The 56,029-nt window shown below is 42.6% G+C and overlaps 3 protein-coding genes across 4 annotated transcripts in view; 1 reads left to right on the top strand and 2 right to left on the bottom strand.

Annotated features, from left to right (window-relative positions):
- Positions 1-3,238, bottom strand: part of LOC118771763 (fish-egg lectin-like) — a 3,469-nt gene extending 231 nt beyond the window's left edge. Inside the window, exons 1-5 of the mRNA XM_036519784.1 lie at positions 3,167-3,238; positions 1,427-1,654; positions 983-1,200; positions 591-718; positions 1-169 (exon numbers count right to left, since the gene is read on the bottom strand). The exon at positions 1-169 is cut by the window's left edge and continues 231 nt beyond it. Coding sequence (XP_036375677.1) covers positions 31-169; positions 591-718; positions 983-1,200; positions 1,427-1,654; positions 3,167-3,221 — 768 coding nt within the window. The 5' untranslated portion in view covers positions 3,222-3,238 and the 3' untranslated portion in view covers positions 1-30. The remainder of the gene's footprint in view (positions 170-590; positions 719-982; positions 1,201-1,426; positions 1,655-3,166) is intronic.
- A 2,447-nt stretch (positions 3,239-5,685) lies between these two features.
- Positions 5,686-12,751, bottom strand: LOC118771766 (myotrophin-like). The gene is made up of 4 exons (XM_036519790.1): positions 12,358-12,751; positions 11,484-11,597; positions 10,397-10,480; positions 5,686-7,726 (listed from the first exon to the last, which is right to left on the bottom strand). Exons 1-4 carry the CDS (start codon positions 12,427-12,429, stop codon positions 7,640-7,642), a joined length of 357 nt encoding a protein of 118 aa, XP_036375683.1. The 5' UTR covers positions 12,430-12,751; the 3' UTR covers positions 5,686-7,639.
- Positions 12,752-36,931: 24,180 nt separating this feature from the next.
- Positions 36,932-53,819, top strand: LOC118771761 (muscarinic acetylcholine receptor M2-like). Of its 2 annotated transcripts, none has more exons than XM_036519780.1 (2): positions 36,932-37,073; positions 51,820-53,819. In XM_036519780.1, exon 2 carries the CDS (start codon positions 51,859-51,861, stop codon positions 53,329-53,331), a length of 1,473 nt encoding a protein of 490 aa, XP_036375673.1. In that variant the 5' UTR covers positions 36,932-37,073; positions 51,820-51,858; the 3' UTR covers positions 53,332-53,819. The 2 variants fall into 2 exon arrangements, with proteins under 2 accessions (XP_036375673.1, XP_036375674.1); XM_036519781.1 differs by lacking the exon at positions 36,932-37,073 and adding an exon at positions 50,296-50,584.
- The last annotated feature ends 2,210 nt before the right edge of the window (positions 53,820-56,029 follow it).

Below are 56,029 nucleotides of genomic sequence, written 5' to 3'. Positions count from 1 at the left end.
GTGCAGTGTGTCTGTTTAGACAGGAGGAGTTTAAACACAGTCCAGGATGCTGCCGTCCTGGGTGATGACCCACAGGTGACCCAGGTCAAAGCTCACATGCTTGCTCTTCATGCAGACGCTCACGGCGGTCCAGGCTGTGCCAGCTGGGGCGCTGTCAGTAATGCCATCTCTGCGTGGGAGAGGACCACTCATTTCCACAGAACTAACAACATACCCCATTACATTACATTGCATTATTGGCATTTAGCAGACTCTTATCCAGAGTGACTTACATTGGTTACATGTTTCTACAATGTTATCCATTTTTACGGCCGGATATTTACTGAGGAAATTGTGGGTTAACTACCTTGCCCAAGGGTACAGCAGCAGTTCCCCAGCTGAGGATTGAACCAGCAACCATTTCGGTTACAGGTCCTATTCCTTAACCACTATGCTATACTGCCACCGAGCTGTCATCGTATAGACATACATAGCAGTATACATACCAGATGATCTCTCACATGAAGAGAAAGATGAAAACATGCCCTCTGTCTCAAAGCACTTCTGACTCAGTTCACCTGGTGGTTACAACAGTTGACTAGGTGACTTACCTGCGGTAGATGTCTCCGTCTTTGTTGACCCCATACACACTGCCATCAGTTGCCACCTCGATCATGGACAGCTTCCCAGGAATGTTTTGCCATGATTTATTGCCCATACAGTTTGTATCGGTCACATCCTAGAAACACAGACATGGAAACTGAAGGTAGCAGGGCACAACCTTTAGCCAAACTAATCTCAGCTGAAGACAATGTAACATTGTGACTGCATTGGATTTCCGCCCCCTATTAATGAGAACTACTTGTGTTGCCCAGCACTGACATGTGAGGCAAGTCTGCTCCAGGGCCTATACACAGTACACACACACCAATCTTTCTTTCCCTTCCTGTCTTCAACCATGACGCCTTAAACCTCAACACCCTTCAATAACCCCCCTTCTTACTTTCATTATATAGATGTCATCATTACTGTTGACGCCCCAGCAGCTTTTGGGGCCGCAGGTGTAGTATTTGAGTCCCCCTGGAATCCCTTGCCAAGGGGTAGGTGAGCTAGGCCCCTTGAACTGCACTGCACCTTGCCGCCCCATGCAGAAGATAGCATCATCCATGTTGACGCCCGATATAATCTGATCTCCCCCAGCATCCACTTGCTTTAAGAGACCTGAGAGTGAGACGAAGGTAGAGGGAAGGTGAAGGACATTTTATTATGAAAGATTATGGCTGCATTCACGATACATTCAGTCTACAGTCACATAGTCTGCCTTGTGGCGCTTTAAAATCGCCCTCTGCACTAAGGTGTACTGCAGTGTAGGACACAGCTGGTTAAATGTAGTATGGTCACTGTGTTGTCAGCTCTAAACTGAGCCCTTATGGTCATCCCTGCTCACCTGGAACCTGCACCCAATCTCCCCCCACCATTTTGTAGATGTTGTTGCCGTTGTTGGTGCCCCAGATTCCCGCGGGCCCCACGCTGACGTGCTTGAGTAACCCAGGAAGTTGGACCCAGCTGCGCCCGTACAAAGTGTATATGTTGCCGCCGTCATTCACCCCGAACACCTGGCCCACTCCTGCATCGATCTGCTTGAGTTTTCCTGGCACTTGTGTGCACTGGAGTGCTGTGGAGGCAGAAAGACAGGATCGCAGTCAGACGAAGACAGCTATGGGCCTGATAGCTATAGAATAAAGAGATCCTAAGGGCAGGATTCTTTCCAGTAATTTCACTGTCAGGCTGGGATCAGTATCAGAATCTTTGTGCAGCATCTGTATTGCATAGACTTCATTCCGGCATAAAAAAAATCCACTGACTACACCACTTATTATCAATATGCTACTTATGGTATATGTTCATTACTACATTCATCTTCTTGTCTAGATTAACGGTGAGGATGTATTGGTTCAACTGGCATTTGTTTGATAAGTGTATGTACAGCAGTGATTTGATCATCGCTCCATCACCATATGTATTTCCTTTTGGTCAAATAATGATAATACTGTAGTTCCTTATGTAAATTCCAGAAAAACTCAAATAAAGAGGTCCTGTGAAAAATAGCTTTACCATATCCACCCTCTTGCATTCTATCACGGACCACATTTACATGTAAGCTCATATTCCAGTTCCACTATTAGCATGAGAACTGAAGTAGTCAGCATGAAACTAACACTTACCAACATCTCCTCTGCAATGCAATATTTGGACTATGGTGGCATTCCAAATAAGATCTCCAAATAAGATATATGGAGTTATGCTTATTGACTTACCTAATGAAATATTAGGGCATACACATACCTTATTCCTAATGTTTCTTTTATTCCGAATGTTCGAAGGCAAAGATATTTACTCTTTAGACAGAATAACCAACTTCGGACAGAGAGTGACACTATTCTGACATACAGTGTATTACTGTATCAAACTAATGTGTACTACTGTACTGTAGTACTAAGTAGTACTGTATCTTTTATGCATGTGTATTTGCATGTAGTTATATTTTGTCGTACATGGAAAAAGCATATTCAGAATATCAATTGGAATAATAACTGTAATTGGAACATTATGTGTGTGTAAACTTGCTTTTGAGTGATTCTGATTGAGAATTAATTAAGCGCTGACCATCTCTACAGTTTATCAGTTATATACTCTTTGTCAAAGAAATATATTGTTTAAGTGCAACATATTTTGGTAAATATCTGTCCCTGAAACAATTTTCAGGTAGATGTCTCAATTAAACTGAACAAGTGGTTCAATTAATCACTTACAGCAACGATGAATACTGATCTGGGTTATCAGTTCATGCAAGTGACTCAAATGAATGTAAATAACCAACAAAAGCACCTTCACTTGTATCCTTCTGTTACAGCACAACATACATATATGCTACCACATATGCATAACAATGTACCTAGCAACATACATGTCAAATGCGGCACAGTATATTGCCCAGCTCAGTCAATCCAAATTAACAAACAGCACAGCTGGAACGAACACAATGTTCCCCCAGGACCAGAGCTGGAGAAACACTGGCTTGGAAAACCTGAGGCAGTCTAGAAAAGGGAGTGCCATCCCCTGGCTGGCTGGCATGCAGAGGCTCAGAGGTACTCTATTGGCATTGGCTGGACAATCAGTTGCTTACCCAGAGTTTGCGTCAGTGAGTACTGGAGCAGCAGGAATATCAGTGGCATCCTCATGGTGGCTGTATGCTGGGAGTGCAGTTTGAATGATTGCTATCAGCAGCACAGGTGAGCTTAAATACAGTTTGTCCTTGCATATTTTACCCATCATCTCTTGCAGTATAGGGGCTGGGACAATGTGGGCGACACCCACCCTCATCACGTCATTCAGATCAAATCATTATTTCAGTAGAAACACACCATATGCTGGCACCTATAGTAAAGCCTCCTAGATATTTATTTTTATGAGGACTTAGAAAAGTGGTGTGTTTGCTGTCATCTATCCAGTTCAGTGCTGAGAGGCCAGTACACTAAACATCAAAGGAATGCCTCACTCTGCAAGCAGTATTTTGCAATTTGTATTTTTTTAAGTATGTCATTTGCTAAGACATATAACTTGCAATTACATTTAATCGGTTTGTTTTGAAATTTCAGGCTGAGCAGCTGTTGTGAAATCAATTCTTTATTACCTGATGCACAAGTGAAAAGTGACATACGAGCTTTTAGAAAAATACAAAATGATATCCAAAAGTACATGTTATTAGTTACATTAACAAAATAATTGTTTACAAGTGTGTGAGTAATTTTTAAAAAGTCATGCACATTAGCTAGCTAGCTAAGTCCATAGCATCTAATGACCCATAAAGTTGCTACACAATTTCATGCTATAAAACACAGCACACTGGTAGCCAGAAAATGAGCTGTGCAAATAAAGTACAAACTAGCCTTCACCGGTCATAAATTACTCCTTTGGATCTTTCAAGAAAAAAAGAAAAGATCCAAAGGAGTGGAGGATGTGTCCCTAAGTTCCCGATGACAGAAATTCACAGTGACATACAATAAGCTTTTCAGGAAGTAGGCTATGCAAAGTGAGTGAAGACCTGTTCTTTCTCTGTAATGTTATGTCACACTTAAAAATGTATGCTAACATTATTTTAATCCTTTTTAAGGCTTTCTGTCCTTTATACAACCCTTTGAATTTGCCAGTTGCATAAGCCTCCTCTTACCATGATATGCAAATGAAATCTTCCCATACACTAAAGAACATAGAATAATAACAAAGAAATCTTCCTACTGTTGCTGTTGAAAATGATGTTGCTCTTAGGACAGGGGCATTATGGGTAGCAAGGAGTGGGGGCATCAAATTCCACAATTCATTTCCCATTGGACCATTTTCACATGTAATACAAATTTATATTCAACCAAATATCACTGGTGTTGAAGTTATTTCAAAATGATTTACAAAATTACACTAAGCAATATAATCGTACACTGCCTCAACCTTACGAAGATTATTTACATGATCACACCATAATTTAATATACTTATTGCTACATTAACCAGATAAAATAAGGACATTTGCTGATAAATGCATGTGGTATCATTAGTATGTTGCTCGATTGTATGACAAGGGTTGCTTTATTTAATATGCTTAAGTGTTTTTATGCATTCTTTGGCCTTTTTGCTCTTTGTTGGACAACTTTCTCCTGTTTGTCAGAGGCCTCAGTAACACCAGGACTTTTCCAGAAGGAGAGAACATGCCCCCCTTTCAGCAAGGTTCGTCTTACCCTCACGTCACATGTGTGAGTACATTACTCCCTTATAGTGGGTTGAATGGCTTTAGACAGGACAGAACAAACATTTATACTCATAACAGCATGACAATTAGGCTGAATTATGCATAATTATATCTGTCATGTAAGAATCAGTGCTCAAACATCAGAATTACTAAAACACTTTGTAAACCATACAAAGAAGATAATATATTCATGTAGCTTGCAAACCAGCACCATGGCAGTAATAGTGAAATTTTTAAAATGCTCTTAAACTTTGCATAGAAATGGCCAGTTCTCATTTCAATAGTTTTAATTTGACAAGGTTGTGCTAGTGACTTCAGAGGTGGTCAGGCATATGTCTTTACCACAGCAAAAACATTAAAAGTGGAATGTCTGGGTCAGCGCAGGTCATGACTACTAGCAGCTAGTATGAATGCCGGAATATTTCCAGAATACTATACAAACATCCAAGCATGCAAGTGAAGAAACATTTACACAGTGCGTATAAGTTACATGACACACAATACATACAACACGCTTAAATTCACGCTAGCTCCTGAATGTATGAAAGAAACAAGGATGTCATCATATTGACTCTCTCGTCACATTAGCTTAACACAAATATTTGGTCATCAGTGAAAGGGGGATTTGCTGTTTATAGAGATAATGATACAGGGAAACAGGAGGGACACATTTGCATTTTTTAAAGATTCATTTCATGTTCACTGTTCCTGTTCTGACATTTGTGTTTGGTTTGAGCTAATGCCGTCTCTCTGATATCCATGAAAACTATGACCAACAATCCATCATTGCACAGAAAGTTTAAGGAAAAAGTCTTTCCATAGATTATCATGATAACAAGTCTGTTTAAAATGTTCCTCCTCTGAGTGTATTGCAACATCTCACGAAGGCCGCATGCTGGCCGGGGCACATATGGGGACAAACGCGAAACACTGACACAACGCATGCTAAAAACATGAGAAAGGGAAGGGTCCCCGTGTGTTGGTGTGTGTGCACGCGCAACAGAAACTCTCCCTTCTCAAAGATAGTGGCCACTACATCTGAAGGGGGTTCATTCATTTTTCTACACATGCTGAATGTTGTGCATGACTTCGGGGCAAGCTTGCTACAGTATTCTGGGAACCCAGTCAAGAGAGAATGGTGAGTCAGTGCCGGCCACCAGATTCTCTCCAGTTTTGCAGTAAAATAAGATATGGCTTTTGTGTAGACACTTGGGGAACATGGACTAGGTTCCTTTCTTCGCTGCATGTATTATGCTTTCAAAAATTCATGGATTTCTTCCCTGGAAGGTGGTTGATGTGTTTTTCTTCCTTTCAAGCAGTGTTTTCTTAGGTTGTCTGCTATATTGCTCATTTTTATGACCCGATTTTTTACAAGGGATTATATATGTAGAGTCTGCTCTACTTATCACAGTCACTTATGACTGTATGGTACATGCATGTTTGAGGACATTTTCTTCACGATACAAACTTTACCAGCCCACTTGTCTGTGCTGCCATTACCAGTAATAGTAAGGGTAATATGTTTGTTACGGTCATGTGCAGGTACTCATACTGGTGATGAGAACAGTAATATACTGGTAATGGTAATGGTGATGTTAATGTTAACCAAACCTGGCCCAAAGATAAGCCACCTGTGAAAGAAATGGGTGCCCCAGAATGTGCCAGACTTTTGATTACACGTGGAAACCCAAAAAGACAACAAAGAAACCATGACCAGATTCTCATTTTTATTAACCTTCCCTTCACAATAATGCCTGATGCTTTAGTGTCTGTTTTTTCAGAAACTTTTATTTTTTTAAAGTAACCAGGAGAGAAGAGTAGTGGTTTTAAAGAGTGTAAATGTTGTAGAACACCTAGCGTGCAGCAGGACTATCAGTGAAAGTGACATAATCTCAGAGTGAGAAAAACTATTCCGAGGCCAGAGTTCTGATTCCACTGACCAAGATCAGAGCAAAACACACACACAACCCCGAAGCCTCCTGCTACAGAATAACCCTTTAATTCTGCGATGCAAATCTTTGCAACATAACCAGAAGCTGATCCAGAGGTGTGTTCACCAAATACTGCATAATGTATGGCAGTGGAGCTATAGTCCAGATCTAGAAAAAACAGCTCCATTTCAGAGCTTTCATGGCCCATCAGTATCATGCTGCTAACGCAGCACAGCCATTTCACCAGTTCAGCTCTCCCCAGTTTTTACCATTTCCCAAAGCAGTGGGAAGAACCTTCTGACCAGACTGCGGTCTTAAGGTATTTGTGCATTCACGCTGCTATGGTCAGTGTAGCTGGTCTTTACAAATATTCCCCAGACCTGTCAACCTGTTTCTGCTTGGCCAGAGTGATGGAAAAGTCCACACACACACACACACACACACACACACACACACACACACACACCAGAAGCCTTTCACTTCTGTTGCAGTAAAAAAAAAAAAAAAAACACAAATCAAACGCTATTACCTCTTTTTTGCCTATCTACCCCTTTCTCATTATAGGATACTATCGGTCAAAGAGTCTGAAAGATATCAGACAGACAAGCAATTATTTTTCTTTCTTTTTTTTGCCTTCAGTCTTTATGAGAGTTTTTGTCGTTGTAGAAATCAGGATGGGGTAGATGTGGGTGGCTGTGCCATTCATGCTTGGTCCTTTGGAGAGATTTGATTTATCAACTCAGTGACCAATGAGACAAGAGGCAAAATATAGAAGAACCTTAAAAACTGTAAATACAAAAAAACAACAACAGTACAACAGTAACAAGAAATCAAAAAACACTAACAGGCAAAGCATGGAGCAGACAGAGGAGGAATAGGGGTCCGTCTGTCTGTCCAGCCACTGTCCGACTGGTTGTCCTTCCCTCTCACTTGAGAAGAGCCTTGATGGCATCGCTCTCCGCCGCCTCGAATGCGCTGAGTCCATCTGGGCCTTTCCGCTCTTTGTCAGCTCCCTGCAGAAATGGCACATGCTCCGATCAGCAGAAAGATAAAGACACGCTCCAAACAAAAGAGAAAGAAAGTGAAACATTTATACATACATTTATTCATTTGGCAGACGCTCTTCTCCAAAGTGACTTACAAGTGAGGTACAGTACAACACAACCAAAAACCATACGGAGTCAATAATATTAGAAGCACTGCATGAAACATGCTGTATTTAGCAAACATGAGAGGATATTATAAAACTAATGACATAACTGAATTGATATATGTGTAAAACAAGTGTGGAGTAAACCTCCTCAAAAAAGGACACAATTCTTCACACATGGATGAGGAGTGAGGCAGTGTTGCATTATTGCTCAACAAGTTCAGCACAATGTTCAACTTATCATAAATTTGCATTGTTACTAGAACAATATTCACCTTCTCTTTTCACTCTGAACACCACACAGTGTCAATTCCTGATCCGTGCAGATGACCCAATCATACTGTCACAAAGTGAACAGGAGTTGCAGCAGGAGCTGGGTCTGCTGGAGCAATACTAAAATAAAATTTGGAAGCTATACCTATTTTTGATTACTCAACTGTATGATTATTCATTGAGGGAAGTAAACAGAAACAGCTGAAACTAATGATGGGCTTAAAGGTAGGGCATGTGCCTCCTCTTTTTCCCCAAAGAAAAAGACCACAGAGCTTTCGGTGCAATCAACACAAGATTCTATAAAACAAATATGCCCAGAATGCCCATTTGAGAGGGGAATATGGGGTCCACTTGGTCAGCAAGAAACACACTACATATACGAAGAAATACTTCTCTTAGTACTTATTATTTTATTTTACTACTTATTATTATTTTATTACTTATAAAAATATAAATTATGAACACAGGGCTGACTTTCAGACAGGATTCTATACTGCAAGTACACAGAAATGTCCAAAATAATGCATGCAGTTGTTGAATTCAGCTAATACCCAGCTCTCATCCAAATCCAGGGGTACTGCATTTTATAAAACATCTAAAAGACAAAGACAAAAAGACTACATTACAAGGCTTTTGAACCAACAGACTAAGCCCACAAAACTGTCCACTGAGCTGGTCCTGAACCTCACAACACTAACTCATACTAGCTTCAGGTCAGTGCTCAACAGTTTTCAACGGCAAATTAGAGGTTTCTGAGTAATAAAATAAATGAAGGACAAACAAATCCAAAGTAAATTTACTTACCAGTTTACCGTTTTATGGTGTTCTTTACTTTCTCAATATTTACTTTTAATCAATCGGCAGACAGTTCCCGGAAAGAAATGTATACATTTACGGGCCACATGCCAAGCACACATACAAAGTCACACTGTATGTCACAATGTAAAACAGTGCTACTATAACCAATGGCACACTGCATTCAACAAGTCACAATGCGCAGTAATACCCTAAAGTAATACACAAAAAGATCAAGGTTTAAGTGACAAAACTACATATAGGAGCAAAGATGCAGTTTGAGGTGGTTTTTGCACTATGGGAAGCTCTTTCAGCAGCAATGAGAAGAAGAAAGAGAGAGAGAGAGAGGAAGAGGAAGAGGGAGATGGAGAGGGAGGGAGAGAGAGAGCGCGCAAAGGAAAGACACCTGCTCTCATCAGCAGAGAGACAGAGTGTACGAGACACCCCAGGACCCAGAGGTGGAACTCCCCACCACATCCCCGCTTCCCAGAGAATTTACATTACAGCTGTATAGCACGGGAATCTCACTTACACTATGTCCGTTTCTCCCAAAACAAATACACACACACACACACACACACACACACACACACACACACACAGAAAGGCTCAATCAAATTAAAACACCTCAGCAATGGGAGAAATCCCTTTGTATTGCTCCTCTGTCATTATGGCTCTGTCGGTCATCACATCACAGCACACTGCAGAGAACCCCTGCTAAAACCTGCATGCTGAAGACTTAAATCAGCCTGGCATCTTAAATCAGACTGGTTTTTCCATTTAAACACCCTAATATTTACAGAAATATTGCAGGTTTCTTTCTTTGCTTAAAAAAAAATACTGGGTTCTAGTCACTCTCCTCACCTAAACACAGTCAATGCTTTTGCAGAGCATTACATTGCATTATTGGCATTTAGAGATGCTCTTATCCAGAGCAACTTACATAGGTAACAATTTTTTTACATGTTACGAATTTACACAGCTGGAGACAATACTGGGTTAAGTATCTTGCCCAAGGGTACAACAGCAGTGCCCCAGCGGGGAATCAAACTGGCAACCCTTCGGTTACGAGTCCTGCTCCTTTCCACTATGCAACACTGCTGAGCAGACCAAACTCTCAGCACGACACGGGTGTTAAGCCCAGTTTAAAAGCTGCATTCCACCTGAGATGTGAAATTGCAGTCCTCTGGGTGAAAATAAAACAAAACCAACCAAAAAAAAAGAACAGGGATTCACTGATGCTGAAAAATTAGTCAAGGCACTGAGTTAAATGCACTGTTAAATGCAAAGTGCCACAGCCTAAAAGGGGAACACTGCAGAGAAACACGAAGTTAGCAGGACGAGGTGGGTGGTGTCTTTCGTAACTGGATGTGACGAATTATCCAATCAGCTGAACCTCAGACAGAACCCCACTCCTCCAAGGACAGAGGTCATGGTGTGGGTGTCCGGTAGCGTGTGACTGTACCTTCTCCAGCAGGATCCTGACGCAGCTGAGGTGACCCTCATAAGTGGCGGACAGCAGAGGTGTGATGCCGTGTTTGTCGGGGGCCTGGCAGACGGAGAGGGTCAGATGTATAAGTTATATTAAGAGCAGGTGTCTGAGACCAGGCTGTGTAAACCACTGAATCACACACATGCCACACCTCCACCTCCCACACATGAGTACAGTGCTATCCCCATCTTAGCAATGACTCAGAAAAGACTGCACCTCATTCCATCTCACCCATAACTGCTTCCAAAAGCAAACTCAACCTGACACCACATCTATTTTAAAGTCTATTGCTTTTACTCCATTTTAGAGAGGCTGGCGTTCATAGGCCTCTTCATGGGGAAAGTTCTACTTCCACTTTTGACAACAGTCTTTAACGTTGCTTCACTGCACTGTACTGAGGTCAGTTTTTTCAATCTGTTTCCAAGCCGTAGGTGAGCATGAAATTAAATGGTTTAGATTTTTAATTTATTTCACCTCAAACTAAAAATCCCATCAAATGCCTTCATGCAAACCCACAAATTATGTTATCCCTTCTACCTGTGAGATAGGCCTAACATCTTTAATGTGATCCTTAAATTCATGAAATGAATCTCTCCCCTTCTTCAGCGAAGTACAACAAAACCAATCAAGTACAGTACATTACACTAGTGTCATTTAACAGACGCACTTATCCAGGGTGATCTATATAGGATACTGATTGAGCTATTACTATGAGGACACAAGCACAGCAACAGAGCCACATACAGCACAGTACAAACTGTTCACTCCACACCTCCACACACTCTGTTTTTATCAGGCTTCACACAGTGTATGGGGAGCTGCAGGTTCGAAAGGGCTACTAGGGAAGGGTAGAAATTGAGGAACAGCCTGCCTGCCCTATCTTAATCATTTTTCCTCATTTCAGTAACTGTCACGCATGTAATGTCAAAACAGAACAAAACAGAAGTTGCTTATATTTGTTGCTTTGAGATAAAGACAGTTAGGCTGCACACAGGCCTGTTAAAGTGTGTTGAAATCAGAATGAAACACACACAGACAGAGCCCACATCCCCATTCTTACATTGACGTCCGCTCCCATGGAGAGGAGGAACTCCAGCATCTCAGCCTGGCCGCAGTCTGCAGCATAGTGCAATGGCTTCCTGCCACCCTCCAGAGTCCTGTTCACATCCTCAACCTGCACACACACACACACACACACACACACACACACACACAGTGGAGTGATGTGACTCATTTCAGCATCTTCAGGTAGTGTTCCACATTCCAAGCTATAAAATGTTCATTCCTTTAAATAAAGTGTAAGGAAACATAACTGACAACAGGTCAAACACATATGTACATATTAAATACTACTCGGTCAGAATGCTAATTAATTACGTGAATGAATATTACATTGCATGGTACTACAAAACATTATGTTTCCGTTCCCTTAATTTAAATGACGATGTCATCTGCCTTCTACAGTACCTGTCAGGGAACATGAGGGGTTAACCCTTATCATGCCACATCAATCAGTAAATGTGGGTATATATATATCTACATATATATATATATATATATATATGTATATATATATATATATATATATATATATATGTAGATGTGGGTAATTTAACACTGTCAACAATGAACACGTTGTAAGCGTCACTGTCTCTATGCAACACTCCCTTTTTCATCCATTGTGGTGTACAGTCGCTCAATTCATACAGGGCTCCGCCAATATGGGTGGTACTGTAAGTAGTCAGGCCTCATTTAACTTCGTGCAATACCAACTAGCACTCGGACAACAGGCGAGCTTCCAAACGATAGCAAGCTGGCTGTCTGGCTAGCACAGGTAACAAGATGGACATTAGTCTTACCCCAAAGGCTACCTAGATAGTTACAGCTCATTTTCACACCTTCCTGACGGTTTTCTTTTTGCTGGTGCGTCTTACCTTTACAAGTAATGCCTTCACTTCGTCCAGATCGCCGTTTTTCAGGGCCCACATAAGTTCCTTGTCTCCCATTTCCACTGGTTTTCTACGGCTGTCGATTCCCGAATTCCAGTATTAACGCTACAGCCCGTTAGCTAGCTAGCTCGTTCGCTGACTTCTGTCTCTGGATGAGGTATCTATGACAGTGGCTTGCTCTCTATCCCCTTTGTTTTCGGTGCAAACTATCCTAAAACAAAACGTTGCAACGACAGTGTAGCTATTCTTACCGGAGCCAAATGCCTGACACTTCAGAGTAAGTTATCGCGTAGGTGTTCTAGGATAATGTCAGATAAGTTTCACGCAACATGCAGCATGGGGTTCCGCCTTTCTCCCACGAACAGCATTTCCGATACCGCAGACCCGGAAGCTGAGGGACACTCCTGTTGCGTCCAAACCTCCCTATTTCCCCAATCATATTCACTGGAGCCCCCACTCAACATTCTCTGACATCATCGAATAGGCTAGTCAGTCGGCGAATAATAACGGTGAGAAAGAAAGCGGGAGGTTTAAAATGTTAAATCTGATAGACCCTCCGTGTGGGACTAACAAACATAAATGAATAAATAAATGCTCACATAAACACGTGTGCTACTCGCACGTGAGGGCTGCAAACATTCATATTCATTTGCTTAGCTAACCTAAACCAATTGATATTGTCATACATTTACGATGCAGACGCCATCATAAAGTATGAATTAAATTGCTTTCGATTGTGATGTCATCCAGTTATTCTTCTGGAAATTTACTGAAGCAGTGCAGGTTCACTCCCACGCTTAAGGCTACGATGACACTGCTCCCAATGGGATTTGAACCCAAAACATTCTGGCTAGAAGCATCTGTGCACCCCCTGTGCAGGAGCTGTGCACCCCTCCAAATAAAATAATAAATAAAAATTTAAATATACAAAAACAATAATAAAAATTAGACTAGCCACAGCATGTGAAGTCACAGGGAGCAATATCCACTCTGCCCTTTCCTTCCTCGCTTGTACTCTTCCAGGATTTAAACTTGCAACTCCCTCACTTCAGTGCTTCACCACCAACCACAACACCTCCTGGCCCAGAAACAACACCTACCTATTTCTCCTTGTCACTGGCAGGGCATTAAAACCATTTCTCTTCCTCCCTGTCTCAGACATTGCTGGTTTTGTTTGACTCAATCCTCTCTTGCCCCTTGGATCCAATGGCAGCCCAACACAATCTGATGAGAGGCCTCTACACTAGGGCTCTTTGACTAATTTTTCTAGGGGCAGATTTTTTAAAAATAAATGGTTCAGGTGTGGCAAACATGTCTCACTCTCTGCTGATTAAAAAATGTACATGTTCATACACAACAGAGACACATTCATAAAATGTCCATATTTATTATTTATCATGATCTGAATAAAGGATAACCACTATCCTCTGTTTGTTTTTCATATGTACAGTAATAATCAATCTAGAATGTGTAAATGCTCATTAAACAATAAAGAAACAGACCCACAAGCTTTTACAATTAGGAAATCAGATTAACAGAAATAACAGTGTATATTAGCAAGAGAAAAATGGGTGATTCTATCCAGTCAAGGCAGAAAGGATGGTGTCTAAACCATTACTCATTTCTCACAATTATTGTGCAAGTTGAGTAACTTTGTGAATATAGTTGCTAAAATAGAGTAACTTCAGAAGAATATCCCCACATATTGGGATTACAACCACACCATACTGTGCTACCAGTCCTGAAATGTCTGATTATGAGTGAACTATGGGACTGTGGGTAACCTGCCCCTCTGAGTCAAGTGTCTGCTGCCCCCTAGGGGTCAGGCAGGGGGTACTGCAACTCCAAAGGGATACATAGAGTGGCAGTGAGTGTAAAGTGGATACACAGGTCTGGTCAGACCAGTCTATCTGACAATGGCTGGTTCTCATTTCTTCTACAGGATGAACACTGTAAAAGTATGAAATAAGACATAACATTCCTCCTTTAAAATGGCACATGGTCACGAGTGAAACAGACTGATAGATTAATACTTTTCAGATGTTTTTTCACTACTGTGAGAGCAAAATCCTTTCTCGCAGAAACCAAGACAGATGAGAAAGAGAGAGAGAGAGAGAGAGAGAGAGAGAGAGAGAGAGAGAGAGAGAGAGAGAGAGAGAGAGAGAGAGAGAGAGAGAGAGAGAGAGGGCAGAATGAAGTTAAATGAATGAAAATGTATGTTCACTCCAGTATTTTAATTCATAAGATTAGAAAACTTCCTTGGAAATCTCACAGTGAAAACAAAAATCTATTTCCCCACAGGCATTGCTCTGGTGTATATTAAAATCCTCTGAAGTTTATTTCATGCAACAGTGCGGAGATCTGTCCTTGCTGAAAGAAATATGGTTACACGACTGTCAGAGAATAAAGGGATTCCTGAAGAAGGCATAGCAAGTGTGGCATGGATAGTCCTTTGTCCTTTAATGAAGACAGTCATATCTGGAACAATCAGAGTGAGTGCGATTGTTCACACTCTTCCCCAGCTGATTCTAAAAGTAGTCCAATTTTAGAACACTGGAATCTTTATTCAGAGTTCCAGCTGCAGCTCATTAAAACTCAGTTCCTTTACACGTGATTCTGCCTTGGCTATGAGTACCACCATTTTCCAATTGATTCCAAGTTTTTCGCAAGGTGACTCCATAATTTTAGATGTATAAATGTTGTGCCAGTGTACCTTACCTTGTTGCAGCACTGTGCGAATGCTATAATAAGGTAAGGTAAGATGAGAAGCACATGTGTGTTTGTGTGTGTGTGTGTGTTTTCCTGATGATAATAATGTGCTTGGTATAGAGTTGACCTCCTGCCCTTGGCCTATTCCTAATGAGGGCTGGGTCTCTCTGTGCTGTGTGCGACTTCTAACTGTCTTGGATTGACCTTTCACATTACAGGAGATGCCACCCTGCATTGACAGCTCTTCTGTTTGGGGCTGTCCATTTTACCAAGTGCTGCTTCATTTAGTAAAGCAAAAGAGGGGTTCAGGGTGGAAGAGAAAAATTAGAGCTCTTTTATCCAGTGTGGAGGAATCGGGTTTTTCCATTTCATTTTCTAGAACATTTCCTCAGGATCTGGCTTGGCCTCCTTCTAATGTGAATTTCCCACTGATACATTCGCTGGATATCCCTGTTGCAGGCCTGGTGCCAGGACAAAATACAGAGAGGTACAGTTGCAATCCATGAGGGGGCACAAAAAGTCATATCTTAAAAAAACCTGATAAATACTATGTAGACATCTGGATATAAGGAGACAACTGAGGGTGCACTGAGGTCTGGGGGTGCAATGCACCCCTAAGCACCCCTATAGCACTGGTCCTGCCCTGTTGGGTTTGGTTTGAGAAGCTGAAAAGCTGTGATGGCGCTAGCATTTAAGGGGGCAGCTGTGGAAAAGAAAAACTGTCTCGGTGTTGATTGACCTGGAGACGCATGAGGAGCCATGAGGAGCTGTTTCAAGGTAAAATAAAATCTTCTCTCTGGATTTTTTTTCCAATTGTTTGGTATTGCGGCAACCACATCCAACAGGCTTTCATTTTCTGGCAGGCGAAATCCCTTCACAGACTTTATCATCGCTCAGACGCTGCGCATGTTACGATTTTCAGAGATCCACTGCCATTGTATATTGGAGGGTCTGAACTGCAGTAGGACTGAGCAGATTCATCACAGCACAGCAGGGATAAACTGAGACAAAGCAGCGTTTCACTTCCTGAATGCTAAGTGTGTTCTGATTGCAGTGTTCCTTCGGGCAGTGGAATTACCAGGAAGTGCCCCTCAGGGACTCGCGGAGGAAGGAGGTCGGGACAAATAATCTCATTGTTTCCGTACGAACTCTAACGACACACCCCCAGAGGCTCACTTGTTGTGAAACATATTTCTGGTGAGAAATTTGTAAAAACAGAAAACATGTGTGGTTCACTCAGTCACCCTCCTCAGAGCATGACTCATTGGGGGTTGTAGCAGTGATCATGTTAACCAAACATCGACATTATGGTTCAGACTCCAGCTACATCCCAAACATCCACGCTATAGGTCACACCCAGGCTGTGACCTTAGGGCCGAGTGAACAAGCAGAGTGTGACTTCGCATACTGCATGCAAAGCTACACACGCAGCATGCAGCTACACATCTGAATATGGAGGGGAAAGGGTGTTATTTGGGGGCACCTTTGGGGTACACTCCTCTGTCATCAGTGACATCCCAAACATCCATGTTTACATTTTACTGGACCGACTGTTGGGCTCCCAGACTGTGGCCACTCTGGTATGGCGTCTTATACTTAATGCGCCCACCTGATGCATGACAAGGAGGGAGGGATTTATTTTGACCATCATAACTGCAGAAGGACACATATCTAGAGAAAACCTGTGAGCTTTGCAGCAGTGTGGGGCTAATGGGTAGTAGAGAGGGGTTAATGTGCAGCAGGTGCAAGGTGAGCTCATTTATTAAATTTGCTACTCAAAGTTAAGTTTGAAAAGGTATTACAGATAATCTTAAACCTGGGACAGATTTGCAAGTGAAATTCACTCAGTGAATTTCAAGTGAAATTCACCTGGAATTTTCAATAACACGTCTCCTCATAGACAAGAGTTATTTGTTTTTGGAAAACACTGAAACTTTCTCGTGAGAAGAAAAACAAATCCAAAATGTGCCCATTGATTTAAGTCCAAATTAATGCCCAATAAATTCTAAATGAGAAAATGTGCAAATGAGATTGATGCGCTCTTGTTTAGGAAAAGGTTTGTCTCTGGAACATTAATATTGTCTTAAATAAACAGACAGCTCTTGCCATCTCACCCAAAGTGCTTGTGACTGAAGAGCAAATATGTGTGAATGTGTGGAGTATCAATATTAATGAGTGCAAACATTCCTTGAGACATGGAGAACACTAAATAAAAACAGGATGACAGGTGGTTTTATATCACTAGCACCCCTGAAAGCACTCTGTGAGGCCTTCTATGAGTTTGGTGCTGGGTCACATATCTGTTATATTCAGTTAATTCATGAGTAAAACAAATTTTTTACTGTGTAATTAAGGGGCACCGAGGGAGGCTTTCTTACCTTACAGTTATTACCATTTAACACGGATCCATTTCAGAAATCAATCTTGAGATTTTATGTAAAAAGTCAATGGTCATTTGGAAATAAACCACGGGGAAAGTATTTAGTTGACTGTTCCAAGTACGGACATGATAAACAGGTCTCGGGAGGCTGAATTATGTGCAGGCTTTTGCTCTCACAGGCTGTGGCTAAGTGGCTGGAGTACAGGTTGCGGGAGAGCGTGTGTTTGGGGTTAACAGCATTTATCTGAGGTGAGGCAAACAGGCAACAATACCACAGTCTGGCTGCGCTAAAAACGCTGAACAAATCACTCTGCCACCAGACGAGATAAGACCAGCAAGTAAACAAAGGGAGAGATAGTGAGAGAAAAAAGAACATTTCTCTTGACCTCCGTCCGGATTGGCGGCATCAAGCACCACCGCAGCAGGAATAAGGAATAGGGCTGCGGTCCTGGTGCTCCCAGGTCTGCTCTCCATCTCACAGGCAGTCGCGCATTCCTCAAGGGCACTGGCTTTCAGACATGGACAGTGTCCGGAAAATTCATATGCAGCCAGTGTGACAGGTGTAGCCGAATACATATCTCATCAGTGCAGCCACACAAGATGCCCTCGTATGTCATGACGATTTAGTGATACTACTTAGCGTTAGCTGTACTCTTGTACGAACTGTTACTTTCTGTAGAAGCTGACCCAATGTTTACGATATTCTCCATCGCTGTACTGTACTATCCCACTGTCCTTGTAGAGGTTAGGTGTTTCTTTGCTACATTGGACTGCTACTTGTCTTGGTAAACTGCATATTAAGCATTCAGTTTAAATGCCTTTATTAAGTTGTAGCATAATGAGCATTGCCAACATTTTACCCAGTGCAAAAAAAAAAAAGAGCACTTATGCTGAATTATTGTGCTGTAGTTTGTTGACGGGAGGTGCTTTGGCTCATGCATCTGTCCTGCATGGAGACGACAGCACCTCCTCAGCGCACCATCGGCTCCTACACAGTCTCCTGCCCTCCAAGTATCCCAGGTACGCAGGACGAATGAATCACGGGAGGAGAGAAGCCGCTCTCCCTCCACTAATGAAACCGAAGAAAAGCAACCTGCGCCTGCTCCGTGCGGCGCTCATAAATCACTGTCATCTCCAGCAGCCCCTTGCAGGAGCAAGCACTCCCCTGTCGCTCTGCAGAGCAATCGCTGCTAATTAAAACACATCACGTCTTTAATTACAAACTAACCACAAACCTTCAACACAATAAGCACTATAAAGGAACTGCCCACGTTTGTTTGCATTTTGATTAATTGCAATGTGAGGTGATGTAATTTAGCATGATTAATGGTCAATTAAATAGCTGTGTTGCATTTTGTTTTAGGTGCTTCTTTCTTTTTTTGTGTGCTTCAAAGCTGTTTAAAATACGTGCAATCTGTAAATGTGAATTTGCAGAAACGAAAGGTCTCTGGACACGAAAGCCTTTCACAATAAATAATAGACTTCTGAAAACTGAAATGGAGAGACAGTTAATCAGAGGTGAACGGCCAGACGTCTTAACAATAGCTTAGTTAATAAAGCCACTCATGGGAAAAGAAAACAGCAAGAACAATACGAGTGAAGGAAATAGGTGTCACCTCATATACAATATTGATGAAGGGATCAATTACACAGATAGTGTCCTTTGAACCACAATGGGCTATTTTTAAGGACTCACTTTGTGAACATTATTGTGAAACTATGCTCTTTACTGTGAAAAATGCTGAAAGACTTATAAATACCGAGCATTTTTATTAGAATTTCAAGGATGGATAATTAATTAGTCCCTGGAATGGAACCTGCCTTCAAACAGGGAGCAGGTCAATTATGTTTTGTTCTTTTTTATTGCAGTACTTTTCTGATTTTTTAAAAATTTTTTTACCAGTGTTGTTCCATAGATACACAACCCTCTATAAAGCGATTCACAGTCAAAGTGCACCATGACACCTCTGCCTGTATAAACCTCAGTGTTTGAGGCACTCACATTTTTCATTGGCCTTAGAACAGTGCTTGATTAAGTCATAACTGCTGGAGACGGGGGGCTACCAGGGAACAAAAAGGCCCATACTGCTATTTTTCCACAACTCAATGATACAGTTCAAAACAATGAAATGCAGTTTCTCTGACTGTATCATGAATGCATGTGCTGTGTTTCAGCAGGTTAAAGTCACAGCTGCCTTGAGGGAAGTGGAATAAAGCCACCTGTCTCCACGCCAAAGGTGGCTTTGGAACACGCTGCCTATTCACAGCGCTGTGCGTGGCTCCCTACCGTAATGCACCAGGCGGCAGTAAATTCAGAAGACTCACACACAAATACAAACAGACACACACACACACACAAAAACACACACATGCACACGCAAACACCTGTGCACACACATATCTCCTCACCTACACACGCACACACACACACAAACCTGTAAATGCACAGACATAAATACACACATGCGTGCACACACACACACACACACACACACACACACACAAACCTGTTCAGTACACTGCATCTCTACAAGCCCGGTAAGGGCCTTAATTCAGAAAAGCCATTGCCACTGAGTTCATTTGGATGGAACAGCCTATAGAGAAGATAGTAGCAACATTTATGATTGTTGGATAAGGAGTTGGATAACTTTGAGAAAGAAAATTATCTCTCTGATTTAAAACACAATGTACAATTAATAACTGGATAAAGGAAAAGAGCACATAGGGACATAGAGACGGAGGCGGACTGAAGTAGCAGCCATCTCAGGAATGTAGCATGTGAAAAAACCTCCCACTAGGGGCGTTAGCAGTGGCAGCCAATTTCCTTTCTTTTCCTGCCTGAAAAATGAGCCCACAATGTCATTTTCCTGCTGTCATCTTTGTTTTATTTCATACTTAATATTCCCTAGCACTCTCTTAGCGCTGGGCCTGTCTATTTCTGTGTCTCTGTTACTCTATATTTATACGTCCCTGTGTCTGTGTCAAGATGTCTCTGTGCCTGTGTCTCTGTGTTTTTGTCTCTCTGTGCCTCTGTACTTCTGTCTCTGTGGGTTGAACTCCCTTAGCTGCTCCCATCACCAACACTATGACACACAGTGGGGGTGCACGAGCAGAAGGCAGGACCAGAACAGGAGTGTACCTGACTCTAACCCGATCTGAGGTTGGAGACACATGAGGCTGCTAATATAACAACCACAGGGTGGACAGTGCATGTCACTGGGCTGAAACAAACCTAGGTTTCATTCCCATTCATTTCCAGTGCATCAAAAGACCACCGTATACTCTATATAGAGTCCACAAAACACATGATCCATTATGGCAAAAAGAGATTAATGCTAAAAAGTGTTATACTTGAGGATGTAAATATCTGTTTTCCTTGCATCTTTACATGTATGTCACAATGTTACCTTAATCTCTTTTTGGCATTGGATGGGCTAAGGATGGATGCATGTCACTAGACTGAAAGGAATCTAGGTTATCCCTCAAAGAATATCCAAAAATACAAATTCATTTCTCATTTCTCATGCATATCAAATTGGGGCATGAAAATAATCATATCTGAAAATGAAACGGTGATGGTTTGGCTACATGTCTCCAGGACACAACAAGGCAATGACTGTGATGGAGCTGGCAAGTAAAGTGATACGTCCAACCACAAACTTTCCCAGAGTTTTATACTACCATAGAACCACACAGAGTGCCTCTACACCAAAATTGTGTTACTTTCTGATAACACAAAGCGTAAAAGGAAACCAAAGACCCATCACAAGTGGTCAGTTTAAGAACACATTTTGAGGGAGCATTTGAACTTGGTTTGTACTTTTGCCCACTGGTATGCCAGACAGTGCCATGCCTTAAATCTAACTCCTTTGGTGCTTTGTCTGTAAATCCCAGCAGCACTGTTTAACCATTTAGTTCATTTTTTCATTTTTATATAATCTGTTTTTTCATTAATGTCAGTGACCACCAACCTTGTGATGATGTATAAGCACCATTACTCAGACTGAAGGACTGAAGTGTCTCACAGTCTGAATGCACCTTCATAATACACTGACCTGCAATCAGTCTCTTTTTCTTCCTTTGAAATGTCAGACCCCTATTACTGACAGGAAAGCACTTCTAAAGCCGTTTTAAAAGCCTCTCCACATGAATGTTCAACTCACACAGCGATTCTGAAACATAGCCTGACCTTTAAAGTTATTAACACCAGGATTTATCCGATGAGGACTTCAGGCTTTATGGTTAGTGTTTCTCCTTATGTGTTACTGCAGTTATCTGCAGGATAGACAAGAGATCTGAAATACAGGCCTTCTTCCTGTCACAGAATGCAGGTGTATTGATGCCAAGGGTTTCGCACTGTTACAGAATACAGGTGTATCAAAATCAAGGTGTTCCTTCCGTTGCAGATTGTAGGTATACTGAAACTGAAAGCATTCTACCTGCAGTAAAGTGTTATCAGTGTTCTCATGTTCAGAGCTTCTTCTCTGAGACAGATACAAAGATAGATAGATAAATAGATAGATAGTTGGATAGAGAGAGAGAGAGAGAGAGAGAGAGAGAGAGACTGCAACAAACTCTCTATCATACCAACCCATCTGCTGCATTTCTACCAAGAGGAAATGTGCCAGGTTCCCCCTGCGGCCCAGACGCCCTGCGCTGCTGGCAGTCAATCAAAGGACTTGGTGAAGCACATGTCAAACTGTTGCACTGTTGTGTGTTCTGCTCCACTTTACTTCCTGTTGCCAACACCCACTATAACCCCCCCCCCCCCCCCCCCCCCCCCCCATATACATGTCATCAGGTCACTCACGTTTCCAATTGGCTCAAGGATTCCAAACAAGTGTTCAGAATTCTATACGTGTAACCTTGGCACGAATGGTCCCGTCCTCTCCCGTTCACTTCCAGCTATCCTATGACAGTGACCAGCCAGGTCCAGCGGTCCCTAACTTTGGTACTGGTTTGCCTGACGTGACAGAACCCTTTTGCTGCAGCTCCGGTTCTGGAGAGGTAGGCACACAATCCCAGTCCCAGGTGGGCCATTGCTGCTCAGACATGATGATGGAAATGATGTGCTGGAGTTTCTTTAGTGTGAGAGCACCGTGTGGGAGTTTAGTCCCTTCACTTAGAGAAATATGACATCCTCTGCAGAGGAGGGGACACTTTGCAGGTGACAGGTGACAGGTGACAGATGGTACCCCTGCAGATAACACAGTGCTGTGGACTGTCATTTCCTCAGACAGAAGCAGACAAGGAGACTGAGAGAAATAGAGGGGTACAGAAAGAGGGAGCTAGAGAGAAAGGAAGAGTAAGGGCAGTCTGTGACTAAGGCATTTATCTAGCTTTCACTGATGGCTTGGTGTGACAATGCACATTGTTGAACTACTTACCAAAAGCTGGTGAAGAGGTTGTGAAATATAATTAACTTCCGATGAGCGATTTGGAGGGGTAGAGAGAGCACTTACTGATGTCAGAAGCTGTAGGGTTTACTCCACGTTGAGATACTGTGTCATCTGTAGTGGAGCGAGCCGGGGGGGCAGAGGGTGCAGCTGCCCTGGGCCCAAGGTTTTTCCAGTTACAAGTTTTTAAAAGCTTATATTGCAACACACAAAACAATGTCAGTTGCTAGCCTCAACAAAGCAGTTAAATGTGATCAAAGTTGGCTATGTCAGTACGATTGTGAAGTCTGCAGTAGCTCAAAAGCTGTAGGAGTTGTTGTTTAAGTTTTGCTCTAGAATATCAAGTATAAAGAAATTAGCTGTAAAGAAAGATTCTGACTAATTTCAACAGCCAGTGGGTATGTTTCACATGCAAACTAATTACACTGACAGTGGAGGAGGAAGTCTGAATCACTGTACTCTTTTTCCTCTCTCCCTTTCACTCTCTCTCTCTTTCTCCCTCTTTCCTGCCTTATTACCATCCCTGTTATAAACAGTGCATTATTATCAGGAGGGCTTTAGCAAAAATGAAAGTGTGAACTGGGAGACAGGTACTAAATATGATGGATTTTCAAACCATATCATTAAAATTTCCATGTTGCTGTCTTTGAAATGATTTTTTTTTTTTGCAACAGTTTGTCTTTCTCAAGAATAGATGACTGATGAGAAATGAACCATAAAGAAACACAGGCCTAGATGTGATCATCACAACCATGAAAGAAGCCACCTGTTATTACTGTGCCAGAAATAGACCTATAAAATGATGATAAATGAAAATTAGATCTCCGGAGAGTGTGTTCGGACATAATTTCTTCTAGGAGGCCTTGAGTAGCAGCAGAGAAGCGTGGTGAAACTCACCAGGGGAGTTGTTCCCAGTACAGTGTGTGGGGAAATCAGGTTTTGAGGCAATGGTACCCCAAGGTTCTATTAACAGTCATGTAATCCTCCTAGACAGAATGTGTCATGGCAGAGCAGGTGAGGTCAGTCAGGGGCGCATCGGTGATTACAGTGAATTTAGTATGAGGTTATTACTGCAGGCCACAGTGTGCTAAGGGAAGTCACATGACCACTGCTTACAATCTTCCAAGTTTGTCTGCACCACGTTTGTGTGTGTGTGTTTGTGTGTGTGTGTGTGTGTGTGTGTGTGCGTGTGTGTGTGTGTGTGTGTGTGTGCTTCAGGTGTGGGAAAACACAGCAGTCTGCAGATTCCACAGCCAGAGTGTGGGTGAAGTGTGGGCTACTTCTCCCATATCAGATATATATAATATAGCTCTTGCAGAATGATAGTATATCCCAGCCAGCCCACTGACCCAGTCCATTTGTAGTCTTTTGAGAGGGTTTCTTCTGTTGCAGTGGTAATTCCTCTACCTGCAACGATATGCATACATTTACATATTCAATAAAATTGTATCCCATAATCCAATAGCAGTGAATGATGGCACCTTAGCATCTTTTGTGAAACAAAAGAATGTATCATGTGCATACACTCACAGTACATAGATAATTAGTTCAATGTAGATGTTGATAAGCGTCTGGTATTTTATTCACTTGTGCTTTACCGGTGTTTAACTTACTGGTGGTGTATTTGTGTTTTATGTAGTGCTGTCTGCCTGTATCTGGCGTACACACACATACACACACACACAGCATACTTATACACATGCTCTTTCTTACACACATACATGCACACCAAGACATACTTTTACACACTCACACAAACATACTAACACAAATAGTAACACACATGCACAAACACAAACTGTCACACATACACACATGTGCATGTTTTTCTCTGGTGACTCAGGTCAATCAGTGTGATGTGTAAATCAATTTAAATAACTTAATTTAAAGAAATTACACATTGAGGAAAAGATAAACATGCTGCTGTCTCCAGTGCCATCAAAAAGAGGCAGAAGAGGAGGAAGGCTACAGTCGCACACAAAGGCAATCTTTCTTATTTCCTCTGAAACAAGACTAACACTTGATCACATAAATTTAGACCAGAGGAAGTGAAGAATGAGGTGATCTAGGAAGGGGCAAATTCCTTTCTGTATATTGAATCTAATTAACTGCTGTGCTCCTGGGGGCTTTCAGGCAGTGCAATTCTCATTAGCCTTCTGCTTCCCAATCAGCCCACCACCTGACCCAGAATGCACTGCAGCTTTTGGGCAGGCTCACGACTCCACCAGGCGCTCTGTTCCACTGTTATCAGGAGGGTCAGCAGCATGATGCTGCTCGTGGGCTGAAATAGGCTGGACTTTCACTTCTCGCCCACCATCTCTGGGTCCCCCTACCCATGCCTCGCTAGAGCAAAAGTACAGGCCGTGTGCGCTTCCTGTACACATTTCGTGCATTTTCTTCAGAGTGCCCGTCGGCTTTCTCACCTGTGGAACACAGCTTCAGTCATTGCAGAGGTGCTCAAGAGCCACAATAAGAAGTGGCATTTCCCAGTCCTTTCCCATCAACAGGTAAACTTTACCTGAGTCAGAAACATGAGAAGCAGGGCACTCACTCACTGACACGAAACAGGAGCTAATTATTTTTCCTTGTCTCTCCAGTCATGTAACATAACAGTATTTTTTTCTTTGCTATTCACCTTAATTTAGTCTTTAATAAGAGATTCCAGTTTATTACAGTTTTTAATCGTAATCAAGAGACTGGACAGTAATTTAACATGAAACCAATCGTGTTTTTGTTATAAGCAGAATGATTTCACGTGAAGAGCAGATAACACTATCACATTAGATTGAATTAACTAAAAAGGAAGCAGCTAATGGGTAAGCCGTATTTAAACTGGGAAGCATAAATGTGTGTGTCTGTGTGTGTGTGTGCGTGCGTGTGTGTGTGTGTGTCTGTACGTGTATATCTGTGGGTTTGTGTGCACGCATGTGTGTGCTTGTGTGGGTTTGTGTGTGTATGTATGTGTGTTCTTGTTTGGGTTTGTGTGTGTGCGTATGTGCGTGCTTGTGTCTGCTTACACATTTGCATGACGGCTCCAGATCACAGTTTTTAGGCATCCCCCTTATTCCTCTCTTCCTAAACAAAAGGGACTATATTAGCCTCACCTGCCTCTGTGATGCAGACTGTGAGAATATCATTCTACAAACACAAGTCCCCTCAGGCTCCAGAGAGCTGCATGGGAAGCTGAGAGGTGTGAGCTCTTATCTTCCATCTCACTCTCCTTCTCCCTCCATCTCCCTTCATTCTCCCTCTTTCTGTGTCTCATTAAATCTGTTTTTGTTTGCCTGGCTGTTGTTAGTTGTGTTAAATATGCATGTAATGACAGGCCTTTCCAGGATCACATCCCACTGAACTGTGCTTTAAGTGGATCAAATCTGGGTGTTAAATGCTTTTTAAAGAGAGTGAGTAAAAGTGCACTACACTGGTACTAGAGAATCATTCAGTGCTGTGCATCACTTATTTTTCTCTCTTCTTTTCTGTTCTCTCTCCTCAATGGACATCTGTTCATACATCTCCTCCACACCATCTCATCATCTCAATCTCATACCTCCTTTAGCCCCTCATTCTTGTGCCTGTAATTTAAAAGGCATGACTCTGACACAATAAGAATGAAATCCTCTCGAACAGAAGTAACTTCTCTTTCTCTTTTTTATTTAAACGACAGATTCTGGGAAAAAAAAATCAACGCAAAAATCAGCGCAATTTCAGCTCTTGGTGTCTTTTCATTAAGAAGAATAAAAAAATCCTTTCAAAACCTCAGAAAAGTAATGGAGCCGTAAATAGATATCTGACATTGAACTGAACTCCTGCCTCTTCCTCCACTGACAAAGAGAGTAAGGCTGTATAAGGACATGGTTTTTGAATGAACACACATTTAGAACATTTTCCAAGTATTTTCCAAGTAGCATGGATCTTTGCTATCATAGCAGTGTTGACAATGAGAAAGTTCCTTTGAGACTTTGCCTTGCAGGACAATTACTGCACTCCCCATCAGATAAGATTAATAAGATTTGCACAAAGAAAACAATTATCCCTTTCTATCTGCAACTTTCACCCAATCTCTGTTGAGCACATCCATCACCGTTTCTTCCCCGATGTAGAGTTCAAAGACTGTCAGCAAAGTCATGGGAGAATCAATAACACTGGCAGCATTTCAATAAAAAGCAACAAAATGTGAAATCATATCTCTGTACTTCCTGTAAATCACCCTGATTAATTCTGGCTTCATATGTCTTCTTTATTTGTATATGTAGCTGTTTCTCATGTATCAGATTTCAGCCCCCTGGGGTTTCTCCATAATGTATGCATGCCTTCCCACAAACCCAATGTGACCAATATCATGCAAGGTGCTTTTCTGAACAAGGAAATAAATATATCCAAAATTAAATAATGCTAATATTGTATATTATGCAAATATAAACATACGATTCTGGATGAGTATGCTGGTATGAGTATATGACTGATTGTTGGCAAGGATGTTTACAAGCTTAACATCTTATTCCTTAAGGTCCCTGCAGAAATGGGTGTGAATAATTTCAGAACAACCACACCATCATCATCATCCTCACCATCATCATCAGCACTACTATTAGAACACTTTGAATTTAATCGTATGAGCTGAAGTCATTTAACCTTTTCTATCTGTCAATATAGGTTGAATGGAACATTTATTTTTGGTCAAACATTATATATTTACTCCCAAATGCAAACTTCTATCTGTGTCTGCTGTTGACAGCTGCTTACATCACTGATATGGAAAACACATTGCACACTGCACACTGAACCAGTCTTTCCTCTTCAGCAGGGAGAAGACATAATTGAAGTTAATGGCTTCATTAAAGTGTTTTAAAAGGAGCACTTCTTTTGTTTTCTTTAGAAGGATGCCTGCCTACATCCCGTTGCCAGGATACTAAGAGTTGTGGTCCGGAGACAAGGAACTGGAGAAGTGATGGCATTGTCTTCAAGGGCTTACAGAGAGAGAGAGGGAGAGAGAGAGAGACAGAGAGAGAGAGAGAGAGAGAGAGACAGAGAGAGAGATAGAGATTTCATATAATTTTTGTAATTCTCTTTCAGCATCAAGAGGTGCGTAGATGTAATCATTTTGTATTGCGTTTGTATTTTATGGTTTATTGTTAAATATATATGAGCGCTGTAGAAGGGCACACTCTATAGTCATGCATGGCATATTCAAATTACAGTCTGATGGTGAGAGAGAAAATGAACAATGAGAGAAGGATGGAGTGGAAGGGAGAGAAGGATGGAGTGGAAGGGAGGGAGACTTTTTTTTTACTTTTAAAATCCATATTTTATCAAATAATAATTTTGAGCATGATGTCATGGATCATGTGGGTCAGGCTGACACACATGGCTGTGCTGTGGTGATATTAGAAAAAAGAGAAAACACAGAGAGAAGGAGAAGGAGATTTTGAGATTTAACAAAATTCTGTTTCCCTAATAAATATAAAGTATATCATCACATTTTTACAAAAAAAAAAAACACTAAGTGCAGATAATCCATGCCGCAACCACAACTCTCCACTTCCAGCTCTATTGCGCACACACAGACACACACACACACACACACACACACACAGACACACACACACGCTCACGCTCTCTCCCTCTTTCTCTCTGTAATCTAATTATTTTTCCCGCAGAACACCGATGACTCCTGTCAGCAGACCTAGCATGCTCTTGTCCTGCTTCAGCCATGACAGTTGGCATGCAACGCGGAGATAATTAAGACTAAATTGAACAAGTGCAGAAGTAAAGCACCGTGCACCACTGAGGCATGAAAAACACCATCTGTGGTCCAGCGGAGGGGATCTAATGCAAATTAAACAATCAGGTGGTAAAAGGCACGTCCCAGAGAGGCCGAGCCACACACATCCGCTGCTCGGCGGAGTGTTTTGAAGACATAATCTTGCAGTTAAGAGCAACTTAAACTTCGGCGCTTCTCACCGAACTGCGAGCAGAGGAACACCTCGGAGCAGCCGCACCTCATTGACTTTTCCCTCCGGAATATTTCGCAACGTTTTAGTGCACTTCACCGTCATTGTTTCAGCCATTCTGCATCTGTCTGAGCACGAGGCCCTTACCTGAGGCGCACAGCCCTGGTTTTAAAATGCAGCGCTGTGAAATCGTCAACAGCCGTGAAACACAGCCAGAATGGTCACACCAAACAACAGCCATCTCTCTCACTCAGGCCTTTAAGGAACCAAAGACAAAACTGACGATAAAACGAGGGCTGTGTTACAGGGTAATAAAAGTATTTTATAGTAAATGTGCTGTATGGTAATGGAAGATATTCCATATATAAGGCAGGAACAATGGTGTAGAATGGTGCTAAGTGACCATATGTCAGCATGACCAATGACCGGAATGTTTGCTGGTTCTATGCTTCTGTTGATGACTATATTTGATATCCTTCAGCTTACTCCTCTTTTTCTTCTAAATGGAGGTGTGCCTGAGTATTTTTCTGTTGGACCGAAACATCTGTCAAATGGACTGTGTGATAATATATAACACGTGTATTTTTTAGACCGTGTCACCTTTGCATTTTTGTTTGCATAATCACACAGCTTCCCCCTTGGGAGGCTGGGTATTGGTGCATTTCTTCCTGATGGGTGGGACTAAGACCAGGTCTAATCTGTATTTGTCAAAACAAACAAAAAATATGTCAAGGTCAAACAGTATAAAGTGTTTTCTGAGTTCTCTATACTGATTTATTTACTGATCATGCTTAAGCATAATTTAAGCATCTCACTTCTCATCTAATAATTTAAGCATCTTATATATGGTTCATCACGGAAATTGAGGCATATTTGGTTGATTGTCACACAGATCATCAGGTGAAACACACATTCTATTCCTGATTCAGGTAATGAACAGGTAATGGTCAGATACTGCACAGGTAATGCACAGTTTTCAGAGACTCTCCCCAATGAGAAAGAGCTGCTGATTAGCTTGGTACATGAGCCTCCTCTGCAACACTTAGGCTGTGTCCCCAGGGATGTGGCTTCAGTTGCAGACTTTAAAGCCAATGCCCCTGCAGGACTGAGGAAGAGGAAGAGGAAGAACAGTGTGGTGCCACTGTGGTGTGAGAGTCATGATATCAGGTGCGGCTAACTTTCCAATTGAGTTCATGTGTGGACAGCACTCTAACAGCTGAGAGATGTGATTGCAAAAAATGACAATTGGTCACGAATGACCACAGTATTGCACAACATTACAGTGTGAGTGAATATGAGAAGAAATACAACTCGGCCTAAAGAGCCTGTATCATGGAACACTGGTGAGCAATACTGAGGCAACAGCAGGTAACAACTCCTGATCTCAATGAGCCAAAACAGTAAGATTGCAAAAGCCAGGTGAACTAACTTTCCGATTAACTCTTTAGCACTCATTTCTGCATTCCAGAAACATGGTGCTGACTGGGTCATAGGTCCTCCATCAAACACTGCGGGTTCTGTTCAGTCTGTCAGTATTATAGGTCTGTTTGGGCCAAAGTGTTCTTATGTACTATTGTCTGTTTTCAGCACTGCATTGCTATTAATTTCCATATAAGATTGTTCCTATGATGGCCAAAAAATAAAATTAATTAATTAACAGCTAGATTTTTGACCATTTTCACCCCTAGAGACCAAAACAGTGCAAGTATGTACAGTATGTAAGATAAATTTATAACAGGTAGAACATATAGTATGTGTTCATATCAATTTTAGGCTTAATACACAAAATCTGTGCTAACAAACCATGATTAGTTCACATTTCACTTTCACTATCAACCCATAATGAAGCTGATGTTGACCTTCTCCATATCTTCCTGTTCACTGCTCACACGTCTCTTCATCTCCTTTATGATGCCAGCTTTCAATTTACGTACTAAATTTTATTATTTATTGACTTTGGAGACACCCATATCCACCTGAGCACTCCTACTGGTAAGATTACATACACATATAAACACACATATACACACTATGTCACATAAACACACACACACACACACATGCACACACACACACACACACACACACACACACATACATGTAAACACAAATACACACACAACCACACATCCACACACACATGGACACAGATAAATACACAAACACATAGTACACACATGTAGACACTCAAAAACAAAACAGAATTAAATGAATAAATGAATTAAAAACTCAGTAGCCACATCTATTCAATGTGTTCAGTTCATATCCAGGACCTAGATGTGAGCACTTGTATATAATTAAACAGCAAACTCATCGATAACAAAAACACAGGGAAAAGGAAATACCCATTTATATTCTGCTGTTTTCTGCCAATGAGAGCAGTCTAATCTAACAATTCATTAGGAAACTGCCCTTGCCACACACAAGAACTGTACACTGCTTTGAAAATGAATGTGGTGTTTCTCCAAAGCAATCAATAATATTACTGTCAGCTGTACGGTCTTTTGTTTTCATAACTCTTCTGTAATGAGCCACCCCTAATCTCCCCCATGTGCAGGTCATTAATATAACAACACAAACTCTCCGCTTTAATCTTGTATGTGTGTGTACTCAGGGGAGGGGGGCTTATGTACAGGCTGCTGTCTGGATGGATACATAATGCACGTGATGATGCTTCTCACTGAGCCTCATAATTAATTCAGGAAAGTATACCAACTTCTCAGCCCTCTCCATAACGGGCACAGGTGTACATGGCGTACCCTACCTGCACGGGCACAGGTGTACATGGCGTACCCTACCTACACCTTTGCAGCTCCCACACTTGTATGTACATGAGGTGTAAGTGATGTACAGGTAAACTGCATTAATGTAAGGGTATTTCTTATATACTGGTTATCTGGCAGTTTATGGCCATGATACAGTGGACTAACTCTGACCATGACGAAAGGGCTGCATAACCTCATTGGTCAGAGAGGCAGTTGGACACAGGCAATGAAGTGATTGGATTGGTTTAATGTCACACCTGGAGAAAACCGAGACAGGAAAACATAAAGGTGTCAAAATGCCCCATCTTCTGAGAATCCCTCACCCGTAAATCAGTGGGATGTTGAAGGATGGGATATCTTAGAGAGGAATTTTACAGTGTTTACCTAACTTAGACCACAGGTCTCAGCAAGAGGGGCTTTTCATGAGTAGCATTGGAACTGTTACAATGGCAGTATTGCATGTTACAGTCCATTAACAGAGCTGTTATTTGTTCTCACTGCACTTGACAAAAGTGTGTTCTGTTGTCTCCAATTGCTAAGCATTTTCATTCACTTAAAGGTGTTCTGTGGTTTTTTTGAGAGTGGAGTTAGAGTCAGAGAGAGACTTTTTCGACATCTTTTTTCCATGACGCACCGGTCTTGACACCTTGCCCTGGGGTCAAACTGGCCCGCTGATGAATGCGTCTCCCTGCGACTGACTGTTACACGGACCGCGAATCATTTTCAATTTCCCCACACCTGTCTAGTTCCACTCTGGGCGATTGATTGCTGTTCTTTATTTAGTGCGTGGCGAACGAGGTCACGGCTGGCGCTTGTACCTTCCTCCTCCTCGTCTTCCTCTCACGGCCTGCCTCTGCATTTCCCTGTCTATCTAAGTCCTGGCTCTGAACTTCCCATTCGTCATTTCAAATTTTATCATTAGACTTTCACAACAAAATTCAGGCGCTGCCCACTCTCCCAATCAGTAACCTCCACTTCCCCAACCCCAACCACCCCACCCAAATGAACAGTAGGATGATTGTACATCTATGAATGTTTGCATTGTACACTGACGTCACAGATGTTAGCATGTGCCTTTTAATTCAATTCAGCTGCGCTTCTGTGTGCATGTGGGGCTCGGAGGCGTATTACAGGTCACACTGTGCAAAAAATGAGCAGAAGCAATGCGATCTTATTCAGTTCATTTTTTAATAGTGAATGAAGGCCACTCTGAGCTTAGTGCTTTAATTGGCTCCTTGCACAAGATTATTTGCTTAAACCAATGTCTTGCTTCAGAAACCTCTTAAGGTATTTTCCACTCTCCCCCCGCCACCCATATCGATCGCTCTGATAACGGCAAAATCAATAATTGCCCAGTGACGGTGAACACATTCCATCAACAAAGGGGCTGTAGATTAGCCCAGAATTTGCACAAAAGAGTCTGGGGAAGTCCCTGTATGTCCACCCTCACCTGAAGGATCCGGAAATGGCTTCCACTTCAGGAGAACCTTCACTATAGTAGTGCCAGAATGGATCAGTCCACCCGATTCAAACTTCTTTCATTCCTCACAGAAAAAAAAAAACATCCAGTCTTTCATTCAACATCTTATGCAAATAAGCAAATGACGAATACATTAGAAAAGTCAAATTCACAATACCAGACCCAAGGCAGGAATGCATTGCCACACACAGCACTTTTAGCACCGGCTTTGTTCCACGCAAAAGGAAATGCTACATGAGGAAACCTCTTCAGTGAAATTCAAACATGCTGATCCAGGAGTGGAGAATTCTTCCCTTTGTTCATGAATGGATGATATACAGCCAACGCATCTGACAGAGTTTCAGTCACTATTTAATATGCATCTTGTAGTCTCTTAGTGCTTCTATTGACTGAGGCAGCTTCCACCCATCGTTTATCCGTGTGAATGTGTGTTTGTGTGTGTGTGCGTGCATGCATATATGTGTGTGTGTGTGTGTGTATGTGTGTGTATGTCCATTGGGGAGCTGAGGTGTTACTGTCTGCACAGCTGTAGGGGTGTAGGTGTGTCTATGTGGAGGCGTGCCTTCCTATCTTCACTCATTTCATAACATACATATAAATATCATCATATTTATCATCATCACAAAAGTAATGATGGAGATGAATTCTGCACGCTATGAAAAATTGCACAAACAGACCATGTTGTGTACAGTTATTTCTATGAGCCCAGCTAGTTTAAGTCCAAGAAGGTGCAAATGCTCCTGAACCAGTTTAACAGCTATTCTGTTGGCGTTCATATAGAAATACCAGCACTTTTTCTAAATACCAAACTGCACTTCCATTTCAGCTGACAGCTGCAGACAGGGGAGCTCCTCCCGAGCACCACATTCACATACTGCAATCCAGCAATAATGGTCTGACATCAGAAATGCCATTTCTGAAAGCGATGTGTCTGTTTTGTTGCATTGGATGGAAACAGAGGCCAGTGGTGTTTGGCTTTATTGGTTTTCTGTCAGTCATTTTCATTATTAAAAATTTATCGCTTGGGGGGGTGTCCAGGTTTAAATACCAAAATGGGCAGAGTTCTTGTTAAAAATACTTTACTTGTATTTTTCCCCTGGAAACATGAGCTGTAGTGCCTAGTGCTGGCATGTTATCAAGGATAGGAGTGCAAACCCAATCAATGTGCAATAAAGTGAGACTGTTCCTCTGTTCCTCTCCCACTGTCTGGAGGAGTGAAACTGAAGGGCTGATTCACTCTGAGCTTTCTGCTTTTTCATGGGTAGCTGTGTGAATTGTCTCTCCAACAAATCAAAGGGTTTACATCAACGAATCAGAGTTTACAGCAACAGATCACAGAGTTTACAGCAACAAATCAGTTTACACCGATGAGTCAGTTTACACCAACAAATGAGTTTACAGTTTACACCAATGAATGAGTGAGTTTGCACCGACAAATCAGAGGGTTTACACCACAGGAGACACTGTTACATCATCATGGAAGGATTCCAGTCAGGAGCAGAAGACATCTCAAACAAATTTCAGAACATATCTCAAAAAGGCACCTGTTCTTCCTGTATATTAACTTTAAAAACCAACTTAACAAAGTTTAGCACACTTTTGCTATGAAAAATATTTACCCACTTATATTTTGTGGATAAATCTCCCCTGACTCTGTCAAAATGTTAGCTGAAAGACACTTCCAATTCTAAACCCATCCTACACATAATCCCTGTAGTTAGTGTACCGATGTCTCTCAATTAAATGTTATGCATGGATTTCAAGACACATTATCTTAAACATTTGAAAGCACATGACACATAATCTCACTAAATATTGTAAAATAACCAATAATTTTAGACCAATCAGACCATTGGAGTCACAGACTATAAATTCAACATATAATTTCACTGGGTACAACCCCATTAAAGAATGGGTTAAATTTACTAATGAATTATTAACTCATCATTCAGGCATTGGGTAGCCAAATCAGCACAGAAAAAAATCACATGTTTAATTGTTGCTGTAAAAAAATGACATAGAACACCAAATTTTAATAGCCAGCAAAGGATTTTCTTTGAAAAACGTGAAGTTTTGGAGCTAAACACTAATTTGAAAAGCACTGTAAAAGAGTCACCAAATGGTTTGCTTGCATGACTTAATAGAATAATTCTACTGCAATGGAGACCATGGCTATCCTTTACCTGGCTGAGGCGTTGCTTCCTCTGGTTGGTGGTACTGAAGACTTGGGTTTGTCCATCACCTTCCATTGATGCTGCTCAGAGAGCCTAACAGTGTGGGAAAGGGGGAGGACAGCAGAGCAGTATCCTGTGGGAGGGACAGCAGCCAATCAAACATGACATAACACATTGCATCACTGGAGGACGAGAGATTTTTAATTAGCTAATTTGGGATGATTACAAAGCCACAGTGAAAGAGTTAAATATGGTTAATAAGGGCTACATCATGGTTCATTAAAACACACACAGATATTTGAGGAGTAACAGACCACAGACACACAGACTGAGAGAGAAGTGGATCTCTGAACAGGAATCAGGTGTTGGGGTTATGCCTTTAGGCTCAGAATGCAGTACAGTTTGTATGGCAGGGAATTCTGTTCCTTGTTCATAATAGAAACACCGCAGTCCCCAGTGATATAGTAATGAATTACACAATAAAAGAGGGCATTAACATCATCACTGTGGACTGACTGACTTAGTGTACCTGTTCACATGAGCTGTTTGGTTGCCACAGTGATGATCATACTGTAATTGGGTATAAGCATCTTCTCCTATTTTCATGTCCTGTTCCATAAATGGTTCCTTCTAAACTGCACACTAATGCTCCACATTGTCCCATATTTTCTCATCTATGTCTCCTTTTAGGAGAAAAATCAATCCATTCATAGACTTGAAAAGTGCAAGGAATTCAGTGCCATATGATGATGTTCTTATCAAAACTGACTCCTAGCAAACAGGTTACATCCACTCAATACCCCTGTGACAAATACCAAACACACTGATTTGAAATTGAGAAACAACGAGAAGACACAGTAGCAACGGCCAGGTGCGTGAGAAAAGAAATCAATAACAAAGATTAAACAAGGACGTGCATTTGATGTACTTATTATCTGTTCACGTGTCTCAAGCTGGCTGTGAAATTATGAAAAATGGCATGATTTACAGTCTGTGGTCATCTCATAGGTCAGTGCCTTCTCTGGTTTCCACAGTCTGAATTCGGTGGAAGTGGAGGGGAAATCAGACGCAGAGATGCATTCTTCTCCTGATAGGGCATGTCGTGTTAGCGTCAAAACAAATCTTGTTGCAGAGAGCACTGTGCAGTCACAGCACGTACGATCGAAAGACTAAAATCCTTTCAAACCCCGCCTGTATATTGAAGATGATCCACGCGCAGCTCTGCTTTTGTATTGACTAGCACTCCCGCGAGCGCATTCAGACACCTCGTGCGCTCTCTATGGTGCTGAAACCACATTAATTTCCTATGATTTAATTATTTTGTTAGTGATGTGCGCCATCAACCTCACGATTATGTGTACCTGGACAAATATACACACTTACTATTTAGCTTTTCAGAAACATGATCAAGACACCCGAAACTTTTCAAAATTACCTTTGTCAAATAATGGAGATGTACAACAGGTAAGGTGTGGTCGGTACGCACCTGACGCAGAAATGTCATCTGATGAAAACATATCGCAAATACCCCACTGAGAAGGCGTTTAGGGATGTAAGCATTTTGATCTGTTGCGCTCTCTCCTTCTCCCATTTCCTTACGCCCCCCCCCCCAAACCACCCCACCCCCACCCCCTTGTCAATCGCTCTCTCCCCTCCTCTTTTTCTCCCCTCTCACTCTTTATTTCTCCAGTCAATAGGGGAGGATGCAACTGACTTCCAGCACTTTTATTGCACAAACGAAATGTCTTCAGCCGAGCATTATGAGGAGGAGGACAAGCTAACTGGTGCGCGCTTCCACAGAACGGAGGAACGCAACTGGAGGTGGCTCGCGGAAGCTTCAGAACAGGTAATGAAATCAAGAAGGAACACTCAAAGCTCTTAATTCTCGCAGCGTTAGGTAGGTGTGAACAAGGTAACTTGAAATTTGTCAATGTAAGTATGTTGTATACTGATACAAATGCACACAGGTGTGCATTAAAAGCCGGAACCTGTTTGTTATGTCGGACAGACTAAGAGTTGAAATGTCCAAAGGAGTGAATGTGCGTAATGAGCGATGCACGCGAACATGGGATGCATGACGCAAATCGATGAACATTGCCAGATACCTTTGAAAACTAAACATGAGTCCTCTAATTAATGACTGAAATCCATTAAAATTTATTAAGCGTTTCTGCAAAAAAACCCTCTAATTTACTTATAATTTACGTAGCTTATGTAAGTCACGATCCTGGGATCGTATATTAAGTTTATTGTAACTGGTGTTGCTGTGTTCGTACTGTAATCGCAGTGATAGCGTCGTCCTATTATAATTATCCCATTGTATCGGATTATTTAATATGATTTAATTCTGGCTACAATTTAAAACTTATGCTCGCCTTTTCCCTACAATGCGCCTTCGCTTATCGTTGGTCACGAAAATGGGAGGAACAGCGATGTCATTTACTTTCCATCTTCCCCTTATTCTTCCTCTCGCTCTTCGTGCACCCACGGGGATCACGAAGGCGCTTTATTAAGCACAGTTAATGTAACAGATCCATCGTGTAGATATTTAAAGACGAAGTGGTAAAAACTAAACTCGTTCTACAGCAGTTACGCGCCATATACGTAACCTGAATGATGTTTCAGAATTAACAAATTTCCTGCTGTACTTCCACCCTCATTCCATTACATTAATGCCTGTAGGGATACCTGACGCTTTACTCGATGGAATAAGGTATGAAGTCTGGTAGGGTACGTGAAGCATGCTAGCCGCTTTCTTTGCCAGCTGTTCGCTTGCCGTTTTCTTCAACGCCTAGAAACATGGGTCAACCGGCCTATTGCACTTGTCTCCTGCTGTGGCACTGAATCGATTGATTTTGTGATAACCAAGTGTCACGTTTAGCGTGAAAGAACTTTGCCATGGATCACCACATCAGTGACGCATTTGAGGTGGAATGCACGAGATGAAGCGAGATGTTTGTTGTTTGTGTGGGGCTGATAATCTGTTACTTAGTAGCCTATAAAATCAGCTACCTCAACTGCAGTATAATCCGTTAGAAAGCCGCAAACAAGGTTTTCTGCCAGGTAAACCCTAAACCGATGACAAAGAACGGCTTCCAGCTCTCATCAGACAGGGCCACAACTCACATGTTTGACTGTTTACGCAGGACACTTGGATTTCATGAGGACAAATTCTTTAAAGTTTGGAAAAAAAGTTCACTGCTGGTTTGAGCCATATGAATGTTCATTTTTGCGTGCAATAGTGAATACAAGAAAAAGAACCTTTCTACAGACCGCCTTTGGTTCACAAAAGGTTTGGCGTTTTGCGCGCCGTTGGTGTTCCATATTGATGGCTGAAACTGAAAACTGCTCAATTGAAAATAGGGGGATTCTGAAAAAGGGGGTTAAAATTTCCCCCCCCCCCCCGTACTCCTCTGAAAAAATTAAAGAAAGAAAGATCCAGAAAGCACAACAACTTATTGCTCGATACAAAATAATAATAATAATCTATAATAATTTTTTTTAAATAATTGTAGTAATAATAATTAAGTTTATGGTTGAACACGACACAGTTTTAAACATGCAAAACCACAGATGGGAGGAGTTGAGCTGTTAAAAAAAGAGAGAGAGGGAGAGAGAGGGAGAGAGGGAGGGTTTGGGGGGGTGGTGTCTCCCCCTCCCCCCGAAAAACTACAACGCGGGGGATTGTGGGTATGTGGTTGTTGGGGAGGACTACAACGGAGAGGGTCGTGGGATCGGGAGGACTACGCTGAATTGTAAAAAAGAGAGGGGTGGAGAGAAGGAGAAGGCAGAGAGTTTCCTGTTTGCTGGCTTCCCGTTTCCTGTTTCCCGTTTGGCCCACAGTGGGAATAAGGCTTGTGGCCTGGTTTGGCCATCCGTGGGAATTAAAGCTTGTGGCCTGCTTTGGCCCTGGTTTGGCCCTCAGAGGGAATTAAAGCTTGTGGCCTGGCTTGGCCCTTGCCAGGAAGTAAGGAAACAGGAAACAGGAAGTTAGGAAACAGGAAACAGGAAGTAAGGAGACAGGAAACAGGAAGTAAGGCTTTTGGCCTGGTTTGGCCTGGTTTGGCCTGCTTTTGTTTTTGTTGAATTAAAGCTTGTGGCCTGGTTTGGCCCTGGTTTGGCCCTCAGTGGGAATTAAAGCTTGTGGCCGGGTTTGGCCCTGGTTTGGCCCTCAGAAGGAATTAAAGCTTGTGGCCTGGCTTGGCCCTGGCCAGGAAGTAAGGAAACAGGAAACAGGAAGTAAGGAAACAGGAAACAGGAAGTAAGACAGGAAACAGGAAGTAAGGAAACAGGAAACAGGAAGTAACACAGGAAACAGGAAGTAAGACAGGAAACAGGAAGTAAGGAAACAGGAAACAGGAAGTAAGGAGACAGGAAGTAAGGAGACAGGAAACAGGAAGTAAGGCTTTTGGCCTGGTTTGGCCTGCTTTTGTTTTTGTTGAATTAAAGCTTGTGGCCTGGTTTGGCCCTGGTTTGGCCCTCAGAGGGAACTGTAGCTTGTGGCCTGGCTTGGCCCTGGCCTGGAAGTAAGGAAATAGGAAACAGGAAGTTAGGAAACAGGAAACAGGAAGTAAGGAGACAGGAAACAGGAAGTAAGGCTTTTGGCCTGGTTTGGCCTGGTTTGGCCTGCTTTTGTTTTTGCTGAATTAAAGCTTGTGGCCTGGTTTGGCCGTGGCCAGGAAGTAAGGAAACAGGAAGTTGGGAAACAGGAAACAGGAAGTAAGGAGACAGGAAACAAGAAGTAAGGCTTTTGGCCTGGTTTGGCCTGGTTTGGCCTGCTTTTGCTTTTGTTGAATTAAATCTTGTGGCCTGGTTTGGCCCTGGTTTAGCCCCCAGTTGGAATTAAAGCTTGTGGCCTGGCTTGGCCCTGGCCAGGAAGTAAGGAAACAGGAAACAGGAAGTTAGGAAACAGGAAACAGGAAGTAAGGAGACAGGAAACAGGGATAAGGCTTTTGGCCTGGTTTGGCCTGGTTTGGCCTGGTTTGGCCTGCTTTTGTTTTTGTTGAATTAAAGCTTGTGGCCTGGTTTGGCCCTGGTTTGGCCCTCAGAGGGAATTAAAGCTTGTGGCCTGGCTTGGCCCTGGCCAGGAAGTAAGGAAACAGGAAGTTGGGAAACAGGAAACAGGAAGTAAGGAGACAGGAAACAGGAAGTAAGGCTTTTGGCCTGGTTTGGCCTGGTTTGGCCTGGTTTGGCCTGCTTTTGTTTTTGTTGAATTAAAGCTTGTGGCCTGCTTTGGCCCTGGATTGGCCATCAGAGGGAATTAAAGCTTGTGGCCTGGCTTGGCCCTGGCCAGGAAGTAAGGAAACAGGAAACAGGAAGTTAGGAAACAGGAAACAGGAAGTAAGGAGCCAGGAAACAGGGATAAGGCTTTTGGCCTGGTTTGGCCTGGTTTGGCCTGCTTTTGCTTTTTGGTGGGAATTAAAGTTTGTGGCCTGCTTTGGCCCTGGTTTGGCCCTCAGAGGGAATTAAAGCTTGTGGCCTGGCTTGGCCCTGGCCAGGAAGTAAGGAAACAGGAAACAGGAAGTTAGGAAACAGGAAACAGGAAGTAAGGAGACAGGAAACAGGAAGTAAGGCTTTTGGCCTGGTTTGGCCTGGTTTGGCCTGGTTTGGCCTGCTTTTGTTTTTGTTGAATTAAAGCTTGTGGCCTGGTTTGGCCCTGGTTTGGCCCTCAGTGGGAATTAAAGCTTGTGGCCTGGCTTGGCCCTGGCCAGGAAGTAAGGAAACAGGAAACAGGAAGTAAGGAAACAGGAAACAGGAAGTAAGGAGACAGGAAACAGGAAGTAAGGCTTTTGGCCTGGTTTGGCCTGGTTTGGCCTGCTTTTGCTTTTTGGTGGGAATTAAAGCTTGTGGCCTGGCTTGGCCCTGGCCAGGAAGTAAGGAAACAGGAAACAGGAAGTTGGGAAACAGGAAGTAAGGAGACAGGAAACAGGAAGTAAGGCTTTTGGCCTGGTTTGGCCTGGTTTGGCCTGGTTTGGCCTGCTTTTGTTTTTGTTGAATTAAAGCTTGTGGCCTGCTTTGGCCCTGGTTTGGCCATCAGAGTGAATTAAAGCTTGTGGCCTGGCTTGGCCCTGGCCAGGAAGTAAGGAAACAGGAAACAGGAAGTTGGGAAACAGGAAACAGGAAGTAAGGAGACAGGAAACGGAAGTAAGGCTTTTGGCCTGGTTTGGCCTGGTTTGGCCTGCTTTTGCTTTTTGGTGGGAATTAAAGCTTGTGGCCTGGCTTGGCCCTGGTTTGGCCCTCAGTGGGAATTAAAGCTTGTGGCCTGGCTTGGCCCTGGCCAGGAAGTAAGGAAACAGGAAACAGGAAGTTGGGAAACAGGAAGTAAGGAGACAGGAAACAGGAAGTAAGGCTTTTGGCCTGGTTTGGCCTGGTTTGGCCTGCTTTTGTTTTTGTTGAATTAAAGCTTGTGGCCTGATTTGGCCCTGGTTTGGCCCTCAGAGGGAATTAAAGCTTGTGGCCTGGCTTGGCCCTGGCCAGGAAGTAAGGAAACAGGAAACAGGAAGTTGGGAAACAGGAAACAGGAAGTAAGGAGACAGGAAACAGGAAGTAAGGCTTTTGGCCTGGTTTGGCCTGCTTTTGTTTTTGTTGAATTAAAGCTTGTGGCCTGGTTTGGCCCTGGTTTGGCCCTCAGAGGGAACTGTAGCTTGTGGCCTGGCTTGGCCCTGGCCTGGAAGTAAGGAAACAGGAAACAGGAAGTTGGGAAACAGGAAACAGGAAGTAAGGAGACAGGAAACAGGAAGTAAGGCTTTTGGCCTGGTTTGGCCTGGTTTGGCCTGCTTTTGTTTTTGTTGAATTAAAGCTTGTGGCCTGGTTTGGCCCTGGCCAGGAAGTAAGGAAACAGGAAACAGGAAGTTGGGAAACAGGAAACAGGAAGTAAGGAGACAGGAAACAGGAAGTAAGGCTTTTGGCCTGGTTTGGCCTGGTTTGGCCTGCTTTTGTTTTTGTTGAATTAAAGCTTGTGGCCTGGTTTGGCCCTGGTTTGGCCCTCAGAGGGAATTAAAGCTTGTGGCCTGGCTTGGCCCTGGACAGGAAGTAAGGAAACAGGAAACAGGAAGTAAAACAGGAAACAGGAAGTAAGGAAACAGAAAACAGGAAGTAAGACAGGAAACAGGAAGTAAGGAAACAGGAAACAGGAAGTAAGACAGGAAACAGGAAGTAAGGAAACAGGAAACAGCAAGTAAGGAGACAGAAACAGGAAGTAAGGCTTTTGGCCTGGTTTGACCTGGTTTGGCCTGCTTTTGTTTTTGTTGAATTAAAGCTTGTGGCCTGGTTTGGCCCTGGTTTGGCCCTCAGTGGGAATTAAAGCTTGTGGCCTGGCTTGGCCCTGGCAACGTGCAAACGTCTTTATGCATCTCTAATCCTGAATTTCGTACCACCACAGACGTCCTGTATCTGACAACCCTATCAATTGGATTTTTCCATGTTGATAAGCATGGCAACGGACTTGCAAAGGCAAGAGGCTGCTCCGTTTTTGAATCCCAAAGCTACGATGGCACAGCCAAGAAAGTCACAGCCAAGAAAGTCACAAGACTACTTGTGTTTAGACACTTCGTGCATGTTTATGTGTGAACTCTGCTACTCACCCACGAGGCCAGTACCATTTCGACGTTCAAAAGTGGCTGTTTGTCTGTAGGTGAGCGCTGATGTCCAGTGGCCTCATTATGCAGGGGCACGAGCGGTTGCCCGATATGGTCTTGAATACTCCTGCAGTGATGACGGCAAAATAATCTGTCTAACATGATATTTTTCTTTTCTTATAGCTGTATATTTGAAAAAGATATATATTTTCCAGGCGACGATCAGTTATCTCTCACATTAAATGCAGATAAAAATATACCTTATGAAATACAGATTCACGTGGAGAAAATGAGCCTTCAATGTGTCCTATTGTGTTCACACTGCAGTTCAAAACAGTGAAATTATACATATTCTTTTCCATGCAAGTCTAAGTGCAACTGTAATCAAGGAGACGGTCTCCTGATCTGTGAACGGAATACATTCGGGTAACAGATTTTTGTTATTGACATAACATGTCAAAAATAACAGCATAACAAGCTCTTTCCGTGTGCTCTCTTGGTAAATTGTGGCCACGCATTGTTTCCTCAAGTTGCTGGTGCCGAACGGAGAAATAGATTAGTCAATACGTGTTTCTCAATTATTAGACGTTTTCCATTTAAATTAACTATCGATATCGCATTAAATTTCCAAAAGCATTGAATCCTTAAATCTTTATTCTGATATCTAATTTTTGTAGGCATTTTCTTTATCTCAGCTCATCTTTATCACATCACTGCCAATCACATCAGTGTAATTACAGCAGCGAATATCCTCACTGATGAAATTGCTGTTTTTAAGTTGCGTAAACTTTTTTGCACATGCCTGCCTTCAATAACATAACCATCGCGTAATAGGTAACTTAAAGGGCAATGAATGATTTTGACTGTAAATGAGGATTGGAGCACCACTGTCTGGTAGGATGTAAACATCACAATCAATTTATTGTTCAGTTTGTGACGCCTTACGGGGTTTCAATGTTCCACCCACGTTAGCCAGTAGCTTTGCCACACTTCACTAAAGCTAGGCGATTATGTAGTTGTAAAATGTTTAAAACCATCCAGCTTTGTTAATGAGCAGTATGTAAACTTACGCGCCGGATAGGAGGACAGTATGCAATGTGCAGCTAGATATAGATAGATACAGATATCTGTGACAATGAGGTCAGTCACGGTGGTTGCAGGACCTGTGTAAGCCCTGTTGTTTGTGGGGAAACAACAGTGACAGGAAGGTGTATTGCTGCAACATTTTGCTTTGTGGAGGCACTGTGCTTTCTAAGAAAATTAGCACACAAAATAAATTCTGTCCCCTTAATATCTGAAGTGATCCTTGCCCAGCAGAAAAAGGTTAGATATCCACACAGACCTGGAGAGCACAGGAGGCTACATCCCTTGGTATGGCAAATGACATTTTAAAATATTCTGCTGAAGTTTTTTCTTGCTTTGCTCCAGGGGGCTGGACAGAGACACCAATGATTGCAGCTTGTGTATGTGACTTATCATGGCTGAGTGAGAGGCAGACTGAGTACTCGCTGCTGTCATTACTGACATTTAAAAACCGCTTAAGGTATTTTTGGCAGAAAATAAAATACAGGGAAAATTTATGGCCAGATATACCAAGCATGTATTCATCACTGTAGTCAACTGATGTGGACTCAGAACTCCCACTAGTGAATACTTTCCCAAGGGAACATTTGCAAATGCTTGCTGACTTTTTCCACATTCTTTTCAGACTCCGCTTAGATTTCCTATGAGATAAAATGATATTTTTTTCTCCCAACAGCAGCTTAAGTTGCCCTGTAATGGTAAATTTTGTACTGCTTTTGACAGGAAAATTGATTTGTGATGACTGACCTGACATTTATATCAAATATCACACTTTCTGCGTGAATTTATGAACAGCACTTACGACTCATCAGCTATGTTTCACACTCTCCAGCACTGTTATGTTGGTTTACAGTGTGGCTGGCTGAGCTTCCTTTGCCCTGTCCATCAGCCTCCAACAGGAGGGAGACCTTGCTCTTGGGTTTATTACGCCTGTGCTCACAGATTGATTCCATACATAGCAAAGAGCTGGTACAGCACCGCTGTACCTGTTACCCCACTCAGAGCAGAAATATGAGACAGCCCCTTGTATATGCTAGCAACAAGAGAAGGAAGCTTGTCAAAATGTAACCTTGTCTGGAATTTTGTGTTGCTGTTTCAGAACGGTTTCTTCCATGGTGACAGTAAATGATTTCAGCCAGATCAGTAAGCTTATTCCTGTTCCTCTGAAGCTCACGGCAACAGAAAAATTCAATCTGAAAATTAAAGCCCAGAGCAAATAAAAACTTTGACCTAGCATCTAATGACTAATATCATCTCAGTGCACTGGATCATAACGGTCCTGCATGTTGCTGTAGCAGAGGCTGGTGCTGGCTTTTAAAGCTGATTTCAACTCTAAACCATAACTGAATTCCAACGGTCATTGTGTTTTTGTGATTTCAACAAAACAGATAAGATGCATGATCACAAACTGGCATGAAGGAAGGATTGTCTCTTGCTTCTTGAAGGAGACCTGAGAGACATTCTAGGTCTATGTTCCAATGACAGAGACCATAGTAAACAGGCTCACTTTGGGCTTTACCGGCTGCCTAGTCTCCCTCATGATCATCCCATGAATGATTATACAATCAACAATCTTCCTCTCCCTCTCCCTCTCTTTGCCTCACGCTGTTCCATTGGTTCCACAGGAGAGTTTGTCTGTAGACTCTTTCATTCATGCTAATACCTTCACAAACGATTGCAATGTTAAGATATTTGTGTTTCAGCAGAACAGATGAGGAGCGAGAAGCTGGTAACCCTGATTTGAAATTTTCAAAAATATGTTTTCATGTCAACACATGAGATGCTACGACAACTGTACTGAATGTAGGAATGTCTGTTAAGCGTTTTGCAAAAGCATGATGTGGAATTTCAATCTGAGTGAACAGAAGCAAAATGCACCTGGAGGTTTGCAGAAATAGCCAAGCTGCTGATATGTGAGTTTCAATTATTGGTCATTGCTCCAGCATGTCAACAGTCAAGAAAGAAAACTCTTTACAATGTTTTGTTGAGGATTTTACAGGGCTTGTTACTTTTTCAGGCAAAATAAGTTGCCCATAAATAGTAAATATCAGTCTGAAATGTTCCTGTTTCCACAGCTGGGGAAGGGATGCTGTTAGGGCATAATCTCTCTGCTTTCTTCATAAATGCACCTGTGTCCTTGAGTACAGAACTGTCTGCTCCAATAATAAACAAGAACAATGAGAGATTGTTGATAAATTTTCTGCCTGCAGAAAAGACAGGTCGCCTCTGTGGTGCGTGCTTGCGTTAGTGTGCACGTGTACATGTGTGCGCATGCATTTGGGTATGTGTCAATATAGGTACATTTTCCAGCAGAGATGGGTTCAGTTTTCAGTCCTGCATGTTGCTGTAGCAGAGTCTGGTGCTGGCTTTTAGAGCTGATATATTTCAGCTCTAAACCTATTGCCTCATTGGAAAAAAAAACATATCCATTGGTGTCAGCTTTCAGGGGACAGACCTTTGGTGATGTCATAAAGCAGCCCATCACAGAGGTCATGGGGATAGGACCTTCTACTGGTGTCATAATACAAAGTGTGACAGCTGGTGTGAATTTGATCTACTGGACAGTATTCTTTTCTCCATTCTGCTTGTCAGTATTCTTAATAGACTTAGTAGTAGACTTAGTAGTGGATTGGTTTGGATACATGTGCAGGCAACTCAATTGGTGTGTGCTAAGTCTGACCTTTTTTTGAAGGTTAATTGGGACTCATATTCATATTCAAGATAAAATTGATGCAGATCTTTCTCATTTCCGATACTGAAAGAACCCTCAGGAGGGTGCTCATCCAGTTATCCAACTGCTGTTGTTTTATTTGATCACTTGTTCTTTTTTTCTTTTTCTACTTCCTCTTGCATACTCCCTCACTGTCTCTCCCCCTCTGTAAAATGGGTTGTCCTTGTGCAGCCTCTTAAAGCTGTGGATTTTAATTCGGGCTCTGGGATTACAGTCTTTACCTCTGGGCATAATGTGGTACCAAATGAGCCATGTACCCAGTGTTAGCATGCAACAGGCACCCTAAAATGGATGCACCCCCTGGTGGGTCTGCAGAAGGTAGGCTCATGCTTAAGATAAGTGTAGATGAGCAGGATCACTCCATCCTCTCAGCCACAGTTCACCCTCATTTCCTGAGAAACGCTGGACATTATGTCTCTATGAATTATTTCACATTGCCTCTCACAAACTGAAGTGTCAGCATAACACACTCTGATTTCAGCATGTCTGTACATGTTCTGTGATGGAAGATAAAGACAAACTGTCACAGTGACAGTCCCCTACTATTCACTGTTACACAGTCTGTACATTGTTAGTGTGTATGTGTGTATGCATGTGTCATATTGTACACCAAACATTGAATACTGCATGCATACTACTGCAATCTCTACAGTCTTCCAGCATTTGTAGTTTTGCATTTGTGCTGGTGAACCATTACTATGATATTTATGTTAGAAACAGGAAACATTAACACTGTGAGATTTGTGTCCAGTGAGCAACCCTGAATGAATCCTGGACATCTGAAATTAGAGTCACCTTCTGTAAGGAAATTGGTTTTTAAAGTTGATTTTAAACTATTCATACATGAAACAAGCAGAAACCGGTCCATGAATTAAAGGAAATATTAAACTGAAGTTGAAAGTCAAGACAATACACATCCAAGGATCCTAGACCAAGATGAAATTATTACATATTTTATTTAATCTTCTTAATCTTCTTTCTGGGAAAATACATTTTTGTCCTCCAGAGATACAAGATGAGAACAAACATGGCTCAAAGTAAACATGCTCCCTGTGTAAGTCCTGGTCTGGACACTGCAAACCACTGAGCTGAAGTGAGACAGGAAGTTCATAGGGGGATTATCTTAATACTGATGGAGGGAGGGACCAACCAAGGCAAGTCTGCCATCAAGGTTTCACTTTTGAGAACACATCAGGTCAATGTGGAAAAGTAAACTGTTTATGCACTGTATTAGAAGATTTCAGAATGGAAACCCTCGATAATCAATGTTGTTAATGGCTTTGTGAGGATTTTTCCCTAAATTGAGAAACTGGAAACAATCGTAGGGCCTTGGAGTTCCACACTCTGTCCACTCTGTGACGCATTTTTAATCACATTATGTCCACCCAGGGCTGCGTTTTTAAGGAAAACTTTATTAAAAAAATTAGTTTTACATTTCTGGGTCTGCACCATGCTGATCAGCTGACCTGAGCCTACCTCTCTATCCCTCCCACACTGCAACACTGTAGGAAATGCCAAGCCTGATGGCTGGTTGTTGGGGGGGGGGGGGGGTTGGGGGGGGCTTAGATAAACATGTGTGAACCCAAGGACTGTTCTGCTCTTCATTAATCTGAGATTTGTGGGCTCTGATTTTCCACTCCATCTATCAGGGTTTGCTCATGCCCCTGGGAGCCTGAACGTGCCCCAGCGCTGCACTCTGTCAGAAAGGGAGGGGCTAATACAGACAGACAGTGCTCACTGCTGGCGTCTCTCTGTCTCTCCGCCTTTACAAATTCCACTGTTGGGTTTGTAGGAAAAGAAGCCTGAAGGTAAGCTGTGGGGGAGGAAAGACATTCATTAATGAGCCGCCTCTGGGGCTTGGCATTAATGGATCTATGTTTCATGACAGTGTGTATATAAATAAAGCCTGGAAAAACAGATACTTGCTCTTCAGTAATGCCTCTTCATTTACTGAAATGTCTCCTTAATTACTTAATTTTCAAATGTTTGTTCAGTGTCATTTGCTGTGAAGTTTTTTTTTTATTATTAAGAACAGTTCTCCATATTTGGACATTAGTTGAAAGGGTGAGCAAGCATTTGCATCATACCATTATCCTCAATATTAATTACTCCTGGATATAGGCTTCTAGTTTAGAATTCACTGCTGCTGCATCTCGACACATATAATTATTCGGTAACTACACATGGTTATGTTTCTTCTCATGGTCTCATGCGGCCTGCAGATTTCAATAAATTGCATACATCTGCCGATGTAAGCCATTAGAAATATAAGACTGTCACTGCAAGATGACCGCATTTGCCTGTCCTCTTTATCACAGTGAAAAAAAGTTCCCTTCGAACGGAACTATTCGGTTCCTGTTTCACTGATGGTTCATTTTCCAGTCTGATAAATGAGGGATTGTCCAGTTCTTTGTGCCTGTAGATTGTAGGAGCTCTACACTGACACAATTAGTATTGAATGACAGTCATTCTGTGTCAGATGGGCTTTGATCTCTAAAACCTCAATGTGGAGGTGCCATAAATGCCCTCAACCTGGTCTATAACATGGTCTCTTTTTCCTCAGCTAGTACCAGACATTTACACACTCAAGGTACACCAATCAATAGGTGTGCTGTTGTATTGAACAGAAGTTTTAGTGCAGTCACGTACAACTCCAGGCTTTCTCCAAGTCCAACCTGTTCATCACTTCTCTGTATCACTCTGTCATAACACACTGTTTGCGTCTCCTTGATGCAGTTATATGCATAGTTGGATGCACCAGAAAGTGAAGGCTGAAAATAAGGATTCAGAGAGGGCCGTGCTACCATCAGAATATGTCCATGTATTATACTGAGGTGGGCAGCAATGTCTGCAGAGCTACTTGGTTCACAGTTTTGTCTCAACAAGCCTGGTCTGTCACTCTTCCACCTTAATACATAATACTGGACTCTGATAGCATTAGTGTCTGCGAGATTGTCATCACATGGTCCAAACTTGAAAACTGAGCAGTTTTTCACAGTGAGTCAGAGGCAGAGTTTAAGTATATACAGAAGGTCTGCATTATGCATAGCAGGTCCTAAAGCATCACTGCATTTATGACTCTGTGCGTGTAGCCAGATAAGGTGGGTTTAGACCTTGTCAGAAGACAGGGAAGAGGGACAAACTTCCTCTTGTACAAAAAGTAAAATTCTTAAGTGGCTGAAGTACAGAGTTGCACGTTTAAATCTCTTGGACATCTCCCTTGTGTCTGTGTCTGAGCATGGGGGATTGCTCTAAGCAGAATCTACTGCTCTGGAAGAGGGAAAGGTCCATGTAAAATTGAGGACATGAGAAAAACTCAACAAAACCATTGCCATGGTGATGTGAAGCTGAATCCATGAATGACATCCCAAACAATGGAGGGAAGATATCTGTACGCAGAGAACACTGAATCTATTACGGCACCAATGTGGGGGGGGGGGGGGGGGGGGGTCCGTATTGAAACTTAATCAATGCATAAACACGAAAATAAAAAACAGAACAAACACAGCAAAAGGATTCAGGCAGGCTTAGTCCTCTTCCTCACAGCCAGCTCTCCGCCCTGTCCCTGGCCACCTGATTTCCTGACAGTCTACCCGCATGCCCACCTGCATTCCATCTCCTCGTTAGCCCTGTCTTTGTCTACCCTGCTTGTCTCTGTCTCGTTGCCAGTTCGTAACAAGTGCCTACCTGTTTTGTACCGCATGATTATTCGTTCGTGTTATTCCTGCGCTGAATTTTCATCTGACTTCCGACTTCGTCCCTGCCCGTCGCCCTGCCTTGGTTGTCTGTTCTGCCTGCCTGCCCGATTTGACCCAGCCTGCTCCCGGTTTCGATCCCTGCTCCTCGCTTGTTTTGCCTCGGACTGCCTTTCTGGTTTTGACCCTGCCTGTTCTGCCATTACTGACCTGCCCTGCGATTTCCCATTCCTATGAAGTCTCTTGGAACCTGATTACGCCTGGTCTGTGTGTGAGTTTGTGCCTGTGCCTCGACAGTAGGAATCATTTGTGTTCATGTCATTGTTCTGAACATAGATATTCCCACAGTAACATTGGGGTAAAAGTGGAGAAGAGGCCACAGTGGGCGCTGCCTGCTAATGAAGCAAAGATACATTATGATATGAGGGGATGTTGTTCGGCAGTTATTGGGGGATTGTTAAGATGCTGCTGAGAGGTTGTTGGGATGCTTTTGTCTGGTTGTTGTGATGTTGCAGTGATGTTGGCTGCATTTTAGGCAGTTTTTGTGCAACTTACATAGCCTATTGCTCTTTTTTGGCTGAGCTGTCCCTTGTGATTTTTTTAAAACTTGCATGGCACACAGAGAGCTTGTGAATACAGACATGTACGTATGAATAAGTGACATTATTTGTTGTCATGTAAAAAAAAAAGTTTCTATTCTATGGCTGTCAAATACTTTTACATTCAAATTGTATGTGATACCTCAGGCCTGATGTAGTGTTTTCATGGCTAAACATCTATCTTTGCTGACATGTGCTGCAAGCAGGAGGCGAAGATGCACTCTGAGATTTACTTTGTTTTTCATTTCTATTCAGAAGTGTGGTTATTAGTACACGTTTTGTTTCGACACCAAACTCAAGAGAGTCCCATAATGATATCTTGACGTTGTTCTTGTCTGAGGTCTATTTTGGCAACATACCCTGTATATTGGCGATGAAGGAGGCTGCAACAATGAGTCACATGTCAGATGATTATCTTCCTCTCTCTGAATAGACAGAGGTAGGAATATTTTTAGAATGTAACAGTGGTAGAGTAAAGAAGAGTTAGAGGAGAGCCAGAGTAGATCCCTCTCAAAAAATATTCCAAACTGTGAAAAGTTGGAACGTCATATTAGATTGCAATGAAATGAGTGCAAGATGAGTGTAAAGTAGGTGAATGCTCTATGTAAACTGTGTGTAAAACATGTGTAAGCTGTGTGTAAATGAACTGTGGCCAGTTCCTATTTGGTATGCTCAATATATAAACACGGCGCTAACACATTATTACCACTGGTGTAAAATACATCCACATTTTCAAGAGGGATGAGAGTAACCAGCCAGAAAGACTAAATTAATAATTTTCTTCCCCCAGCTTTTTATATATTCAGACACATTATAATGTATTCTGTTATTCTAATGCATTCTTTTGCATGTCCATCCAACACATCTGTTACTCAGAGTGATATTGTTTTTGTTTTTCCCCTCCCAGCTGTAGGGCCCGGCTGAATATTCAGCAGGACCAGATGAGATGGAGATGGACCCCTCCAACCTCAGCCTTCCCAGCATCCCAGAGGGAAACTCCACAGCCCCCCCTTGGCAGAGCAGCCCCTATAGGACTGTGGAAGTGGTGTTCATCGTCCTGGTAGCAGGGTCACTCAGTCTGGTCACGGTCATTGGGAACATCCTGGTCATGCTCTCTATAAAGGTAAACAGGAACCTGCAGACTGTTAACAACTACTTCCTGTTCAGCCTGGCATGTGCAGACCTGATCATTGGCTTGTGCTCCATGAACCTGTACACTGTCTACATTGTGATTGGCTACTGGCCCCTGGGGCCCGTGGTGTGTGACCTGTGGCTGGCCCTGGACTATGTGGTGAGCAACGCGTCGGTCATGAACCTCCTCATCATCAGCTTTGACCGTTATTTCTGCGTCACCAAACCGCTCAGCTACCCGATCAAAAGGACCACTAAGACGGCGGCTGTGATGATCGCGGTAGCCTGGGTGCTGTCCTTCATCTTGTGGGCACCAGCCATCCTGTTCTGGCAGTTCATTGTGGGCGGTCGGACCGTGCCGGAGACAGAGTGCTACATCCAGTTCTTCTCCAACGCAGCGGTCACCTTTGGCACGGCCATTGCAGCCTTCTACCTGCCTGTCGTCATCATGAGTGTGCTGTACTGGCAGATATCCAGAGCTAGCAAGAGCCGTGTGCAAAAGGGCCAGCGCAAGCTTTCGGGGACCCAGCAGGAGCCTCTGTCCCCCAGACAGGTGCAGGGCCACATTGCCATCCCTGAGAACAACAAGATGATGCCAGGAAACGCATCCAGAAGCCAGAGCCTGACCTATCAGGACCCGGCTGGCCAGGACAATGACAACCTTCAGAATGGCAGGACCCTGCCAAATATGGGTGGAGTCCAGGACGGACAGAAAGATGAAGGCGGGACGGAGAACTGCACCACAGGCGAGGAGAAAGACAGCTCCAACGATTCTACATCCTGTACCGTGGCCACACCCCATCCGAGAGAGGAGGAGCTAGCCCTGTCCAGCGGAGGCCCCGCCCCACGGGCCAGCCTGCCGGCCAGCCACCAAAGGCCCAGCCTCGCCTGCATCCAGACGGGAACACAGTCTCCAAAGGCGCTCTGCGTCACTGTGCCCAGCACCCACAGGAACAACCCGGTGGCTCGCAAGCTTGCCAAGATCACCAAGCAGCCGCCCAAGAAGAAGAAGAAGTCAGTGCCATCAAGGGAGAAGAAGGTGACACGCACCATCATGGCCATCCTGGTGGCCTTTGTGGTCACCTGGACGCCCTACAATGTTATGGTGCTCATGAACACCTTCTGCTCCAGCTGCATCCCCAACACTGTCTGGACCATTGGCTACTGGCTCTGCTACATCAACAGCACCATCAACCCTGCCTGCTACGCCCTCTGCAACGTCACCTTCAAAAAGACCTTCAAAGACCTCCTTCTCTGCCAGTACAGAAGCATTCGCTCAGCAAGATAGATATTGTGTACATGTGTTTCTTTTGTGGGGTGGGTGCTTTGTGTGATTTCTCTTTATTATATATTTTTTTCCAATAATCTTCTGTAGCATTTTACAGAACCACAGAAGTATCCTGGTAACTGCAGACTCTATTAAATCAGTGCACAGAAGATAAGGCTATCTCTGCACATCAATATGAAATAACACACATTTACAACGCAACAAAGTATACTAGGATCAAACGAATATTCAGCACATATAAAACTGCAAAATATTTTGAGATACACCAGGAAAACATATTTCTAACTACCAAACTGAACTGAAACCACAATGTAAATTATGAAGAAAAGAAAAACAAAGGACAAAAAGGTACAGACACAGGAAGCAGGACACAGGAAGTGAACGAGAAGGCAGTGATGGAAGCAGAGAGACATGGATCTGAGAAAGGTGATAGACTCATGGAGAATGTCCCCTGCACTTCCTAACTTTAACACAAAATATAAGGGGAAAAGGGCTGACTGCACACAAACCTGGTGTTTGTCGTGCAGTATTAATATTTATATCTGTACATACAGGTACAAATCTGTCAGTATACAGAGTGTGTATGTGTCTGTGTGTGAGTGTGACAGAGTACAAAGGTCTATCAAGCCAGAATGATAGGCATGCAGATGGTCAAGGTTCCTGAGACTATTTTAAGGGGTAAGAGGGAACTCCACAAGGAAGTCTTATGCTTATACAAGCTGTTCCTGCTTGCAAACAGACTACATTCTGGGATGACAAGTGGTTCCGCAGTTTGTCAGGGCGCTCAAGGTGCTTCCGCGATTCATGCATGTGCCGGTATTTGTATTTAGATGCCGGGCTGACCCATGCATAGATATCAAAGGGACCCCCATGACCCTGTGAAAACGTTGTTAATAACAGGACACCAAACCCAGGGTTGGATGAGCCACGCATTATCAAAGTCGACAGAAACAAGAATACCACTATGACAGTGTGTCATCCATCTGTACAATTAAGTCACTTGGCCACAGTGCATCGTCCACCCTGTGCCAGTGCATATTTATATCCACAGTTTATAATTCACTCAGCTCTGGCAGAGTTTTTATCCGGTGGCCCAGTTCTGCCATTCAGCGGAGTGGACCGGTTCTGGAAATCATTTCTCATACACCATTGACTCAAGCCTCTGAGCAGTGATTAGATTCATATTTGACTAAGCTGTCACTTGAGTGACACAAGTGGAGTATAAGTGCTCTCCAACATTCTCAATATCACAGAATTTGGTGATAAGCTGACAGCAGTGCTACAGTGGAAATGCTTTGGGCCAATCTCCAGCACTATACACACACACACACACACACACACACACACACACACACATATATATATATTCTGTGCTGCTAAGAGTCTGACTGATATGGGGTCTGGCTGAGTCTGGAGCTTTCACATGTGAGGAACAGACAGATCAGAGGTCCACTCTGTGCAGCCATGATGAACAGGACCTGGAGCTGGAGTAAGAGTGATGGTGAAGCTGAATAATGACTCACAAACTCCTGGTCTTTCATATCACCATCCTCCCTTCCTTATCAGAACACTGTCCTCACACCAAGTTTGGACATCTGAATCAAATGACCAAGATCCAAGGGCTAAAAATTTAATGTGGGTAAACTAGCCATTCGGTGAGGTGAACACTCATGTTTGGAAAAACCTGTGGAGAAAATGTGCTGGTTGTGTGTGTGTGTGTGTGTGTGTGTGTGCCTGTGTCCTCAGAGAAGCCTCTTCTTCTCAATTTATGATTTTAGATGTCAAACCCATGGCTGAGCATTACTGCTAAGTTTTAGAAAAAAATTTTTGTAGGCCTCATTCTTCTGACCCCATCACTACTAATAGAAGCTTGGCAAAATCTGTTCTGTGAGATGTCAGTTTATACTGGCATCAGAAATCCATTTTAAATCAAGTGCCTTACAGTCTCATGCTTAGCCTGAGCCACCTTGATCTAAGCCAGTTTAATCTGAGCCATTGTTTGTGGGATGGGGTGGGAGAATGATGGAGTTTCTCACACCCAGATAATACTGCAGGTATTTCACGGCTAGCAGGCTCCAAAACAGTACAACACACTCTGAATAGCAGGCATTCATCATTTAGCCAAAAACACAGCCATGAACACACACACACACAGACAGAAACAGAGACAGAAACAGACAGACAGACACACACACACACACACACACCCACACACACTCAGAGACACAAATACATTGTTTTACTTTTTTCTATGAAAGTCTGTAACTCTCAAAATGTATTGTATTATGTTGTATAAAATGTACAGTAATGTTTGCCGAAGAGTTATGACATGTAATATACTGTAACATAACTTAGTCAAGGACACTTCATTTCATTTAAAGCAAGAGGGTGGTATATAGAAGGTTTGGCACTTAGTGAAATTAAGGAAAATGTTGTGCGAGGTTTTACATAAAATACAATGGGTTACCTGCTTAAATTGAGCAGGCAAGATTAAGGACAAGACTCTACAGCAATGAGACTGAATGACTGTCAGTGCACAGGGACACATCATTTAAACAGGTGGTCCAAAGGTGGCCTGAAGTCAGGCTCACTTCCTCAAGCCAGACTGTGCATTCTGATTGGTCTATTTGGCATGCATGACCAATATGGCTCTATATAATGCAATAAATTTTCTTGCTTTGCAGCAACAAGTTGATTG

This window comes from Megalops cyprinoides, chromosome 25 (genome assembly GCF_013368585.1).
Source record: "Megalops cyprinoides isolate fMegCyp1 chromosome 25, fMegCyp1.pri, whole genome shotgun sequence".
NCBI lineage: Eukaryota > Metazoa > Chordata > Actinopteri > Elopiformes > Megalopidae > Megalops > Megalops cyprinoides.
Note: the sequence above shows the minus strand (reverse complement) of the source record. Positions and strands in the feature narration are given on the sequence as shown.

Excerpts from the sequence above, each read along its gene's own strand:
- LOC118771761 (XM_036519780.1), top strand. The coding sequence starts at position 51,859 with ATGGAGATGGACCCCTCCAACCTCAGCCTTCCCAGCATCCCAGAGGGA.
- LOC118771766 (XM_036519790.1), bottom strand. The coding sequence starts at position 12,429 with ATGGGAGACAAGGAACTTATGTGGGCCCTGAAAAACGGCGATCTGGAC. Across the intron at positions 10,481-11,483 it reads CCATGGGAGCGGACGTCAAT|GCCCCCGACAAACACGGCAT; the intron begins GTAAGAATGGGG and ends TCCGTCTGCCAG. Across the intron at positions 7,727-10,396 it reads TCAGGATCCTGCTGGAGAAG|GGAGCTGACAAAGAGCGGAA; the intron begins GTACAGTCACAC and ends CCATTTCTGCAG.